We start from the raw sequence: 72,089 nt of genomic DNA, 5'->3' as shown, positions 1-72,089 counted from the left end.
AACTGGGAGTCGGATAGGAAGTTAGAGAGAAGCTGACTGGGTTTTGCCCAGGTAACATCTAGTGAGAGAGAGAGTTGCTTGGGAAGACTCAGGGAGGTCCCTGTCAGGGGTGGGATCCTGGCAGTGGCCTAGCACGAGACAGATCGTTACGGAGCCATGCCTGCACCTCATTGCGGCGGTATCCTAAGAAAGGACACGAAGCGAAGTATATTGTGGAGAAGTGAGAAACGAGATCACAGCACAAAGGAGATAGAACCAGGAGGAGTCGTGCCCCAAGATCGGCAACATCCTTCTGAGGCGCGTAGCCGGCGGCCGGAACGCCGAGGAAGTAATAGGCTCTATGCATTACTTTGAACTATGGCAGGGCATTTAACTCTAGGTTGGCTGTCTCACCTTTACACCTAATGAAGACAACGGAGGCAATTGTGGGAGAGGGGCGTCTCTAGGGTCCCTATAAAATAACTCCAGGCCTACCCCGTCATACGGGTGCGTCCTATCCAAACCATCTGGGGGACGGAGAGAAAGAACAGAAACATACACGACAGTTGTGAGGACTATCTCGTGGTGCTCAGCAGGGAGGTACTAGAACACACAGGCGCTAGTAGGAAGGCTACTGATTTCCACCTGCAAAGGGAACTCTGGATGTGCCTTCTGACCGGCCGGTCTCAGCCAGCCCTGTTAGCAGTGCTCTGGATTGCAGATGCCGAAACCTTCAGTAAAGAGGTAAAGAGACTGCAACCCTGTGTCCTCGTCATTTACTGCGACCTACACCATTACCGTCTACTCATCAAGTGAAGCTCTGGGGACATACTTCACCTGTGGGAAGTTACAACATCTAGCTGCTATTCCATCACCCCAGCGGACCCCTAGCAGCGTCGGTCACCCTGACCGAATACCACAGGTGGCGTCACGAACACTTGACAAACTTTCACCTACACCTTTATTTGGGCGCCCCTTAGCAGGGCCACGGACCGGGTCGGGCCACCGTGACACCCCTAGAACCGAGACCGAGGGACCCGGTACCGAGTACCCCGCTGCCCTGCATCTGGGGGCCGCTCCACCAGCAGGAAACTTCGTCCCACTGAAAGGAACCCTGACAACTACAGTTCCTTTAAGCTGGAGTTCCTCGCCATCGTTTGGGCAGTGACGGAGAGGTTCAAGCACTACCTGGCCTCAGAAAAATTCACCGTCTTCACGGACAACAATCCACTGACACACTTGGACACAGCAAAACTTGGTGCCTTGGAGCAGCGGTGGATGGCCGGTTGTCCAATTATGATTTCACCATCAAGTACCGGGCAGGACACAAGAATGTGAATGCCGATGCAATGTCCAGGATGCCCAACTTGCCAGAAACGGGAGAAGACTCGGAAGCACTCGAAGAAATAGAGTTGTCAGCTTTCCATCGCCCCAAGGTCACTCAGTATTCCCATCATGTGAGGAACGGGCGCAGGAACAAGCAGGACGCCATGCTGAATCCCCTGCCCCACCATGGATGGGCAGAAACCCAGGACAGTGACCCCGCGGTCCATCGGGTGAAAGAGCTGATGCAGGCAGGTTCACACCCTGGCCCGGATGATCCACAAGAGACGCAGCAACTGTGGAAGGGGAGAGGCAAGCTGTTTATCTACGATGGTAAGCTGTGCCGAAGAAGCATCGACCCACGCACCCATGGGTTGGTATGGCAGATAGTAGTCCCAAAGCAAGATGCGCCAATGGTTCTGGAAGCGTAACACGATGGAGCAGGACACTTCGGATGGAGGAAGTTGGAGAGTCTACTTCATGGAAGGTTCTACTGGGTTGGCATGAAGAAAGCCATTGAAAAGTGGTGCCGAGAGTGTGGCCTGTGTAGCCTATGCAGGAAGGACCGTGACAGTCAAAGGGCTTCTCTACAGCCCATCATCACCAAACGACCGCTCGAACTGGTCGCGCTAGATCATGTGAAGCTAACACTCAGCCGGTCAGGCTATGTCTATGCCCTAACCATCGTGGACCACTACTCTAGATTTCTGGTAGTTGTGCCTGTCAAAGATCTGACAGCAAGGACAGCAGCCAAAGCCTTCCAGCAGTACTACTGTAGACCACACGGATACCCGGAAAAGGTACTGACTGATCAAGGACCTGCCTTTGAAGCGGAAGTGTTCCAGGAATTCTGCAATTTATACGGGTGTAAAAAGATCAGAACGACACCGTATCACCCACAAACCAACGGGATGTGCGAAAAGATGAACCAAGTGGTAATCGACTTACTGAAGACCTTGCCTGTGGAGGAACGGAACATATGGCCAGCAAAGTTGCCCGACTTGGTAGACATGTACAACCACATCCCAGTGAAATCCACACACTGTACCCCAGCATACCTGATGAGAGGAAGATCCAGCAAGTTACCTGTTGATCTAGACATGGGGGTCCTAACCCCAAAAGATACCTCGCCAGATGCAGATTGGGATAAAGAAAGACAGCAAAGGTATCGCAACGTACAGGAATGCGTGGAAAGAAGTCTAGCCCAAGCCAGACAAAAACAAGAAAGGGACTACAACCAGCATGCTCCTGCAATTCCCTTGTCACCAGGTGAACAGGTGCTCAAACGGAAAAGGAGACTGCACAAACTTGACGACCAGTGGGAAGCAAAACCATATGCCATCCTGCCATCCAACTTTGACAATACAAAAGTCTGTCTCATCAGCAAAGATGGAGGAGAAACTTCGACAGCAATATCCAGAGACCACCTCAAAGTATGCCCTGACAAGTTGAGAGATAGAGAAACAGATCCAAGAACATCTCCACCCGTGGAAGAGGAGAAGGTGATACACACTGTTCTTGGAGACTTTCCCCAGTCTTTGACTCAAATAAATCAGGCCATCGTGGTACCTGTTTTGACGTTTCGTCAGCCGAAACCTCCGGAACCAAATGTGATGCCAGATCATCTTGAGCCAAGAGAGACTCTGCACCAACAGATTCCAACAGCCGATGCGATCCCAGCCGTAACTCAACAACAGCAGACTCCAACAGAGGACGCCATGCCAACAGTTGAATTGGCAAGTCCACCCTCTGCTGTCTGTAAATCTGCCATGCCTACAATTAGTAGAATCAGTCCTGAGAGCTCCAGCATACCAGTGCTACCTAGACTCACTAGAAGTGTAGCCAAAAGACAGTGCACTACACCAGCGATAGCAAGCACAGCAGACCGTGTTAGGTCACTAGCAACCCCTGCACTGCGGAGGTCTACACGTTGCACCAAAAATCAAACCCCAATTCAATACAAAACTTGGAAATATTAACGGTTGCTGCTGTTTGTTTGAAAATGTCTGTATATATATCTTTGTTACAGGTTTAAAATGGACAATGGAGTAATGGACAGTGAATTGCTCAAAAACTTTCATTATACTTTTAAAAGGGATCCCTTTGTTTACCCGGGATCCTTGCTGTTTCAAGTTTGCACTCACTGAACTGGGAGTCATGAACTGTGCATGACCAAGACTTTCGCAACGTTCAAGTGTCCTCACCTGTTGTGAATTCCGCTCTTGGGCTCCCTCCGGTGGTTGTAAGTAGCACTTTTGTGAGTTCTGCTCTTGGGCTCCCTCCGGTGGTTTTGAGTGGTATGGCTGCTTCTTGGATTTAGCATCAGCAGCTGCTTCCACTGATCGTCTTTCTGGCTTGGCTATTTTAGTCTGGCCTTATCCCTCAATCAATGCCAGTTGTCAATTATTCCTGCTTTGGAGTCACGGCTCTTTTGGATTTCCCTGACACTCTGACCTATTCAGCTAAGCTGGAAGCTCTGGGCAGCAGATTTTGCCCTCCACACCTTTAGTCAGGTGTGGAGATTTTTGCATTTCTCTGCGGTGGACTTTTTCTAGTTTTTATTACTGACCGCACAGTGATCTATCCTGTACTATCTATCTAGCTAGAAGTGGCCTCCTTTGCTAAATATTGTTTCATTCTATGTATGTCATTTCCTTCTCCACTCACAGTCATTATTTGTGGGGGGCTGTCTATCCTTTGGGGATTCTCTCTGAGGCAAGATAGCTTTCCTGTTTCTACCTTTAGGGGTAGCTAGTTCTCCGGCTGTGACGAGGTGTCCAGGGAGTGACAGGAACATCCCACGGCTACTTCTAGTGTTGTGTTAAGATCAGGAACTGCGGTCCGTATAGTTACCACCTGCTCAGAGCTAGTCGCATGTCGTTCCTAAATCACCAGTCCATAACAGTACAACTGGCCAAAAATGAGTTGAATGCATCTCAAAAGAAGGAAAAGAAAAAGAGTTCTGAGCCATTTTTTTTTTCTTTAGTCTGTTTTGTCTTTTTCCTTCGTCTTAATCTCTGGGTGGTTCAGGATTTGGGCGCGGGCATGGATGTTCAGGGTTTGTTTTCTCGTGTGGATCAGCTTGCTGCAAGAGTACAGAGTATCCAAGATTATGTTGTTCAGACTCCGGTTTTAGAGCCTAGAATTCCTACTCCAGATTTATTTTATGGGGATAGATCCAAGTTTTTGAACTTTAAAAATAACTGCAAATTGTTTTTTGCTCTGAAACCCCGTTCCTCTGGTGATCCCATTCAGCAAGTTAAAATAGTTATTTCTTTGCTGCGTGGTGACCCTCAGGACTGGGCATTCTCCCTTGAGTCAGGGGATCCGGCATTGCTTAATGTAGATGCATTTTTTCAATCGCTCAGATTATTGTATGACGAACCTAACTCTGTGGATCATGCGGAAAAAACCTTGTTGGCCCTGTGTCAGGGTCAGGAAGCGGCAGAATTATACTGCCAGAAATTTAGAAAATGGTCTGTGCTCACTAAATGGAATGAGAACGCTCTGGCAGCAATTTTCAGAAAGGGTCTTTCTGAAGCCCTTAAAGATGTTATGGTGGGGTTCCCCACGCCAGTTGGTTTGAGCGAATCTATGTCTCTAGCCATTCAGATTGATCGGCGCCTGCGCGAGCGCAAAGTGGTGCACCATATGGCAGCGTCCTCTGAACAGAGTCCTGAGCCTATGCAATGTGATAGGATTTTGACTAGAGCAGAACTGAGGGGATACAGACGTCAGAATGGGCTGTGTTTTTACTGTGGTGATTCTGCTCATGCTATTTCTGTTTGCCCTAAGCGTATTAAGAGGGTAGCTAGATCTGTTACCATCAGTACTGTACAGCCTAAATTTCTCCTGTCTGTGACCCTGATTTGCTCATTTTCATCCTTTTCTGTCATGGCATTTGTGGATTCCGGTGCTGCCCTGAACTTAATGGACTTAGAATTCGCCAGGCGCTGTGGTTTTTCTTTGCAGCCTTTGCAGAGCCCTATTCCTTTGAGGGGTATTGATGCTACACCGTTGGCCAAGAATAAACTTCAGTATTGGACTCAGCTGACTATGTGCATGGCTCCAGCACATCAGGAAGATTGCCGTTTTCTGGTGTTGCATAATTTACATGATGTTGTTGTATTGGGTTTTCCATGGTTACAAGTACACAATCCAGTGCTGGATTGGAAATCTATGTCTGTGACTAGTTGGGGTTGTCAAGGGGTACATAGTGACGTTCCTTTGATGTGAATTTCCTCTTCCCCCTCTTCTGATGTTCCTGAATTTTTGTCAGATTTCCAGGATGTATTCGATGAGCCCAAGTCCAGTTCCCTTCCTCCACATAGGGACTGTGATTGTGCTATTGAATTGATTCCTGGCTGTAAGTTCCCTAAGGGCCGACTTTTCAATCTATCTGTGCCAGAGCATGCTGCCATGCGGAGCTATGTGAAGGAGTCTTTGGAGAAGGGGCATATTCGGCCGTCTTCGTCACCATTGGGAGCGGGATTCTTTTTTGTTGCCAAGAAGGATGGCTCCTTGAGACCTTGTATTGATTATCGCCTTCTTAATAAGATCACGGTCAAATTCCAATACCCTTTACCTTTGCTTTCAGATTTGTTTGCTCGGATTAAGGGGGCTTGTTGGTTTACTAAGATTGACCTTCGAGGGGCATATAATCTTGTTCGTATTAAACAGGGTGACGAATGGAAAACTGCATTTAATACGCCCGAAGGCCATTTTGAATACCTTGTGATGCCTTTCGGGCTTTCTAATGCTCCTTCTGTATTTCAGTCCTTCATGCATGATATTTTCCGCAATTATCTTGATAAATTCTTGATTGTGTATTTGGATGATATTTTGATTTTTTCTGATGATTGGGAGTCTCATGTGAAGCAGGTCAGGATGGTATTCCAGATCCTTCGTGATAATGCCCTATTTGTGAAGGGGTCTAAGTGCCTATTTGGAGTTCAGAAGGTCTCTTTTTTGGGGTTTATTTTTTCTCCTTCGTCTATAGAAATGGATCCTGTTAAGGTCCAAGCCATTCATGACTGGATTCAGCCCACATCTGTGAAGAGCCTTCAGAAATTTCTGGGGTTTGCTAATTTTTATCGCCGTTTCATTGCCAACTTCTCCAGTGTGGTTAAACCCCTGACTGATTTGACGAAGAAAGGCGCTGAGGTGACGAATTGGTCCTCTGCGGCTGTTGAGGCCTTTCAGGAGCTTAAACGCCGATTTACTTGTGCCCCTGTGTTGCGTCAGCTGGATGTTTCTCTTCCTTTTCAGGTTGAGGTTGACGCTTCTGAGATTGGGGCAGGGGCCGTTTTGTCACAGAGAAATTCTGATGGTTCCTTGATGAAACCATGTGCCTTCTTTTCCCGAAAGTTTTCGCCTGCGGAACACAATTATGATGTCGGTAATCGGGAGTTGCTGGCTATGAAGTGGGCATTTGAGGAGTGGCGACATTGGCTTGAGGGAGCCAGGCACCGCGTTGTGGTCTTGACCGATCATAAGAATCTGATTTACCTCGAGTCGGCCAAGCGGCTGAACCCTAGACAGGCTCGATGGTCCCTGTTTTTCTCCCGTTTCGATTTTGTGGTCTCATATCTTCCAGGATCTAAGAATGTTAAGGCAGATGCCCTCTCTAGGAGTTTTTTGCCTGATTCTCCTGGAGTTCTTGAGCCGGTTGGCATTCTTAGGGAAGGGGTGGTTCTTTCTGCCATCTCCCCTGATTTACGGCGGGTGCTTCAGGAATTTCAGGCTGATAAACCTGACCGCTGTCCTATGGGGAAGCTGTTTGTTCCTGATAGATGGACAAGTAAGGTAATTTCTGAGGTCCATTGTTCGGTGTTGGCCGGTCATCCTGGGATTTTTGGTACCAGAGATTTGGTTGCTAGGTCCTTTTGGTGGCCTTCCTTGTCACGGGATGTGCCTTCTTTTGTGCAGTCCTGTGGGACTTGTGCCCGGGCTAAGCCTTGTTGTTCCCGCGCTAGTGGGTTGCATTTGCCTTTGCCTGTCCCTGAGAGGCCCTGGACGCATATTTCCATGGATTTTATTTCGGATCTTCCTGTGTCCCAGAGGATGTCTGTTATCTGGGTGGTTTGTGACCGGTTCTCTAAAATGGTCCATTTGGTACCTTTGCCTAAATTGCCTTCCTCCTCTGATTTGGTTCCATTGTTCTTTCAGCATGTGGTTCATTTGCATGGCATTCCGGAAAATATTGTGTCTGACAGAGGTTCCCAGTTTGTTTACAGGTTTTGGCGGGCCTTTTGTGCTAGGATGGGCATTAATTTGTCTTTTTCTTCGGCGTTCCATCCTCAGACAAATGGCCAAACTGAGCGAACTAATCAAACCTTGGAAACCTATTTGAGATGCTTTGTGTCTGCTGATCAGGATGATTGGGTGGCTTTCTTGCCGTTGGCCGAGTTTGCCCTTAATAATCGGGCCAGTTCGGCTACTTTGGTTTCGCCTTTTTTTTGTAATTTTGGTTTCCATCCTCGTTTTTCTTCAGGGCAGGTTGAGCCTTCTGATTGTCCTGGTGTAGATTTTGTGATGGACAGGTTACAGCAGATTTGGACTCATGTGGTAGACAATTTGACGTTGTCTCAGGAAAAGGCTCAGCGTTTTGCTAACCGCCGTCGGTGTGTTGGTCCTCGGCTTCGGGTGGGGGATTTAGTTTGGTTATCTTCTCGTCATGTTCCTATGAAGGTTTCTTCCCCTATGTTCAAGCCTCGGTTTATTGGTCCTTATAAGATTTCTGAGATTATCAATCCAGTGTCTTTTCGTTTGGCCCTTCCAGCCTCTTTTGCCATTCATAATGTTTTCCATAGATCTTTGTTGCGGAGATATGTGGTACCCGTTGTTCCCTCTGTTGATCCTCCTGCCCCGGTGTTGGTTGAGGGGGAGTTGGAATATGTGGTTGAGAAAATATTGGATTCTCGTTTTTCGAGGCGGAGGCTTCAGTATCTTGTCAAGTGGAAGGGTTATGGCCAGGAGGATAATTCTTGGGTGGTTGCCTCCGATGTTCATGCCGCCGATTTGGTTCGTGCTTTTCACTTGGCTCATCCTGATCGGCCTGGGGGCTCTGGTGAGGGTTCGGTGACCCCTCCTCAAGGGGGGGGTACTGTTGTGAATTCCGCTCTTGGGCTCCCTCCGGTGGTTGTAAGTAGCACTTTTGTGAGTTCTGCTCTTGGGCTCCCTCCGGTGGTTTTGAGTGGTATGGCTGCTTCTTGGATTTAGCATCAGCAGCTGCTTCCACTGATCGTCTTTCTGGCTCGGCTATTTTAGTCTAGCCTTATCCCTCAATCAATGCCAGTTGTCAATTGTTCCTGCTTGGAGTCACGGCTCTTTTGGATTTCCCTGACACTCTGACCTATTCAGCTAAGCTGGAAGCTCTGGGCAGCAGATTTTGCCCTCCACACCTTTAGTCAGGTGTGGAGATTTTTGCATTTCTCTGCGGTGGACTTTTTCTAGTTTTTATTACTGACCGCACAGTGTTCTATCCTGTACTATCTATCTAGCTAGAAGTGGCCTCCTTTGCTAAATCTTGTTTCATTCTATGTATGTCATTTCCTTCTCCACTCACAGTCATTATTTGTGGGGGGCTGTCTATCCTTTGGGGATTCTCTCTGAGGCAAGATAGCTTTCCTGTTTCTACCTTTAGGGGTAGCTAGTTCTCCGGCTGTGATGAGGTGTCCAGGGAGTGACAGGAACATCCCACGGCTACTTCTAGTGTTGTGTTAAGATCAGGAACTGCGGTCCGTATAGTTACCACCTGCTCAGAGCTAGTCGCATGTCGTTCCTAAATCACCAGTCCATTACACTCACCTCCCATAAAGGGAAGCACTACTTTTGCATAAGTTGTTCATAGCATTTCAAAATTGTATGTCTTTTGCTAATATGTATTGTTGTTCTTCTTTTCCCAGTCCCAGAGTACTGGATTTAACAGGGAGGAGTACGGCACCCCAGTATCCTGGTCGTCGCAGTGATGTCATTATCCTTTCAGGGGAGAAGTGATGTCATGTCTGAAGGCAATGAAAGACAACCACATTCAGGTATCACACACATGCAACATGTTCACACTCCAGACCAGAAGGGGGAGCTCTAAGCCTGTTTAGGGGGAGCTCCCCTATTTAACATCCTGATCTGGAGGAAAAAGCAGTTCAGTTCCTGTCAGGCAGACAGAAGAAGAGGAGCTCTGCTGGCATGAAGTGCTGCAACTCCTGGCAAAAGACACTAAAAGGTGAACATACTGCAGAGAGTGTGCAGGAAAGCAAAGCACAGGAGAGAAATACCAGAGGGAGATCAGCCAGGAACAAGCTGCTCCTTTCTGAGGCGCAGAAGCCGGTAGCCAGGAACACCGAGGGAGCAACTGTCTCTAAGCCTTGCTCCAGAGACCGGCAGGACAGTCAATTCCAAGTTGGCTGCCTGACCTTAATGCCTAAGAAGACACGGTGGCAACTTGTGGGGGTCGGGGCGTCTCTAGGGTCCCTATAAACAAGCCTCAGGCCATCAGTCATACGGGTTTGTCCTATCCGTACCATCTGGGGGACAGAGAGGAAGAAATAACATCCAGAACATCTACAAGAGTTGTGAGGACCTTACCGGGAAGCTCAGCAGGGAGGTACTACAACACACAGGCGCTAGAAGGAAGGCTACTGATTTCCACCTGGATAAGGGGACTCTGGAATTGCCTTCAGACCGACCGGACTCTGCCTGCCCTGTCATCTGGAGCTCCGGGCTGAGGATACCATCTGAAGTCTTCAGTAAACAAGGTAAAAGACTGCAAACCTGTCTCCTCGTTCTTTACTGCACCTTGCCCATATATAAACTCTTTCACTGGACACCTCTGAGGGCCACGGACCGGGTCAGCCACCGTGACATCCCCCGAACCGCAGGACCCGGTGCCGAGTACCCCAATGCCCTACTCTGGGGGCGATCCATTTCACTGTAATCATCACCAAGCAAGTGCCATGCTTCACTGCAATTATCACCGAGCCCCCACCATGCTTTACTGTAGTTATCACTGAGCCACTGCCATGCTTCACTGTAGTCATCAAGCCACCACCATACTTCACTGTAGATATCATCGAGCCACCACTATGCTTCAGTGTAGCAATAAACTTGGCACTCAGAAATTAATAGACATGTGAACATTTCTTGACAGTCCACAATATAACGTTTCAGTCTGTTTAGACCTTTATCAGAACTGATTGCTGTCTGGGGGAAACTTGGGAAGAGTGGAAGAAGTGCTATCTCAGAGTGAGATACTTGTCACTGTGATACTTAATGAACTTGTTTTCTTCATTTCCGTCCTTTCATATTATACCATGACAGACGCATCAATCAGGTGTCGGGTCAGTGGCGTATCTAGGGGGGGACAGCCAGGGCATGTGCCCCGGGCGCAGCCGGCAGGGGGGTGCAGTCGGGCCGCCTAATTCGGCGGTGCGCAGTGTCTCCCCCGGCGGCTGCATTCTGCCGCCCCCGGTCTGGGAGTCAGCTGTTCTCTGTGTCGACTGTCAAGCTGACAGCCGGCACAGAGAAGCTGCAGCGCGCCAGCTCCCAACGTGTGCAGAGGTGGAGGGGGGCCCCTGCAGAGTGGCTGCGGGGGGCACGGAGAAATCCCTGCAGCTCCGCTGCCCAGCGATCTGTCTTCCTGCTTCCTCTCACACAGACGCGCCTGTTATGACCCCAATGGCAGAGGGTCTCAGAAGTAATTACCAAGTCTGCAAACACAAAAAACCAGCTCATAGGACAGTGGTAACTGGGCTGACCGTATATCTAATCCTAGCACCACAAATAGCAGCAGCCGGGGAACGTGCCTACGTTGGTTCTAGACGTCTCGCGCCAGCCGGAGAACTAACTAACCCTAGAAGGGAAAAGATAGACCTTTCTTGCCTCCAGAGAAAAGACCCCAAAAGTTGGATACAAGCCCCCAACAAATAATAACGGTGAGGTAGGAAGAAAAGACAAACGTAAGAATGAACTAGATATTTAGCAAAGAGAGGCCCACTGACTAATAGCAGAATAGTAAGATGACTTATACGGTCAGCAAAAACCCTATCAAAGTTTCCACGCTGGATATTCAAGAACGCCCGAACCGTCTAACAGCCCGGGGGGAGAATACCAGCCCCCTAGAGCTTCCAGCAAAATCAGGAATCACATTTAGTACAAGCTGGACAAAAAATAAGAGCAATGCAAATAACCAAAAAACAAGGAAGCAGGAATTAGCTTAATTTTGCAAGAACCAGGACCAGCAGACAGGAGCAAACAGAAAGGAACTGATTACAACGATGCCAGGCACCAGACTGAGAATTCAGGAAGTTTATATAGCAACACCCCTGGACTAACAACCCAGGTGGGTGCCAAACTAGGGAAAGACAATCCCAGAGTCATATCACTAGTGACCACAAGAGGGAGCCAAAAAAGTCTAATTCACAACAGTACCCCCCCTTTAAGGAGGGGTCACCGAACCCTCACCAAGACCACCAGGGCGATCAGGATGAGCAGCGTGAAAGGCACGAACTAAATCGGCCGCATGCACATCAGAGGCAACCACCCAGGAATTATCCTCTTGACCATAGCCCTTCCACTTGACCAGATACTGAAGCCTCCGCCTGGAGAGACGAGAATCCAAGATCTTCTCCACCACGTACTCCAACTCGCCCTCAACCAACACCGGAGCAGGAGGCTCAACAGAAGGAACCACAGGTACAATGTACCGCCGCAACAAAGACCTATGGAACACGTTGTGAATGGCAAACGACACAGGAAGATCCAAGCGAAAGGACACGGGATTAAGGATTTCCAATATCTTGTAAGGACCGATGAAGCGAGGCTTAAATTTAGGAGAGGAGACCTTCATAGGAACAAATCGAGAAGACAGCCATACCAAATCCCCAACACGAAGTCGGGGACCCACACCGCGGCGGCGGTTGGCAAAACGCTGAGCCTTCTCCTGTGACAACTTCAAGTTGTCCACCACATGACTCCAGATCCGCTGCAACCTATCCACCACAGAATCTACCCCAGGACAGTCAGAAGGCTCCACATGTCCCGAGGAAAAACGAGGATGGAAACCAGAGTTGCAGAAAAATGGCGAAACCAAAGTAGCGGAACTAGCCCGATTATTAAGGGCAAACTCAGCCAACGGCAAGAAGGTCACCCAATCATCCTGATCTGCAGAAACAAAACACCTCAAATAAGCCTCCAGAGTCTGATTAGTTCGCTCCGTTTGTCCATTAGTCTGAGGATGAAAGGCAGACGAAAACGACAAATCAATGCCCATCTTAGCACAAAAGGATCGCCAGAACCTGGAAACAAACTGGGATCCTCTGTCAGACACGATATTCTCAGGAATGCCGTGTAAACGAACCACATTCTGAAAGAACAAAGGAACCAGATCAGAAGAGGAAGGCAGCTTAGGCAAAGATACCAAATGGACCATCTTGGAAAAGCGATCACATACCACCCAGATGACAGACATGCCCTGAGACACCGGAAGATCTGAAATGAAATCCATGGAAATGTGTGTCCAAGGCCTCTTCGGGACAGGCAAGGGCAAGAGCAACCCGCTGGCACTAGAACAGCAAGGCTTAGCTCGAGCACAAGTCCCACAGGACTGCACAAATGACCGCACATCCCGTGACAAGGAAGGCCACCAAAAGGACCTAGCCACCAAATCTCTGGTGCCAAAAATTCCCGGATGCCCTGCCAACACCGAGGAATGAACCTCGGAAATGACTCTGCTGGTCCACTTATCCGGAACAAACAGTCTGTCGGGTGGACAAGAGTCAGGTCTACCAGCCTGAAATCTCTGCACACGTCGCAAATCCGGAGAAATGGCTGACAAGATTACTCCCTCTTTAAGAATACCAACAGGTTCTGCGACTCCAGGAGAGTCAGGCACAAAGCTCCTTGAAAGAGCATCAGCCTTCACATTCTTTGAACCTGGTAAATACGAGACCACAAAGTCAAAACGGGAGAAAAACAATGACCAGCGGGCCTGTCTAGGATTCAGGCGTTTAGCAGACTCGAGATACATCAGATTTTTGTGATCAGTCAAGACCACCACACGATGCTTAGCACCCTCGAGCCAATGACGCCACTCCTCAAATGCCCACTTCATGGCCAACAACTCCCGATTGCCAACATCATAATTCCGCTCAGCGGGCGAAAACTTCCTAGAGAAAAAAGCACATGGTCTCATTACAGAGCAACCAGGGCCTCTCTGCGACAAAACGGCCCCTGCCCCAATCTCAGAAGCATCCACTTCAACCTGAAAGGGAAGTGAGACATCAGGCTGGCACAAAACAGGCGCCAAAGTAAACCGGCGCTTCAACTCTTGGAAAGCTTCCACGGCTGCAGGAGCCCAGTTAGCAACATCACAACCTTTCTTGGTCATATCCGTCAAAGGTTTAACAACACTAGAAAAATTAGCGATAAAACGACGGTAGAAGTTAGCAAAACCCAAGAACTTCTGAAGACTCTTAACTGACGTGGGTTGAGTCTAATCATGAATAGCTCGGACCTTGACTGGGTCCATCTCCACCGCAGAAGGGGAAAAAATAAAACCCAAAAAGGGAACCTTCTGTACTCCAAAGAGACACTTTGAGCCCTTAACAAACAAAGCATTCTCACGCAAAACCTGAAACACCATCCTGACCTGCTCTACATGCGAGTCCCAATCATCAGAAAAAAACAGAATATCATCCAGATAAACAATCATAAATTTATCCAGATACTTCCGGAAAATATCATGCATAAAGGACTGAAACACTGAAGGAGCATTAGAGAGCCCAAAAGGCATCACCAAGTACTCAAAATGACCTTCGGGCGTATTAAATGCAGTTTTCCATTCATCTCCTTGCTTAATGCGCACAAGGTTGTACGCACCACGAAGATCTATCTTGGTGAACCACTTGGCACCTTTAATCCGGGCAAACAAGTCCGACAACAGAGGCAAAGGATACTGAAATTTAACAGTGATTTTATTCAGAAGCCGATAGTCAATACAAGGTCTCAAAGATCCGTCCTTCTTGGCCACAAAAAGAATCCCGCACCAAGAGGGGAAGAGGATGGACGGATATGCCCCTTCTCCAGAGATTCCTTGATATACGAACGCATTGCGGTATGCTCAGGTACAGACAGATTAAATAATCTTCCCTTAGGAAATTTACTACCTGGAATCAAATCTATAGCGCAGTCACAGTCCCTATGAGGAGGAAGAGCACTGGACCTGGACTCGCTGAATACATCCTGATAATCAGACAAATACTCAGGAACTTCCGAAGGAGTAGAGGAAGCAATAGACACCGGGGGGGGGGGGGGGGGGAATCACCATGAATTCCCTGACAGCCCCAACTTGACACAGACATTGCCTTCCAATCCAAGACTGGATTATGGGTCTGTAACCATGGCAGACCCAAAACGACCAAATCATGCATTTTATGCAGAACAAGAAAACGAATCACCTCCCGATGTTCAGGAGTCATGCACATGGTTACCTGTGTCCAAAACTGCGGTTTATTTTCCGCCAATGGCGTAGCATCAATACCTCTAAGAGGGATAGGATTAACCAACGGCTCAAGAACAAAACCACAGCGCTTGGCAAATGACAGATCCATAAGACTCAGGGCAGCACCTGAATCCACAAACGCCATAACAGGGTAGGAAGACAATGAGCAAATTAAAGTCACAGACAAAATAAATTTAGGTTGCAAATTACCAATGGCGACAGGACTAACAACCCTTGTTAGGCGTTTAGAGCATGCTGATATAACATGTGTAGAATCACCACAGTAAAAACACAACCCATTTTGACGTCTATGATTTTTCCGTTCATTTCTAGTCTGAATTCTACCACATTGCATTAAATCAGGTGTTTGTTCAGACAACACAACCAGAGGATTAGCGGCTTTGCGCTCCCGCAAACGCCGGTCAATTTGAATAGCCAGCGCCATGGAATCATTCAGACTTGTAGGAATGGAGAAACCCACCATCACATTCTTAATGGCTTCAGAAAGGCCATTTCTGAAATTTGCGGCCAGAGCACACTCATTCCACTGAGTAAGCACGGACCATTTCCGAAATTTTTGGCAATACACTTCAGCTTCATCCTGGCCCTGAGAAATAGCCAGCAAGGCTTTTTCTGCCTGAATTTCAAGATTGGGTTCCTCGTAAAGCAATCCGAGCGCCAGAAAAAACGCATCAATATTTGCCAATGCCGGATCTCCTGGCGCTAGCGAGAAAGCCCAATCCTGAGGGTCGCCCCGCAAAAAAGAGATAACAATTTTAACTTGCTGAGCTGAGTCTCCAGATGAACGGGGTCTCAGAGATAGAAACAATTTACAATTATTCCTGAAATTCCTAAACTTAAATCGGTCTCCAGAGAACAGTTCAGGAATAGGTATTTTAGGTTCAGACATAGGACTACTGGTAACAAAATCTTGTATGCCCTGCACACGAGCAGCAAGCTGATCTACACTTGTAATCAAGGTCTGGACATTCATGTCTGCAGCAAGCACAAGCCACTCAGAGGTAAAGGGGAGGAAGAAAGAAAAAAAAAAAAAAACCTCAGAATTTCCTTTCTTATTATCCCACTTCTGCAATGCATAAGCATTCAACCTTGGCCTGGCATACTGTTATGACCCCAATGGCAGAGGGTCTCAGAAGTAATTACCAAGTCTGCAAACACAAAAAACCAGCTCATAGGACAGTGGTAACTGGGCTGACCGTATATCTAATCCTAGCACCACAAATAGCAGCAGCCGGGGAACGTGCCTACGTTGGTTCTAGACGTCTCGCGCCAGCCGGAGAACTAACTAACCCTAGAAGGGAAAAGATAGACCTTTCTTGCCTCCAGAGAAAAGACCCCAAAAGTTGGATACAAGCCCCCAACAAATAATAACGGTGAGGTAAGAAGAAAAGACAAACGTAAGAATGAACTAGATATTTAGCAAAGAGAGGCCCACTGACTAATAGCAGAATATAGTAAGATGACTTATACGGTCAGCAAAAACCCTATCAAAGTTTCCACGCTGGATATTCAAGAACCCCCGAACCGTCTAACGGCCCGGGGGGAGAATACCAGCCCCCTAGAGCTTCCAGCAAAATCAGGAATCACATTTAGTACAAGCTGGACAAAAAATAAGAGCAATGCAAATAACCAAAAAACAAGGAAGCAGGAATTAGCTTAATTTTGCAAGAACCAGGACCAGCAGACAGGAGCAAACAGAAAGGAACTGATTACAATGATGCCAGGCACCAGACTGAGAATTCAGGAAGTTTATATAGCAACACCCCTGGACTAACGACCCAGGTGGGTGCCAAACTAGGGAAAGACAATCCCAGAGTCATATCACTAGTGACCACAAGAGGGAGCCAAAAAAGTCTAATTCACAACACGCGCCGCTGGATGACGTCATCATTCAGCGGCCGGCTGTGTCAGAGGAAGGCGATGAGATGCAGCGCGAGGAGAGGTGAGAGGTGTGTATGTGTGTGTATGTGAATGTGTGTATGTGAATGTGTGTATGAATGTGTGAATGTGTGTGTGTGAATGTGTGTATGTGAATGTGTGTGTGTGTGTGTGTGTATGTGAATGTGTGTATGTGAATGTGTGTATGAATGTGTGTATGTGAATGTGTGTGTGTGTGTGTGTATGTGAATGTGTGTATGAATGTGTGTGTATGTGAATGTGTGTGTGTGTGTGTGTGAATGTGTGTGTGTATGTGAATGTGTGTGTGTATAAGAATGTGTGTGTGTGAATATGTGTGTGTGTGAATGTATGTGTGTGTATGTGTGTATGTGAATGTGTGTGTGTATGTGAATGTGTGTATGAATGTGTGTGTGTATGTGAATGTGTGTGTGTGAATGTGTGTATGTGTATATGAATGTGTATGTGTGTGTGAATGTGTGTGTGTATGTGAATGTATGTGTGTGTGTGTATGTGAATGTGTGTCTTTGTGTGTGTGTGTGTGTATGTGTGAATGTATGTGTGTGTATCGCGCTGCAGGGGAATGTGTAGAGAAGTGAATGGTGTGTGTATGTGTGTGGGGAGGAGAGGGCAATGATGGGGCTGACGGGGAGAGAGCAATGATGCAGGTGGTGGAGGAGGAGAGGGCAATGATGGGGCTGACTGGGATAGAGCAATGATGCGGATGGTGAAGGAGGAGAGGGCAATGATGGGGCTGACTGGGAGAGAGCAATGATGCGGATGGTGGAGGAGGAGGAGAGGGCAATGATGGGGCTGACAGGGAGAGGGCAATGATGGGGATGGTGGAAGAGGAGAGGGCAATGATGGGGCTGACGGGGAGAGGGCAATGGTGGGGATCGTGGGGGAGGAGAAGGCAATGATGGGGCTGACGGGGGGGCATATGTCCTTGGGGGGGCATATGTCCTTGGGGGGGGGCGACAAAATGAATTCTTGCCCCGGGTGCCATAAACCCTAGATACACCTCTGTGTCGGGTTTTATGAAAGTTTTTGTTTTAATGGGCAGAAGTGTAATAAAAAGCTGCACCTCGGGTTCCCTATAACACGTACTAATTACAGAGAGAAAAGTATAATGATCCAAGCCGCTAAAAGATATTTACTGGAAATAATTAAGACGTCTGCACCAAGAAAAAAAAGATTAAGGGATTTCTTTATTAAAATATATAAGAGACATTGTGCTGCAGGTGAAATGTGGGACTTGGTGATAAGCCAGGATCATATTTTGTAATGTATTTCTCAATTAACTGAATTAGACGTCGCATATAAAAAGACGGCCATTATTATGTCGCGGTGGCGGACGCAGGTTATGCATTGCTCGACTTTCCGAAACCTTCACTAAGCTCAATGATACAATGTATCACCGGTGACCGGGGTTCTGTATGAAGTCGTCCTCTGCTGGTGAGTAATCGCTTACTTCACAATCTGCTCGGTGAGATCTGAATTTTCTCTCTGAGGTCGAATTCCCACGATTTAATATCCCTTCTGGTGACGCAGAGCGGCCTTCAGCGAGCGCCGCCGCATTGGGGGTGGCTGATCCTTGAGTAATGAAATTGTAACACTCACCACAGGCCAAGGACCCGTAAATCAAGACTGCAGTTAAGATCCACCAGGGAAAACTTTTTTTATTACTATTTTTAAGGTAAATGTTATTTTATTTTATTTATATTATTTTTCTCTTTTTTTTATTTAAATTTTCGGCTTTATTTTTATAAAAACAATTGTGTAGATTTTTTATATTTAGTTAGATTTTTTTGTTATTTTGTTCCCATATTGGGATGGCCCAATTGGAATGGAAAATTTCACTAGAAATATGTGAGAAAAGTATATAAACCTTAGAATAACTTTCTCTAATTCGAAATGTAAAAGGCACAGATTGTATTAGCTTCTTGTATCTATCTGTAAAAAATATTGCTAAAAATTGCATTGCTTTCCTGTCTTTTAACTTAGTGTTGAAGGCACAATTAGTGTTACAATTATTACTGCCAATCTGGTCTTCATTGTACATAATAGAGGCACAGGTAGTGCTGCCATCTCTTATCTCCCTGTTAACAATGGAAGCACACATGTACCACAACTCATCACTCCCTGTCAATGATGAAGGTAATTTAGGTAGAAAAAGATAATACTGCCTCCCTTTCTTTCCATTTCCCATTTGTACATGCTCATGATGCAGGTCCAGATACTACTACCTCCTTGTCTCTCTGAAAATTATATGAACATAATAGGCAAGGCCTCCCTATCGTCTCATGGAAATTATAGTGTCACAAATAGTATTGCTTCACTTTGTCTCTCTATTAATGATGTAGGTACAGATACTACTACCTCCTTGTTTCTACCAGTAAATTGTATATGTCAGATTGTACTCCTTTTCCATCTCTATGAAAATTATCTAGGCACAGATAGTATTGCCTTCTTGTACCTCTTTGCAAATTATGTAGATATAGATTGTACTTCATTCCTGTGTCTATGAAAATTATGTAGACACAGATAGTACTACCTCCCTGTCTCTCTCAATAAATAATGTAGATACAGATTGTACTTCCTCCCAGTCTTTATGAAAATTATGAAGGCACAGATAGTACTGCCTCTTTGTCTCTCCCAATAAATTATGTAGATACAGATTGTACATCCTCCCAGTCTCTAGGAAAGTTATGAAGGCACAGATTGTACCGCCTCCTTGTCTCTCCCAATAAATTACGTAGATACAGATTGTACGTGCTCCCAGTCCCTATGAAAATTATGGAGGCACAGATAGTACTGCCTCCTTGTCTCTCCCAATAAATGATGTAGATCTAGATTGTACTTCCGCCCAGTCTCTATGAAAATTATGTAGGCACAGATTGTACTGCCTCCCTGTCTCTCCATTTAAATGATGCAAATTGAGATAGCCCTGAATCCTTGTCTCTCTGCAAATGATGTATACCCCACACGCACCTACAGATTGTAACGCAGGTCATTATCCTAAGATGAATCCAAAGTTACATTTTCATCTGAATTGCCGGCGTTTGTCCTCAGTTGACCTTCGCTTTCCCATTATCACCCGACAACAATCTCAGTATTATATTTTGTCACTTCTTGCAATCCTGTTTCCTGTATACAAGAAGTCATAAAGTGTAAATCTGACATTTTCTAAAGCCTCCACTAATTTTGTTATTTTTCCAAGTTGTTATCGTTGCGCTGGAGGCAGATCCAAGGCCTTCAATGAAAGCGACGCAATGAGATCTGTCCAAACTTAACTGATGACTCAGACATTTTAGAAACTCACCCTGGGACGACGCGCGGCTGATAACATCTTTGGCGACTTTGTGAAAATGAATTGCCGGTGGCCAGCGCCGACCATAAGATTAGGAGTTCTGCAGGCATTGTAGTTAAAACCTTAGCTATTATTGAATTTTCTTGACAGCTCATTTGTCATTCAATATGTCAGCCTGAATATTGGATCGTACTAACCAATGAGCCGGCCTCCACGTACCAAACAAAGCCCCGCGCAGCATTGTTAATACAGTCCTATTCATTCCTCAGACGCTTCATCTATGTTTCCCAATCTCTCGGAGAGAACATTAAAGATTTTTTCCACTTTTTTTTTTAAAGAATTTAGTTAAAATTGGCAATCGAGGAGTTGCCTATAAACAAGGTTTAAAATTAAATCTTCTGAATTAATGGCGCATCTTTTACAGGCTGATTATTTTTTGTTCACACTATCATCACTTTAAAGGATATTTTGTAAATGAATCGTTTTACAAGTATCACTTATATAATCAAAATAGGGTGCATTGTGGTTTTTATTTCAACTAAGCAAGGGTGGGTACTAATGGGCCGCTCCCCTTTCATTTGGTCACACCCCCGCTTAAGTGGGCTACAAAGCATGAGCTACTTTATTACTTGCCATGGAATTCGCACAAGAGACTTTGGTGTCTATAACGAGCACAGAAAGTATTAAATTGGAAAGTTCTGCTGAGTAAAAAAAGATGTTGGAGAATAAGGAAGGAATTGATGGCGTAAAGATAAGTTAGACGACCAGTTTTCTGTACCCTTAAAACATAGGTGTCGTGTGAATAATTTCTAGGTCACGTAGAACATCTTTATGGTCAGTTTGTTGGCTCTGATGGAAAAATCCATTCTGCACGCTGGAGGCATCTGTCTCTTCTGCCAAATCGCAGTTCATCTGCTCATGTTTCTGTAAAGAGCTGTCACTTATTTACATCCTACTAGTGAAATGCGCCGTTTCTTGCTTCTTCCTATATGTATCATCTCTTTCAGAAATGTTTCTATGGAGAAGCGTAATAATAGTATCAAATGTCCTAAACTCACTTGCCAGCTCCAGCATGTTCCCACAGCTGAAAAAGCTCTTACAGGTTTTGATAAAACAGAAGCTGTCAAGATTTGTGGAAGAAAAGGACAACCAGATGGAAGAATCTTTTGTTATGTAATATTTCCGTATTCGTCTGTTTTATTTAGGAGTTTTGTAGAAAAATGTTTGCCGCATGCCGTACTCAACCTGGACAGTCATCGCAATAAGGGGAGAGAAGTCAGATCTGTATCCTGCCCAGAATATTTGCCACTTCCCTTTCCCCGTATGACAAAGGGAGGTGTACTCTTCCTATGTAGATGAAAGACCTCTCCAAATTAGGGGGGCTTTACTATTCATATTACAGTGGGCTGTAAAATAGTCCAAGGGGGAACTGCAAAATTTAGGAGAGTAATATAAGTGGTACATGGATTGTGGGGCACCCACTAGAGATAAGCGAGCGTGCTTGTCTAAGGTGTTATCTGAGCATGCCCGGGGGCTATCCGAGTGTATTCTGCATGCTCGAATACTATGCTCGAGTCCCTGCGGCTGCCGTAACACATTCAGGGATTGTTTAACAAACGGACATTTTGATATTGTTTCCTCTGCTGCAGACTGCCGATCCCTGTATAACCCCGCCCACACCTCTGATTGGCTGCTTCCTGTATACACTGTGCAATCAGTGCTGGGGGTGTGGTTGGACCAGGAGGAACACAACACCTAGTCCTGCAGTGATAATCTCCTGCTGATAAAACACTGATTGTATTGAAACAGCAAAACAACAAGTGACACATCACTGGAATCCGGGTTCTCTGCCCCTACATCGTGCTGCTCTCAGACTACCTAGCAAAAATCTGCTGACAGATTTCCTTAAGAGAAGTTTAGACCACCCCTTTAAAGAATTATTTTTTTCTGCTCTGAGTATAATTTTTAGGATGGGAGAATCTTGCGAATGTTTCTCTCCTCTACATATAGCTGGAGCTATGACCAAAGCACAGGACTGGGATGTTCTTCTGCTGCAGAGACTAAAGGATTTGGAGGAGTTTTCTCTTTCTGAATCATAACTGAGACACTTAATAATGAAGGTAGTAAAATGTGTATGTGAAGTAGACATTTATCCTATTAATGGGGGAAATTCCATGTGGCGCCCCCTATTGTTACCGCCGACTTATACCAATGCCAGCTTGCGTGTCACATCCTACTATACTTTAGTATCAGACTCGGTGATGTGTTGAATTCTTACCCATAAGGAAAGTATGCTCACTACATCATAGCAGCTAATCTTTGAAACTGCGCCCCCGGGAGTCCTCACGGCAGCCGTACATCAAACGGCCATATTCCTACTGATGTTCTACAGGCTTTACCATCTGTAGATCCAGAGGATTGTGATGTATGTCTCTTTGTACTTTATCATAGGGAAAAGCATTAGCAATATAGGGAATAAAAGCAAAAATATTAATATCTATTTATATAGCTTTTACTATTTCACCACTAGAGGGAGTACTTAAAGGGAACCTGTCACATTACAGATAAAGCCTGATCAGCGTGCATCATCTTGTAGAGCAGGAGGAGCTGAACAGATTGATATATAGTTTTATACTAAAAGATTTTCGATATCTTCTATTTTTTTTTCTAACCTTAAGAGTCCAGTGGGTGGTCCTCTGCTTGCACAGTCACAGACCGCCCACTGGACTCCTATATAGATAAATGAATAAAATACAAATTATACTGAATCTTTTCCTATAAATCTATATATCAATCTGTTCAGCTACTTCTGCACAGCAATATGATTCCCACAGATTGGACTATATGTTTAACAGGTTCCCTTTGAGACCTTACTGAACACAATCAGAGTTGTATAAATCCATGCTCATAGACTTTTGCCGAGTGGTTAATATAGACATGCATAATTTTTTCATTTCTCTTTATAGCTGTGTGTACGGAAGCAAAAAGATTTGGAGCTGGGTGTTAGAAAGAAAATTAAAGGGGATGTCCATGGCTAATATATTAATGACCTTATCTTTCAAATAGATAATAATCAGTACAAGAATATTGGGGGGTCTGACAGCCCAGGTCCTATGACAGCTGGAAGTGTACAGTGGACAGAACCAGAACACTGCAATATAGTGGACACTCTTGGTACTGCAGCTCAAAGCCCATTCACTTTGACTGGATGTAGGCTGCAGTACCCAGGAATGGCCACTACATGGTGTATTGAGCTGTGCTGTTCTGGCTCTGTGCACTTGCAGTCAAAAAGATAATTAAAGAGGTTGTCCAATGCTAAGATAATCATCAATATAAGAAAGGTGAGGGGGCAACACAAAGGGCCAAGTACATAGTGGACAGAACCATAGAAACTGTTTTACACTACTTGGATTTTACTTTTGGAGAAAAAAGAGAGACTATCACTTTTCTGATAACAAAAAAGTAACAATTAGAAGAAAAGCCCCCCTTATATCTGATACACCTCAATATACACCTTATACGAGTAACAAATAGGTGCACCAGACCTGGTTGCTGTGGGATAATCCTTCAGGGAAAGGTCCAATAGAGCACAATTAGGGCAAGAAGGTCCAGGTGATATGAGCTACCAAGGAAAAAAGGGAACAAATCACCAAGAATGATTAAAAAGTAATTAATTAAAAGCACAACGCGTTTCGACAATATCTAGGCTTCCTCAGGTGTCTATAGAAAAGGCGGACATGACGTGAGCAGCTACACGACTCTGCCCCATGCTAACACACGTTGAGAGGCAGAGTCGTGTAGCTGCTCCTGTCATGTCCACCTTTTCTCTGAACTTGCTGGACACCTGAAGAAGGCTGGATGCAGACTTTTTAATCATTCTTGCCGATTTGACTATTTTTTTTTCTTTCCTTCTCTCCACTGTTTGTGAAAGCTTCTCACTTTGCAGCATTTTCGTCCTGCACCTGCCTAAAACTTTTGCACAGTGTTTGTGGAGAAATTGTGATAAAGGACAGGATCATTAATTAGACGGTGCATGCTGCTATCTTGTCCCGGATGGGTTGGCACTCAGCAGGTATCGGAGCTCCCGCCGGCACACGTCCTTATCACGGATCTCCGTTGCATCGATGATTGATTGCCACAACCACATTGTAGACCGTTGTAGCTTTAACAAAGCCCCAGGAGAATTATCTCCCCTCAGCCCTGGACTTGACTTTGATTTATGACTGCATAAAATGCAACTTTCCCTTCCTCCCCGCAGGCGAACGGGCGTCCCGTGGGAGAGGTGGGTCGGTTACGGTTGTGCGCAACGTTACGTGACAGCTCCATGACATCCTCATCCTCCTCGACCACCCGTGTGGTCGTCTATGATCATTTCCAGCCATATTGCCCTATTATTTGTTTGCATTTTACAATGTAAGAATCTAATTGTTGGATACATTTTGCCTTCTTCCTATAAGAGGGGAATTATTGGAAAAAATGGTCACGTTACTATGGCCAGTTATAAGTCATAAAACGCTTGGCGTTGGGGTAGAGAAGTTGTATCGGTCACCCTCATGGGAAAAAAAGTGTTGGATAAAAAGTAAAAAAGAAAAGTGTATAGAAATGGCGCCTAATGTAAGTAATCAGGGGGTTCGAAAACAGCTTGTGTCCAATGGGGTGACAACCTCTCAAAGACCCCAAAAAGTGGTTGTCGGACAGTTAGTAGAGAAGGATCTTCATCTGTAAGCCAGAGCCAAGAGTTACAAAGAATAAAAATAATTGTTTCTTTTTTAAATGTGTCGGAAAAGCACAGCATAAAGCGGGACATTATACCAGGAAGGGGCCCAGGATGGAGGACAACGTACCAGGAAGGGATGGGGATATTATACAACAATGGGGAACATTATTACTGGAAGGTGACCAGGAAGGGGGACATTATTACTGAAAGGGGCTCAGGATGGGGGGCATTACATCAGGAAGGGACCCAGGATGAGAGAAATTATTACTATAATGAGCTAAGGATGGGTGGCATTGCATCAGGAAGGGACCCAGAATGGAGGACATTATTACATTAAGAGGCTCAGGATAGGGAACATTATATAAAAATGGGGGACATTACAACTGGAAGGGAACCAGAATGGGGAACATTATGTCAGAAAGGGGCCCAGGACTGAGGACAGTATTGCTGGAAGGGACCCAGGATGGGGGACATTATTACTGGAAGGAGGCAGGATGGAGGACATTATTGCCAGGATTTCAGACATTTTACCAGGACGGGGCCCAGGGTGGCAGACATTACTACCAGGAAGGGGCCCAAGATGGGAACATTATTACAGGATAAGGACTTTGTTACTGGAAGGGGCCACGATGGGAACATTAGGGGGTCGAACACGTATGTCTAACATTATTACAGGATAAGGACTTTGTTACCGGAAGGGGCCACGAGGGGAACATTAGGGGGTTGAACACGTATGTCTAACATTATTACAGGATAGGGACTTTGTTACTGGAAGGGGCCACGATGGGAACATTAGGGGGTCGAACACGTATGTCTAACATTATTACAGGATAGGGACTTTGTTACTGGAAGGGGCCACGATGGGAACATTAGGGGGTCGAACACGTATGTCTAACATTATTACAGGATAGGGACTTTGTTACCGGAAGGGGCCACGATGGGAACATTAGGGGGTTGAACACGTATGTCTAACATTATTACAGGATAAGGACTTTGTTACTGGAAGGGGCCACGATGGGAACATTAGGGGGTCGAACACGTATGTCTAACATTATTACAGGATAGGGACTTTGTTACTGGAAGGGGCCACGATAGGAACATTAGGGGGTTGAACACCTATGTCTTTTTAGGTTCTAGATTGCTACAGGAGCTCATACATCTGACCAACATGCAGGTGGGGGCCCAGGTCTAAATAACAGTAATAGTAGTTACACCACTGATGAAACCCTACAGCAAAAATAATTTTTTCACCCAAAATGTATACATTTAAGAAAACAAATTGCCCTAGAAGGTGATCATATAAGCTTCAGTTATCTATTATTTTCCGGGAATGCTTTGGGAACTGTCCTTGGTGCTGAAGGAAGCAGTCGTTTTCTGGTGCGGATGAGATTTCATCATGATGCCTCCAGGCCGGACATAATTTACAATTATTTTCATGAATTTCTTGAAGGTGCCGACACATGGCAGTACATGGCATACAGTGTCATACATCACCTATTAACTCTTGTACATTTTTTTACACATTTAGTAAGAAGATATAGCAGACATAGGACGCTGTCAGGTGAATGCAGCCTTATGGATAAATTAGACATTTACCCTGGAAATGTTTATGCCAACTTTCGGACTGGACAGAGCCTTCATTGCACCTATAAACATTTCTCAATTTGGAGTTCTGCGCATTTTCTAATTCTACAAACTCCATATATTGATTTGCAAATGGAATGAATTGTGTCCTCCTGTAAATAAACCGCCCTCGCACGTGCCGCAGATGATGGCCCCATGGCAGCTCCGGGTTTAGCGATGCCGTCAATGACCGGTGTTGATGGGGTTAACGAAAGGAGGCATCACTATAATGCTCCGGGACAGATATGGATTATTCCCCTGCTATATCAGAACATTGCTTGTTTGGACTGTCAGGACGCATTGTGACCGCTGTCATATTCCACGACATTTTCACCGCTACGTCCCGTCTCCTTTATTAACTACATAGAAAAGCTTCTTTTACCTGTTTGTTTTTTTGACTTTGCAAAAATGGATTATGAGAAGACGAAAGGAAAAACCCTTTCCGTGCCACATGAGCATTCGGCAGCGCTCCACGCGCTGGTGACCTCCTTTCTTTCGTGTGATAAAGACAATCTGTCACTTGTAATGAATAAGTAATTTTGTTACTTGATGTAAACGCCGCCGTTCTCCTGAATCCGATGCTGTTTTTCTTTTTCTCCTGCGCCTCTCCATTCCCGAGATATGGCCCCTTCTTCCCTTTATACATTTATATTGTGAGCCCCATCGGGGACAGTGATGATAATGTGTGCAAACTGTAAAGCGCTGCGGAATATGTTAGCGCTATATAAAAATAAAGATGATGATGATTTATAGAAATCTACTCTGTTTAGCCAAGTGGGCATGGTCATATTTTTCTGTGGGTGTGTTCTTGAGGATCACGCCCAGTTGGATAGAATGGCTTGATATATATACAAGGAAGATGGGGCCATATCTCAGGAATGGAGAGGTGCAGGATCAAAAGAAAAACATCACCGGATTCAGTAGAACAGCAGCTATTACACCAGGTACGTATATACTGTGTATATACATATATAACATTGATGGCAAGTGACAGGTCTTTAACATCTAAGCATATATAGATTTTCTTTGGAGATGTTCTCCAGTGGAAATATCCAAAATCACTATCCCTTCCTACTCAACGAAGTGTTGATTCGCATGGGATTATAATAGTGAACTTAAAGGGGTTTTCCACCTTTGAGAAAAATGTTATTTTTCCTGAAACGCATGTATTTGGGGCTAAAATTTATTGAGCTTCATAAAAAATGCACTGTTTTCTTCTATAGTCTCTGTGTGGCACTGTCAATTGCTGGCTGCAGATTCAGCTAATTGAGAAACCGTTAGGGAGTTCCTTCTTAAAGGAGAGTTCCTCTCAGCTGATTTACGACCACAGACCACATCAAAGTTGAGCGTGCAAGGAAACAAAGAACCTGTCAAAACCAAATGGTGCAAAATCTTTAAATAAACGCAATCAGGAAAATGAAGTTCAGTCTCAAATACATGCTTTTAAATAAAACAAAATGTCCCCAAAGGTGGTATACCCCTTTTAAGATGTAGTGTCATCAAAGATAATCCATTTCTAAAAGTGGTGCGAGCTTGGGTTGACATGCCGAGGAACGGGGAGAGGTGGTGGCAGACAGACTCAAGGTAACAAAAGATATCTGGTCAACGCTTTTTGAGTCCATAGTCTGGATCATTTAGGAATCGGGGACCTTCCTGTGCCCACCAGACCACAGTGTTAAAGACAAGGATGTGATAACTCACTAGAGGATGGGGTAAGATTCATGAGCCGCATTCAGGACTTGAAACGCGTTAATTTGTCAAAACATAATAATATTACAAAATATTCTCTTGTCACAGAACAAGCCATATTCAAGAGCAGAGGATTGTGATAAAACCTGCAGAAGTCTGGAATAATGGTAATTCACATGTCGCCTTCGCACTCGAACATTCGGTAATAACTGTCTCAGGGCTTTTTTCACATTAAATAATTTTTATTTTATTGCAGCGAGTGGCAAGAAGTCAAAATCCAGTTTTACCTATTTAGTAAATTAATACACTTCTCCTGTGCCATTTATTAAGTCCCTGAGATGAAATTCACTTAGGCGGTGATGTAACATTGATAAATGCAAACTATCTCAACTTCATCAAAACGTCCGCTGCGCGGGGCGTCCTCCATTAGTAGATGTCTACATGCTATGTATTTATGGACTCGGGGGGACGAGACGGGTGGAGGTCCCAATTTTCATTAATACTCATCAGTTTTTTATGAAATGAGCTACCTCACTTCTTGTCTCACTTCTTATCTCAAGCCAAGACTTAAAGGGACACTCCAGGTGCCTGTTCGACTGGCAGCGTCTTACAACCCCCCATGCATGTTCTCGTAAGAATAAAACTATCAGACTTGTTGAAATTCAAAATCTTGATTCTTCTTTCGTCTTACTTCTGGGAAGGACACCGTCATATCCATTGGATGGTTGGTTGCCCCCCAAAATCTGCTGACATTCCTCTCGTGTGTATGGGAATAATATTTTGCTGAAATACAAAGAGGAGGCTCCAAAATTTACAACTAATTGGTGAAGGCCATTCACCAGTTTCCAGGACTGACAAGCTCTGGTATGATTATCAATGGAGACGTAGCCATCAACGGATCACTTGGATCAAAGTTATCCTTTTGGTGACTTTCTTCTACCTTTTGTCTATGGTCGATCGCTCTTCGTAAAGTGAATACTTTGCAAAGAGCAATAACGTAGATCAAAGGTAGAACTTGACGTTCCCTAATGTACCCATACCAGGGGAACACAAATATAAGTGCAGCGCCCCAGAGTCCTGGTCGTTGCAGTACTGTGGCTCCGCCACTATGGGGAGCCATGGTGCGTCTGATGGCACTGAAGGAGTTCATCTGATCAGGTATCACAGACACCAATACATTTCACAGTCTGGCCTCCAGGGGGAGCTAAGGGTACTATTCACTAGGCCACTCCCCACCATAGTGGGTAAACTGGGGGTCAGGCAGGAAGTTAGATCAGAAAGCTGACTGGGTTGGAACCAGGCAACACCTTGTGGCAGAGGGTGTTGTAGGGGAAGATACAGTAGGGTCTCTGTCGGGGGTGGGATCCTGACAGAGGCTTGGCAACTTGAACGAACATAACGGGACCGTGCCTGCTCCGGGTAGCGGCGGTGCCCAAGGAAGGACTAGAAGCGAGATAGATTGTGCTGAGTGAGAAACGAGATCACGCAAAAGGAGAAATACCAGTAGGAGTCATGCTGTAAGACCGAAGCAACATCCTACTGAGGCGCACTACCGGTGGCCGGAACGCCGAGGGAGTATCATAACATTCAGCTTCAAGCAATACTCCAAACAGCGGCAGGACAGTCAGTCTAAGGCGGGCTGTCTAACTTTAATCACCTATGCAGTCTTGGGGGGCAACTTGTGGAGAGGGGCGACTCTAGGGTCCCGGAAGAGCTCCGAGCCTACCCGTCAAACGGGTGCCATCCCAACCAGAACAACAGGGAGGGACGGAGGATTAGCAGAACATCATCTAATCGAGTTGTGAGGGAACTTAAGAAACAGACACAACAGTTGTGGGGACTTTCCGTAAGCACAGCAGGGAAGGACCACAACACATAGCGCTAGAAGGAAGGCACCGATTTCCACCTGTGAAGAGAACTCTGGAGGTGCCATTGGACCGGCCGGACTTGCGCAGCCTGGTGAACCGTGTTCTGGACTGAGGACCCAGAGATCTTCAGTAAAGAGGTAAAGAGACTGCAACCTGGTGTCCTCGTTATTTACTGCACTGCACTACCACCATCCACATCTATCATTTACTGTGCGCCCCTCAGCAGGGTCACGGACCGGGCCTAGCCACCGTGACAACCCCAGAGCAGAGACTCAGAGGCCCGGTACCGGGTATCCCTCGGCCCTGCGGCAGTGGGGGCGCTACATAAACCTGTGTCTTTGGAAGTGGAAGCTTTAGTACACCTCACATACCAAGACTTGAGTGCAATGCTACCTCTGAACCATGTATGATCACATCTGCATTGAGAGTTGGTACCAGGAATGACCTGACCTCATGACAGCTGGACGAGGGGTCCCTGCTCTTCTCCAATCAAACATTTTTCCATAAACAGTATCCAGTTTTGCAGTGGTTGCCCTGTAGACATCATCGGATGATTGTAGGTGTAGATTATGGTCAATGGTCCACTGCCACTTCATCACGACAGCCTACAGGCTTAGAAGACTTGAAGGAAACCTAGTGTGTATCTACTATTGAGATGTAAGGCCCCTTTAAGAAGTGGGGGAAGCCTAAATTATCTGCATACCTAAAACTTTTATGGTAAGGTTAATGACCTCTCTGACAGCCCAAGAAAGCAAGAGTAAGAAAGGTCAACCTAAGAATCTAAGAATCCGAGAAAGAAGATAGTAGAACCAAGCAACAAGTCCTCAAGGTTAGGAGGAGTGGTGGCACCAGCCACCACCAAGTCTTCAAGTTAGGGAGCATGGCAGCACTGAAAAGCACCATCATCAGGCCCCAAATTTTTATTTGGGATCCCATACAGATTCTCACATAGAAAATTCAATTAGAGATGAGTGAATCAATTTGGAGAACCATCGTCCAAAAGTCACATCATTAGCCACCAGATCGGAGCACCGGTGTAGATATTCAGGTATCAAGGTTTGAGTTCAGCTGTTACCTCTGCCTTGTGTAAGACCACCTCTGCACTGGCACTTGGTAACAGGTATGGCCTGACCTCATAACAGCTGGATGAGGGGATAAGTGAGCACTTACTATACAGGATGTAAGGCCCCTTTAAAAAAAAATGTGGAGTCTAAATTCACTGCATACCTAAATTTTGGAGGGATTTGGTAGATGACCTTTCTACCAGCCCAACAAAACAAGAGAAAGAGGGGTTAACCTAAGAATCCAAGAAAAGAAGGAAGATGGACCAAGCACCAAGTCCTCAATGTTAGGAAAAGTGGTGGCACCAATCGGCACCAAGTCATCAAGCTTAGGAAGAGTGGCAGCACCAACCGGCATCAGGTCCTCAGGGTTAAGGAGAGTGGCGGCAGCAACCAGCACCAAGTCCTCAAACTTAGAGTGGTGGCACCAACCGGCACCAAGTCCACAAGCTTAGGATTTGTGACGGTACCAACCAGCATCAAGTCCTTGAGCTTAGGAAGAGTGGCGGCACCAACCTGCATCAAGTCCTCAGGGTTTTGGAGAGTGGTGGCACTGACCGGCATCAGCACCGGGACCCATTTTTATATTTGGGATCCCATACAGATTCTCAAATAGCAAATTCAACTTGAGATTGGGGAATAATTTCAGAGGACCCTGGTCCAAAAGTCACATTAGTGGCCACCGGACGGGAGATCTACGCATGGGCTCCTATCTGCCGAAATCATCGGTACCGCTTCGGATGTCATGTGCATCACACCACAACGATAACATCACACTGGGCCCAGTAATCAGAAAAGTCACCAATGAGTTCGGCAAGTAGGAGCAAGCTCTCAGGCTAATGCCCGGCAGCCATGGACTACCAACAGAAGGGTAAGGAAGGACACATCTGTATCCGGTTAGTTGCCAAATTCTTAAAGGGAACCTGTCACCCCGTTTTTTCTGTATGAGATAAAAATACCGTTAAATAGGGCCTGAGCTGTGCGTTACAATAGTGTATTTTGTGTACCCTGATTCCCCACCTATGCTGCCGAAATACGTTACCAAAGTCGCCGTTTTCGCCTGTCAATCAGGCTGAAGCCCCGGGCAGCAGAGCGCTCCATCTGCGCACGCGCGGCCTCAGGGAGATGGCCGCCCCCACCGATCACCAGGGGAATAGCGCAGATGGCGCTCTTTTTCCTCACCTGTGCAGTGGATTCGGCAGATGGGCTTGCGCAAACCACTATGCCACCAACGGAAAAATAAGCAAGATCTGGGGGAAGAAACAGCGATGTCACCAAGCCCATTTGACCAGACCAGCCTGATTGACAGGCAAAAACGGCGACTTTGGTAACGTATTTCGGCAGTATAGGTGGGGAATCAGGGTACACAAAATACACTATTGTAATGCACAGCTCAGGCCCTATTTAACAGTATTTTTATCTCATACTGAAAAAACGGGGTGACAGGTTCCCTTTAATTCTTGATACTTTCTCACATTGAGTTAAAATGAGCCAGAAATAAACTTTACAAAACAATCAGGATTGTAATTCCTTCAGTACCCCCCTGTTTAATATACATCGCGAGCTTCGTTACATTCCCATTCATGGGTAATCGGATTTTATCTGGGTTCTACGTATGACACTGTGATTTTTTTTTGTTCATCTCTCTGCATTAAGCAGACATAAGGAACATCTCGTTACCATAAACTGCTGCATAATAGCGCGGCATATTAGATAACTGGTAATAAAGCATCCCTGGAGTTAGCCGCAGCGGCCCAGGAATCAGGACTTCTGCAAACCATTTGCTGATTAATAGACTTCCTGTAATAGTCCTGGGCGCTCATCACGTGTGACTGACTAAATTTAACCCTAGGATGGGGTCTGGCCCATGGGGTCATTTATAAACCACAAGGGGGGGACAATATGAGCGAATGAAGGGGAGGTGGGTAGGCAAGATTCTTCTCCCTTCTGTCTCTAACAAGATAGCTCTATATACCCCTCCTTCCTACCTGGCCACATAAACCACCCACTGTATCTACTTACCCAGCTTCCACAATAAATTCCTTCCCAACCTGCCCTACAGTCTTTTTGTTTTCCCCTTATGCACTGTGTGGACGCTGTAAGATCACCAGGGACACCATCATTAATTTACTCATTGCCCTAAACCACCAGGGATCTTTACAAAATCCTGTTCACTACACTAGACCACCAGAAATCCTTTCATTATCCTGTTCACAGCCCTAGACCACCAGGGATCCTTACATAATCCCCTTTACTATCCTAGACCAACAGAGATCCTTACATAATCCCCTTTACAATCCTAGACCACCAGGGATACATTATCTCCTTCATGGCCCTAGACCACCAGGGATCCTTACATAATACCCTTTACTATCCTAGAAAACCAGGGATCCTTACATCATCCTCTTCACTGCCCTAGACCACGGAAATCCTTACATAACCTTCTTCACTGCCCTAGCCACCAGGGATTCTTACTTTTCCTCTTCACTGCCCTAGACCACCAGGAATCCTTATATAATACCCATAACTGCCTTACACCATCCTTATATTGGAGCCTTATATTAACCATTTCTCTACCCTAGACAACCAGGCATACCAAAATTACCACTTCCCTATTCTAAAATGCAAAGTAAACTAACATTAGGCCTATAATTTCCCTAGACTACCAGGGATGCTGACCCAAACTCATGTACTGCCATAAACCAACCATCATATATACAGTAGCCTTATCACTTATGTAGACCACCAGGGATGCAGACAACTACCCTTTCACTAGCTCAGACCATGAGGCACACAGTCATTAACCCCTAGACACCCAGAAAGGCTAACAAAAAGCCATCACCGCACCAAACCTGAACATTGGTCACAAGGCCAGGGTTGAGCGAGCCCATCCGGATCCTCTGGTGGACACACATTAATGAGCCTTCAAAAGTCCAACAAAGGACAACCCCATCTGGAGACCATCAGTGGCTTCCAGAGCATCCATTTTTGGGTTGCTTTTTATTTTAAGGGGAAGTGATGCATTCGGCTACTAAAAGGAAGACAATTTCCTAATATCAGACCCCCGACGGAGACGGGGATTCTATGGTTATCTAAGACAGAGGTGTCAAACTGCATTCCTCGAGGGCCGCCAACAGGTCATGTTTTCAGGATTTCCTTGTATTGCACAGGTGATAATTTAATCACCTGCACAGAATTATTCCAGCACCTTGTGGAATGCTAAGGAAATCCTGAAAACATGACCTGTTGGCGGCCCTCGAGGAATGCAGTTTGACACCTCTGATCTAAGAGTCCTCCTGACCATGTCCGCTGCCCGCCATGAGATACATCGATGACAGCTCAGTGGGAAGCATTGGCCACAGTATCAGGATGAGTTAATGAAGCCCGAGGGGAATCAGCGGAGAGTGATACATTGTCTGATGGCTCTGGTGTCACCGTCATCTCACAATCTCATTCCCTTCTATCCCCGGAATTCATAGAACTTCTCCTCGGCCTCCCGTTTCCTGAACTCCAGCTTCTGATCTGTCTGATTCAGATCTCATCACAACAGAAAAAAATTAGTTTCTTGGGAAATAAAAAATCCATCCTGACAAGTGCGTCCTTTCATGTATCATCGTGTCACATGTGTAACTCAATGCTACATGTGTTTCCAGGGAAACTGATGTTTGATGACTGGGAAGCAAAAAGGAATCAAAAGGGGCAAAAACCGCTGCAAAAGTGTTTACACAGAAGAGTGACCCCAACAAGTAATAAGAAAGCAGGGGAAAGTAAATAGATGAGATTTCTAGAAGGATTGTGCTACAGTGAGAAACAAATAGGACATAAAAGATACATAGAACATAGAGCGACATCGGTTCTTATAATCCTGAGCGGAGAGGAAGAAACCTGATGTAATAACACAAGAGGGCTGCGGGAAATGACACCTCTGTATGCAGGGGAGAGGTACAAGGGGACAGACCGAAAGGTACAGTCATCAATGGGAGATGAGATGGATAAGTACATAGGTGATAAATAGATGGAAAGACAGATCAATGGATAAAAAGAATAAATAGATAATAGATAGATAATAGATAATAGATAGATAATAGATAGACAGATAATATATAGATAATAGATAAATAGATAGACAGATAATAGATTATAGATAGCTGATAATAGATAAATAATAGATGGACAAATACATAATAGATAGATAATAGATAGACAGAAAATAGATAGATAATAGAGATATAGATAATAGCGAGATATATGATAATAGATAGATAATAGATAAATAAATAGATAATAGATAGATAATAGATATATAGACAATAGATAGATGACAATAGATAATAGATAGAGAATAGATAAAGAAATAGATAATAGATATATAGATAAGAGATAGATGACAATAAATAGATGATAGATAGATAATAGATAGATGATAATAGATGATAGATAATAGATAGATGACAATAAATAGATGATAGATAGATAGATAATAAATAAATAGATAATAGATAGATCATAATAGATAATAAATAGATAATAGATAGATAATAGATGGACGACAGGCCGGACAGACAGTTGTAGTGTGCGCAGACCCTGTGGATTGAGGACACGTTGATGAGTTTTGTGTCTTTGATGAATCTTTCAGATCTTCCAGCGCTTATCCTTGTGAGGCCGCAGACTCCGCCGCACATTGTTCTATTGTTCTCTGTGATCTCGATCATTTCTCTCCATCTCACATTACAATAAATATAATCAGCTCTCCAGGAAACATTTCTATTCTTTGGAGACCGCGTTTCGGGGCTATAGATACATGATGGAGAAGTGACTGTCAGCATTTCAACAATGCGCTTTGTAGTCTGTGCAGAAATGCATGTTTAATTAATTTCCTCCAAGGCTGCGGAGGATCCGCGCGCTGCTGTCAATCTCAGCCATAAAGTATCTATTGATTACAGTGGAGAGCTTTGTGTATTTATTTAAAGGTAAGAAAAACATACAAAATACGGCGCTGTGCATCTGAGCTGAAGGTGTGTTACTGCGCTGTGCATCCGCACAGCGATGGGGAAGAGAGATGGTGAGTGTTTTGTCCAGAGTGTGCTTTGTCTTGAAGGGGTTGCCTGATTTTGGAAATCTTCTATTACCCAGGCTGAAGTTTTATTTTAAAAAAAAATCACCCTCCCTGGGTCCAGCGCTGAGTCTCTGCTGCTGATCATACTGTGGTGAAATTGATGCCACTTTTGTGGTGCCTGCCAATAATTTTTGGAAATGTGAACACTCCAGGAAAGGCCATACTGGGCCCCTGGCCCTCAAGGGAGGCCAGCATGGCGGGGTCACGGGGAATGGCAGAGCCTCAGGGTGGGCAAGGGCAAGTCAGGGTTAAATAGTTTGCTTAGACTGTGTATTTTTGAATTGGACAAAGGGGGGCGGGGTTTGGATGAGGCAGGGAGGAGCAAGCGGGGGAGCTTTCTGAGGGGGTGATCTGGAGAAAAAACCGCCAATTTCACCTCAGCAACTGCCATGCTCACCTACTGGTCCGGCGATAGCTGAAATCCCCAGTGATGGACGTGGAGGCCTTATTGCAGAGGCTGTGCGAACAGGCCAGCACACAGGGCACCGAATGGCTGCAGCAGTCCGTCAGCAGCCTTCTGGACGGAGCGGTGATGGGACCGGTCCAGGTTCCAGCAGAGGGAGCCGGCCGCGGAGGTCCAGGTCTCCGGCGCGCTTGAGCCCTGATGTCACCCCTCGGGCCCGGTGCCGTATCAGGAGCCCCTCTCGGGACCCTTCGGCGGGAGACGCGAGCAGCGGTGCAGCAGCAGCCCGCGGCAGAGCCGGGAGGAATCCAGCGGCACGGCGGGGCCTGCAGCAGGGGGAGGTGTCAGCCTCCTCCTCGGCGTGTGTGACTCACCAGGTGTCAGGACCAGGAGCGGCGGGCTGCACCAGGTCAGGTGAGCCAGCTTGGCGCGGAGGAGCGGGCGCTTCCAGGAGGCGGGGGCCTTATTCCAAGGCCTCTCGGCATGGGGCATCTAGCGGACGGCGTTCTGCCGGCCCTGTCAGCAGCGCTCTGCCTGGGACGGGGCACAGAGCTGGAGGGCTGACTTCCTCTAGCCAGTGCAGGCCGGGGCTGAGTCCAATCAGGGGGTCAGGTCATGTCACAGCTGCGGACAGGAACATTTCCCAGCACGGGCAGCACTACGCTGGCTCAGGCATCTTCACGGCGTCGGCAGCAAGGGACCCTGCACCTTCGGATGGGGTATCTCGGGACGGCAGTCGGCCGTCTGACTTACCCGGGGATCAACGGTTGGAGAGCCCAGGAGAGGAGCACGTTCGTCTGCCTTCAGGATCTTCGGCTGCTGTGTCCACAGCGCTCGGGCAGCTAGGCGAGGACAATCCTTTTCTTTCATGTACCCCTGTGTTAGCTCCCTCTGTCGGTGTTAGTCGGGATGTATTTATGGGGGGAGTCGGGGGTGGGGTTAGGTCTTATCATGCATGGGCTTAGAGATCTGGCGGCGATATAGGGATCAGGGGGTTCAAACCTGGGGTCTTCTCCTTCTGCGGCATGGCTTGGGAATCCGGGGGAAGTTTCGGGTTTGAGGGGTTTTCTGGGGGGGTTCGCTGGCATTAGTTCTGGGAGTATGGCGTCAGATAACGTGGGGAATGATGCTGCGGCGCCAAGTGCTGCCGTACCTTCGGTTAGCGTGTCTGTTGCCAGTCAGGCAGGGGAAGCGGAAAAATATACCTCAGTGCGTTTGGATGACGCGGCTCGGGGGGAGGTATATGTTTGTTTCGAGGGACCGTTGGGTGCACACTTAAAAAGTGAAATTAGGGAAAAATTTGGAAAGGGGATTACGTGGAAATATTCTCCTTATTACCACTAGAGCGTTTTCAATTGGACAGGATGCGCAAAGATTATTTAAAAAAAACAAGAGGAAGAGAAAAGGCATTTTAGGCTGATTCCTAGGACGTTTTCTAATTGGTTGCAGGCATTCGCCATTTTGGCGAGTGTGATTGGGGAGAGGTCCTCTGAGAACTGCTCGGGGCTCTTTTGTTACATGGATGCGATTGGGGAAGCTTATCGAACTTACGAGGACCAAGGTTGGCTCAGATACGATGAGCAATTCCGGCAGCAGAAGGCCATTAGGCCCAGTATTCGGTGGGATCACAAAGATATAGCTTTGTGGATGAAGGTTATGGTTCCGTCACGCTTCGCGTCGGGCAGCCAGTTTTTTCCTGGAAGCGCTGGGGGTTCAGGGCAGTCGGGACACTCAGTGGCAATGCAGAGAGGACTGTGCTTTGCATTCAATGAGGGATCATGTAAATTTTGGGGAAAATGTAAATTCAAGCATGAATGTGCAACAGACGGGGGACCACATGGGTCATCCAAATGTTTTAAGGGTGGCAGACAGAGAAGCGGAGACGGTTCTGAAAAAAGGAATGATGCCAATTCGTCTGGACGTGATGGTGCCATTTCTAAATAGGTACCCTGATACACCAGCTGCAGCTTTGTTAGAAGGAGGTTTTCGGGATGGTTTCCGTATTCCATTCGTGGATGCAGCACATAATTTTTCCACAAAAAATTTGAAATCGGCTCTGCAATTTCCTGACGTGGTTGCTAATAAGCTGGAAAGCGAAGTTAAATTGGGCAGGATGGCTGGCCCTTTTCCAGTTGCGCCTATACGCAATTTGAGGGTTTCCTCGTTGGGCGTGGTACCAAAAACGGAACCTAATAAATTCAGATTGATTCATCATCTGTCCTTTCCGAAAGGGTCCTCAGTAAATGACGTAATTGACCCTCAGTTATGTTCGGTGATTTACACTTCATTCGATGCGGCTATGGATTGGGTGCGGGTATGTGGGGGTGGCGCACTGTTGGCGAAAACGGATATCGAAGCGGCGTTCAGGCTACTACCGGTTCACCCAGAGAGTATGCATCTTCTGGGTTGCTATTGGGATGGAGGTTTTTTCGTCGATCGATGTCTCCCCATGGGTTGTTCCCTTTCCTGCGCGTACTTCGAAACTTTTAGCACCTTTTTGGAGTGGGTGGTGAAAGACGTGTCGGGCTTGAAATCTTGCATTCACTATCTGGATGATTTCCTGTTTGTAGGCTCGGCTCAAAGTACCGATTGCTCGGTGCTATTGCACACTATGGAGAGAGTGTGCAAGGTTTTCGGGGTTCCTTTAGCTGCGGACAAAACTGTGGGTCCAGTCACTGTTCTGAGTTTTCTGGGTATAGAAATCGATACCTTAGAAATGATGTGCAGGTTGCCTGGAGAGAAGGTTAGCGCTCTGAGCGAAGAGGTGTCTAGGGCATGTAGTGTTAAAAAATTGAAGCTGAGGGAGGTACAATCTTTGCTTGGAAAATTGAACTTCGCTTGCCGTATCATGCCGATGGGAAGGGCATTCTGCCACAGGTTGTCTTTGGAGACCAAGGGCGTTCGATCTCCGGTTCATTTTATCAGACTAAAGAAGGAATTGCGTGAAGATTTGGCAGTATGGGCAAATTTTTTGGAGAATTACAACGGAAATTGTATCTGGATAAAACCGGTTGTGAATTCAGAGGATTTGGGTTTCATCATTGCCGTGGTGGACGATCGTGGTTTTGGTTTGTTTTTTCAAGGCAGTTGGTTGTTGGCTGAATGGCCTGATTTCTGGCGGGAGCAAGGTTGGCTACAAAATCGGGTTCTTCCTCATTTGTTTTCTATCGTTGTTGCATTGTCGTTATGGGGCAACAGTGTGCAAGACAGGAAGATTCGTTTTCCATGTGGGTCCGATGCGGTTGCGTGGCGATAAATTCACTGTCGGCTGATTCACCGGCGGTAGTAAAAATTCTGCAGAGTTTGGTGTTTTTGGGCTTATCTTTGAATTTGTGGATTGTGGCGGAGGTCAGGACGATGGCTTCTAACCCTGTCTCGGTTGCTCTTTCTCACTTGCAGGGAGATCGTTTTCGAGAATTGGTACCTCAGGCGGAGTCAACAGGCCGGGAGTGCCCAGCGGAGTTATGGAAGCTTCCTGGCGGGCAGTAGATTATCTGTTTCAGAATTCTTTATCGGCTAGGTCTTGGAGGCAATATCAGCAGGCATGGGGTACTTGGGAAGAATGGGGTATTTCTTTAGGGGCGGGGCTACAGAATGAATGAGTCGGGTTGGTCCGTGTCGAGACTGAACAAGTTGTTGGCGGGCATTGCATTTGGTTTCAAGGCTCAGGGCCTTAAGGACGTCACAAAGTCTTTTTTGGTAGTTCAAACGTTAAAGGTATGGAGAAAAGGTTGGGCGGTGAGCGATAAAAGACGCCCGGTATCATATGAGGTATTGTTAATTTTGGGCAATCAGTTAGCTTCTGTCTGTTCATCGCAATGGGAAATAATTCTTTTTAAGGCGGCCTTTGCATTAGTGTTCTTTGGAGCCTTTCGGTTAGGGGAGTTGGTCAGCCCCTCTAAAAGAACCAAAGGGGGTTTGTTGAGGAAAGATGTGGACATGTATAATGATAGGGTAGTTATTCGGCTTCGATTTTCCAAGACAAACAGTCAAGGTAAAGACTGTAAAGTGGTGTTATTTAAGGTGGCCGGTTCCCCGTTATGCCCGGTCCTGTGTGTCAATGCTTTCAAGGGGATGGGCGGAGGGTTGTCCAACCCCCTTTTGGTCGATGAGGACAGTTCTTTTTTATCTCGATTTCAGTTCACAGCGGTTTTTAAGAAATGTTTGATCGCAGTGGGGAATTTCACCGGGGGATTACAGTGGGCACTCATTTAGGATCGGCGCAGCGACGGAAGCTGCCAGGAGGGGCCTGGGCGAGGAGGTGGTTAAAAAGATCGGGCAGTGGGAGTCGAGGAGATTAATTTCCTATATCCACCCGGACTTGGTCTAATGGTTTAATAGTTGAGTTGGTTTTTTCTTATTGTTGTGTTATTTATTTCAGGCTGCGAACACCAGCTGTTGTGGATCATGGGCCACTCTTTCGTTTTTTGGGCGGCTTTGCGGGCCGCAATTCAGCCGGAATGGTGGCATCTGGGGTTCTCAAGAGAGACAGCGATTCTGCAGTGGATTGGGAAACGCGGAATGATATGGAGCCAGTTTTTGACGGAGTTCCACCAGTTTGTTCGTTTGGATCGAGCTCCGGATGTGGTAGTAATTCATTTGGGTGGGAATGACTTGGGCAAGAGGCCCTGTAGGGAATTGATAAAGGACATAAAGTTCAATATTTTAAGACTTTGGGCAGCGTTTCTGAAGTTGTTAGTTGTCTGGTCGGATATTATCCCTAGGAAGGTGTGGCGTGGTGCTCGCTCAATTGAGGGGATAAATAAGGCCAGAATAAAAGTAAATAGGTCGGTATCTCGGTTCATGGCACGGAATGGGGCGTTGGTAGTACGTCATGTAAATTTGGAATCTGGAAAGGGCGAATATTGGAGGGCAGATGGCGTGCATTTGAATGCAATCGGGGTCGACATGTGGTGTCTCGCTGTTCAGGAAGGAATTGAGATGGGTTTGAAGGTGTGGAGGGACACAAATGTTTGAGGTGTCAAAACATTTATGTTGGTGGCGGGGAGGGAGGTCCTCGAAGTTGGTGGAAAGAGGGGAATGGCGGATTGTAGGGGGGGACCTCTAGTGGTCCTGGACTCCCCCAGAGTGGATTGCGAGTGGTTGTGGTAGATCAGCCCGTGGAGAGGCTGATTAAAGGATTAAAGGTAATCGGTTGGTTTGGCCGGGTTGGTCATTACCTGCCTCCGAGCTGGTGCTTAGCAGGTGGAGGCAAGACTAAGCCTGGAGGCCAAGGTACACAATTTTAAATTTCTGCAAGGTTATTTTTGAGGCTTCGAGGACCACCACTCCCTGGGGGGATAGTTGTAGCGCCCCCACTGCCGCAGGGCCGAGGGGTACCCGGTACCGGGCCTCTGAGTCTCTGTTCTGGGATTGTCACGGTGGCTAGACCCGGTCCGTGACCCTGCTGAGGGGCGCCCAATAATAGGTGTGCGTGATGGTGATGATGTTGTGGTGGAGTGCCGGTCACAGTAAATAACGAGGACACCAGGTTGCAGTCTCTTTACCTCTTTACTGAAGGCTTTGAGTTAGCCAATCCAGAGCACTGTTAACCAGGCTGTCTGAGACCGGCCGGTCCAAAGGCACATTAGGAGTTCCCCTTGACAGGTGAGAATCAGCGTCTTCCTGCTAGCGCCTATGTGTTGTAGTCCTTCCCTGCTGAGCACCCCGGGATAGTCCTCACAACTGATTCTGTCTGTCTCTGATGTTCGTTCTCTCCGTCCCCCAGATGATATGGCTAGGACGCACCCGTATGACGGGGTAGGCCTGGAGTTCTTTCGGGACTCTAGAGTCGCACCTCTCCCACAGCTGCCTCCGTTGTCTGCTTAGGTGTTTAAGTGAGACAGCCAACCTATAATTGGCTATCCTGCCGTGGTTTGAAGTATTGCTTAAAGTCTCTTACTTTCTCGGCGTTCCGGCCACCGACTGTTTGCGCCTCAGAAGGATGTTGCCTCGTCTTACAGCACGACTCCTACTGGTATTCTTCTTGTTGTATCCCCTTTGCTCACTTGTTGCGTTGTTCTCTTAGGAGTCTGCCAGGATCCCATCCCTGACAGGTCCTCTCTCTAGCACTTCCCAGTTACTTCTCTCTGTCTTGCTGTCCAACCCCCAGTTTTACCAGAGTGTGAGGAGTGGCCTACTAGATAGAACCACTCCCCCTGGTGGCCGGAGTGTGAAGTGTAGTGTGAGTGTTACCTGATCAGGTGAACTCCTTTAGTGCAATCAGACGCAACATCACTCCCCTTAGCGGCAGAGCGATGTTACTGCAATGACCAGGACTCTGGGGCGCTGCATATTGTTTACATGTTGTATTGTATGTTTAACCCCTTCCCGACCCATGACGCCTATGTGGCGTCATGGAATGATCGCGTCCCTGCAGATCGGGTGAAGGGGTTAACTCCTATTTTACCCGATCTGCAGGGAGAGGGGGAGTGGTACTTCAGCCCAGGGGGGGTGGCTTCACCCCCCCGTGGCTACGATCGCTCTGATTGGCTGTTGAAAGTGAAACTGCCAATCAGAGCGATTTGTAATATTTCACCTAAAAAACTGGTGAAATATTACAATCCAGCCATGGCCGATGCTGCAATACCATCGGCCATGGCTGGAAAACCTGAAGTGACCCCCCCCCACCCCACCGATCGCCCCCCCAGTGCTCCATTATGGGGTCCGGTCCCCTCCGTCCTGTGCTCCGCTCCCCCGTCCTCCTGCCCGCTCCCCCCCTGCTCCTATGTCACCCCCCGGTGCTCCGACGCCCCCCCGTGCCCCGATCTCCCCCCCCTTATACTTACCGAGGCTCCCGGTGTCGGTCCGTCTCCTCGCTGGGCGCCGCCATCTTCCAAAATTGCGGGCGCATTCTCAGTGCGCCCGCCGAATCTGCCGGCCGGCAGATTCATTACAAGTACATTTTGATCGCTGTGGTAGGTTCTATCACAGCGATCAAAATAAAAAAATAATAAATAAACCCCCCCCTTTATCACCCCCATAGGTAGGGACAATAATAAAATAAAGAAAATATTTTTTTTTCTTTTTCCACTAGGGTTAGAACTAGGGTTAGAACTAGGGGTAGGGTTAGGGGTAGGGTTAGGGTTACGGGTAGGGTTAGGGTTAGGGGTAGGGTTATGGCATGTGCACACAGAGCGGATCGGCAGCGGATCGGCAGCGGATCGGCAGCGGATCGGCCGCGGATCTGCAGCGGATCGGCCGCGGATCCGCAGCGGATCGGCCGCAGATCCGCAGCGGATCGGCCGCAGATCCGCAGCGGATCGGCCGCGGATCTGCAGCGGATCGGCCGCGGATCTGCAGCGGATCGGCCGCGGATCCGCAGCGGGTTGGCCGCGGATCCGCAGCGGATTGGCAGCGGATTGGCCGCGGATCCGCAGCGGATTGGCAGCGGATTGGCCGCGGATCCGCAGCGGATTGGCAGCGGATTGGCCGCGGATCCGCAGCGGATTGGCAGCGGATTGGCCGCGGATCCGCAGCGGATTGGCCGCGGATCCGCAGCGGATTGGCCGCTGCGAATTCGAAGCAGTTTTCCATCAGGTTTACAGTACCATGTACACCTAAGGAAAACCAAATTCGCTGTGCCCATGGTGCGGAAAATTCCGTGCAGAAACGCTGCATTCAGGGCCGGACTGGCCATCGGGCAGTTCTGGCAAATGCCAGAAGGGCCGATGGCAGTAGTGGGCCGCTTGAGTGTGCCGCTGTCGGCACTCTTCCCCCCGCTGTCGCGGCACACTCCCGGCCCCGCATTCATCTATGACGCCGGTACAGTTGAATGCAATGATGGAGGAGAGAGCGTCTGCTGACGCCCCCTCTCCCATCATTCCCCGCTCTGCCTGCCGCTGACACTGCGGGTGCGCGATGACGTCATATCATCGCGCACCTGCTGTGTGACCGGGCGCCGGGCAGACTGCAGCTGCTGAGACCGGAGCCAGAGGAGAGCAGCGCGGGGCACGAGGAGAGAGGTGAGTAGAGTGTTTTGTTTTTTTTTAACAAAGAGTGATGAGTGGATTGTGGAGCTATTGGGGGGGGGGACTGCCTGCCTGCCTGCATTCCATTCTATGGGGGCTGCCTGCCTGCATTCCATTCTATGGGGGCTGCCTGCCTGCATTCCATTCTATGGGGGCTGCCTGCCTGCATTCCATTCTATGGGGGCTGCCTGCCTGCATTCCATTCTATGGGGGCTGCCTGCCTGCATTCCATTCTATGGGGGCTGCCTGCCTGCAGTACATTCTATGGGGGCTGCCTGCCTGCAGTACATTCTATGGGGGCTGCCTGCCTGCATTCCATTCTATGGGGGCTGCCTGCCTGCATTCCATTCTATGGGGGCTGCCTGCATTCCATTCTATGGGGGCTGCCTGCCTGCATTCCATTCTATGGGGGCTGCCTGCCTGCATTCCATTCTATGGGGGCTGCCTGCCTGCAGTACATTCTATGGGGGCTGCCTGCCTGCAGTACATTCTATGGGGGCTGCCTGCCTGCATTCCATTCTATGGGGGCTGCCTGCCTGCTGTACATTCTATGGGGGCTGCCTGCCTGCAGTACATTCTATGGGGGCTGCCTGCCTGCAGTACATTCTATGGGGGCTGCCTGCCTGCAGTACATTCTATGGGGGCTGCCTGCCTGCATTCCATTCTATGGGGGCTGCCTGCCTGCATTCCATTCTATGGGGGGCTGCCTGCCTGCATTCCATTCTATGGGGGCTGCCTGCCTGCAGTACATTCTATGGGGGCTGCCTGCCTGCATTCCATTCTATGGGGGCTGCCTGCCTGCATTCCATTCTATGGGGGCTGCCTGCCTGCATTCCATTCTATGGGGGCTGCCTGCCTGCATTCCATTCTATGGGGGCTGCCTGCCTGCATTCCATTCTATGGGGGCTGCCTGCCTGCATTCCATTCTATGGGGGCTGCCTGCCTGCATTCCATTCTATGGGGGCTGCCTGCCTGCTGTACATTCTATGGGGGCTGCCTGCCTGCATTCCATTCTATGGGGGCTGCCTGCCTGCATTCCATTCTATGGGGGCTGCCTGCCTGCATTCCATTCTATGGGAGCTGTGCTGCATTACATTCTATGGGGGCTGTGCTGCAATACATTCTATGGGGCTGTGCTGCATTACATTCTATGGGGGCTGTGCTGCAATACATTATATGGGGGCTGTGCTGTATTATAGTCTATGGGGGCTGTGCTGCATTACATTCTATGGGGGCTGTGCTGCATTAAATTCTATGGGGGCTGTGCTGCATTACATTCTATGGGGGCTGTGCTGCATTACATTCTATGGGGGCTGTGCTGTATTACATTCTATGGGGGCTGTGCTGTATTACATTCTATGGGGGCTGTGCTGTATTACAGTCTATGGGGGCTGAGCTGTATTACATTCTATGGGACTGGGCTGCATTGCATTCTATGGGGCTGTGCTGTATTATAGTCTATGGGGGCTGAGCTGTATTACATTCTATGGGGCTGTGCTGTATTACATTCTATGCGGGGCTGTGCTGCATTCCATTCTATGGGGGCTGTGCTGCAATACATTCTATGGGGGCTGTGCTGTATTATAGTCTATGGGGGCTGTGCTGCATTACATTCTATGGGGGCTGTGCTGCATTAAATTCTATGGGGGCTGTGCTGCATTACATTCTATGGGGGCTGTGCTGCATTACATTCTATGGGGGCTGTGCTGTATTACATTCTATGGGGGCTGTGCTGTATTACAGTCTATGGGGGCTGTGCTGTATTACATTCTATGGGGCTGTGCTGTATTACATTCTATGGGGGCTGTGCTGCAATACATTCTATGGGGGCTGTGCTGTATTATAGTCTATGGGGGCTGTGCTGCATTACATTCTATGGGGGCTGTGCTGCATTAAATTCTATGGGGGCTGTGCTGCATTACATTCTATGGGGGCTGTGCTGCATTACATTCTATGGGGGCTGTGCTGTATTACATTCTATGGGGGCTGTGCTGTATTACAGTCTATGGGGGCTGTGCTGTATTACATTCTATGGGGCTGTGCTGTATTACATTCTATGGGGGCTGTGCTGTATTACATTCTATGGGGACTGTGCTGCATTACATTCTATGGGGGCTGAGCTGTATTACATCTATGGGACTGGGCTGCATTGCATTCTATGGGGCTGTGCTGTATTACATTCTATGGGGGCTGTGCTGTATTACATTCTATGGGGACTGTGCTGCATTACATTCTATGGGGACTGTGCTGCATTACATTCTATGGGGGCTGTGCTGCATTACATTCTATGGGGGGCTGTGCTGCATTACATTCTATGGGGGGCTGTGCTGCATTACATTCTATGGGGGCTGTGCTGCATTACATTCTATGGGGGCTGTGCAGCATTACATTCTATGGGGGCTGGGCTGCATTGCATTCTATGGGGGCTGTGCTGCATTATAGTCTATGGGGGCTGTGCTGTATTACATTCTATGGGGCTGTGCTGTATTATAGTCTATGGGGGCTGAGCTGTAATGTTGGATACAGCTGTAATTATATGTTATATAGTCGTGTTACACTCCCCTCACTTCTTGTAGCCTACAAGTGTACAAAGATATTATACAGTCACCATGCGACAAGTGGGCCTGTGTGACTTCAAATGCCAGGGCTGAATTTTAGTCCCAGTCCGGCCCTGGCTGCATTGTATTTTCCGCAGCATGTCAATTCTTTGTGCGGATTCCGCAGCGTTTTACACCTGTTCCTCAATAGGAATCCGCAGGTGAAATCCGCACAAAAAAACACTGGAAATCTGCTGTAAATCCGCAGGTAAAACGCAGTGCCTTTTACCTGCAGATTTTTCAAAAATCGTGCGGAAAAATCTCACACGAATCCGCAACGTGGGCACATAGCCTTAGGGTTAGGGTTGGAATTAGAGTTAGGGTTGGAATTAGGGCTAGGGTTTGAAATAGGGTTAAGATTAGGCTTGTGGTTAGGGTTACGGATAGGGTTAGGGGTGTGTTGGGGTTACAGTTGTGGTTAGGGTTGGGATTAGGGTTACGGTTGGGATTAGGGTTAGGATTAGGGTTGGAATTAGGGTTACGGGTGTGTTGCGGTTAGGGTTGTGGTTAGGGGTGTGTTGGGGTTAGGGTTGTGATTAGGGTTATGGCTACAGTTGGGATTAGGATTAGGGGTGTGTTGGGGTTAGTGTTGAAGTTAGAATTGAGGGGTTTCCACTGTTTAGGCACATCAGGGGTCTCCAAACGCAACATGGCGCCACCATTGATTCCAGCCAATCTTGCGTTCAAAAAGTCAAATGGTGCTCCCGCCCTTCCAAGCCCCGACGTGCGCCCAAACAGTGGTTTACCCCCACATTTGGGGTACCAGCGTACTCAGGACAAACTGGGCAACAACTGTTGGGGTCCAATTTCTCCTGTTACCCTTGCAAAAATAAAAAATTACTTGCTAAAACATAATTTTTGAGGAAAGAACAATTATTTTTTATTTTCACGGCTCTGCGTTATAAACTTCTGTGAAGCACTTGGGGGTTGAAAGTGCTCACCACACATCTAGATAAGTTCCTTCGGGGGTCTAGTTTCCAAAATGGGGTCACTTGTGGGGTGTTTCTACTGTTTAGGCACATCAGGGGCTCTGCAAATGCAATGTGACGCCCGCAGACCATTCCATCAAAGTCTGCATTTCAAATGTCACTACTTCCCTTCCGAGCCCTGACGTGTGCCCAAACAGTGGTTTACCCCCACATATGGGGTATCAGCATACTCACAACAAACTGGGCAACAAATATTGGGGTCCAAATTCTCCTGTTACCCTTGTGAAAATAAAAAATTGCTTGCTAAAACATCTTTTTTGAGGAAAGAAAAATGATTTTTTATTTTCACGGCTCTGCGTTGTAAACTTCTGTGAAGCACTTGGGGGTTGAACGTGCTCACCACACATCTAGATAAGTTCCTTGGGGGGTCTAGTTTCCAAAATGGGGTCACTTGTGGGGGGTTTCTACTGTTTAGGCATATCAGGGGCTCTGCAAACGTAACATGATGCCCGCAGACCATTCCATCAAAGTCTGCATTCCAAAACGTCACTACTTCCCTTCCGAGCCCCGGCATGTGCCCAAACAGTGGTTTACCCCCACATATGGGGTATCAGCGTACTCAGGAGAAACTGCACAACAACTTTTGGGGTCCAATTTCTCCTGTTACTCTTGCAAAAATAAAAAATTCTGGGCTAAAAAAATATTTTTGAGGAAAGGAAACACATTTATTATTTTCACGGCTCTGCGTTATAAACTTCTGTGAAGCACTTGGGGGTTCAAAGTGCTCACCACACATCTAGATAAGTTCCCTTGGGGGTCTAGTTTCCAAAATGGAGTCACTTGTGGGGAGTTCCTACTGTTTAGGCACATCAGTGACTCTGCAAACGCAACCTGATGCCCGCAGAGCATTCCATCAAAGTCTGCATTTCAAAACGTCACTACTTCCCTTCCGAACCCCGACGTGTGCCAAAACAGTGGTTTACCCCCCATATGGGGTATCAGCGTACTCAGGAGAAACTGGACAACAACTTTTGGGGTCCAATTTCTCCTGTTACTCTTGCAAAAATAAAAAAATTCTGGGCTAAAAAAATATTTTTGAGGAAAGGAAACATTTTTTATTTTCACGGCTCTGCGTTATAAACTTCTGTGAAGCACTTGGGGGTTAAAAGTGCTCACTACACATCTACATAAGTTCCCTTGGGGGTCTAGTTTCCAAAATGGAGTCAATTGTGGGGAGTTCCTACTGTTTAGGCACATCAGGGGCTCTGCAAACGCAACCTGACGCCCGCAGAGCATTCCATCAAAGTCTGCATTTCAAAACGTCACTACTTCCCTTCCGAACCCCGACGTGTGCCAAAACAGTGGTTTACCCCCACATATGGGGTATCAGCGTACTCAGGAGAAACTGGACAACAACTTTTGGGGTCCAATTTCTCCTGTTACCCTTGGGAAAATAAAAAATTGTGGGCTAAAAAATCATTTTTGAGAAAAGAAAAATTATTTTTTATTTTCATGGCTCTGCGTTATAAACTTCTGTGAAGCACTTGGGGGTTCAAAGTGCTCACCACACATCTAGATTAGTTCCTTGGGAGGTCTAGTTTCCAAAATGGGGTCACTTGTGCGGGAGCTCCAATGTTTAGGCACACAGGGGCTCTCCAAACGCGACATGGTGTCCGCTAATGATTGGAGCTAATTTTCCATTCAAAAAGCCAAATGGCGTGCCTTCCCTTCCGAGCCCTGCCGTGCACCCAAACAGTGGTTTACTCCCACATATGGGGTATCATCGTACTCAGGACAAACTGGTCAACAACATTTGAGGTCCAATTTCTCCTATTACCCTTGGGAAAATAAAAATTCTGGGCTAAAAATCATTTTTGAGGAAAGAAAAATTATTTTTTTATTTTCACGGCTCTGCGTTATAAACTTCTGTGAAGCACCTGGGGGTTATAAGTGCTCACTATGCATCTAGATAAGTTCCTTGGGGGGTCTAGTTTCCAAAATGGGGTCACTTGTAGGGGAGCTCCAATGTTTAGGCACACAGGGGCTCTCCAAACACGACATGGTGTCCGCTAACGATTGGAGCTAATTTTCCATTCAAAAAGTCAAATGGCACGCCTCCCCTTCCGAGCCTTGCCGTGCACCCAAACAGTGGTTTACCCCCACATATGAGGTATCGGCATACTCAGGAGAAATTGCCTAACAAATTTTAGGATCCATTTTATCCTGTTGCCCATGTGAAAATGAAAGAATTGAGGCTAAAAGAAATTTTGTGTGAAAAAAAAGTACTTTTTCATTTTTGCGGATCAATTTGTGAAGCACCTGGGGGTTTAAAGTGCTCACTATGCCTCTAGATGAGTTCCTTGGGGAGTCTAGTTTCCAAAATGGGGTCACTTGTGGAGGAGCTCCAATGTTTAGGCACACAGGGGCTTTCCAAACGCGACATGGTGTCCGCTAACGATGGAGATAATTTTTCATTCAAAAAGTCAAATGGCGCTCCTTCCCTTCCGAGCCTTACCATGTGCCCAAACAGTGGTTTACCCCCACATGTGAGGTATTGGTGTACTCAGGAGAAATTGCCCAACAAAATTTAGGACCCATTTTATCCTGTTGCCCATGTGAAAATGAAAAAATTGAGGCTAAAATAATTTTTTTGTGAAAAAAAAGTACTTTTTCATTTTTACGGATCAATTTGTGAAGCACCTGGGGGTTTAAAGTGCTCACTATGCTTCTAGATAAGTTCCTTGGGGGGTCTAGTTTCCAAAATGTGGTCACTTGTGGGGGAGCTCCAATGTTTAGGCACACGGGGGCTCTCCAAACGCGACATGGTGTCCGCTAAAGATTGGAGCCAATTTTTCATTCAAAAAGTCAAATGGCGCTCCTTCCCTTTCGAGCCCTGCCGTGCGCCTAAACAGTGGTTTACCCCCACATATGAGGTATCAGCGTACTCAGGACAAATTGGACAACAACGTCCGTGGTCCAGTTTCTCCTTTTACCCTTGGGAAAATAAAAAATTGTTGCTAAAAGATCATTTTTGTGACTAAAAAGTTAAATGTTCATTTTTTACTTCCATGTTGCTTCTGCTGCTGTGAAACACCTGAAGGGTTAATAAACTTCTTGAATGTGGTTTTGAACACCTTGAGGGGTGCAGTTTTTAGAATGGTGTCACTTTTGGGTATTTTCAGCCATATAGAACCCTCAAACTGACTTCAAATGTGAGGTGGTCCCTAAAAAAAATGGTTTTGTAAATTTTGTTGTAAAAATGAGAAATCACTGGTCAAATTTTAACCCTTATAACTTCCTAGCAAAAAAAAAATTTGTTTCCAAAATTGTGCTGGTGTAAAGTAGACATGTGGGAAATGTTATTTATTAACTATTTTGTGTCACATAACTCTCTGGTTTAACAGAATAAAAATTCAAAATGTGAAAATTGCGAAATTTTCAAAATTTTTGCCAAATTTCCGTTTTTTTCACAAATAAACTCAGAAATTATCGACCTAAATTTACCACTAACTAATGTCATTATTCAGGGGGGGAACTTATGATAAGGCAGTTTACGATGGATCGGTTTCAGTAAGTAATTAAGGTTAGGCAATTTAAGTCAGTAAAGGCGGTCATGAGTCACGTGTACCCCTTACGTCAAGGAAAGGCCGTACTGGGCCCCTGGCCCTCAAGGGAGGCCAGCATGACGGGGTCACGGGGAATGGCAGAGCCTCAGGGTGGGCAAGGGCAAGTCAGGGTTAAATAGTTTGCTTGGACTGTGTATTTTTGAATTGGACAAGGGGGGCGGGGTTTGGATGAGGCAGGGAGGAGCAAGCTGGGGGAGCTTTCTGAGGGGGTGATCTGGAGAAAAAAACGCCAATTTCACCTCAGCAGCTGCCACGCTCACCTACTGGTCCGGCGATAGCTGAAATCCCCACCTCCCTTCTCTTTTTCGATTTTGTTTAATCGTGTTTATTTTTAAGGTTATGTTTTGTTTAAGGGGAAGGAGTAATTTTTGTCATAGCAGTTAGGCGGGGGAGGGAGGTCCTAGAGGTTGGTGGAAAGAGGGGAATGGCGGATTGTAGGGGGGGACCTCTAGTGGTCCTGGACTCCCCCGGAGTGGATTGCGAATAGTTGTGGTAGATCAGCCCGTGGAGGGGCTGATTAAAGGATTTGGTAATCGGTTGGTTTGGCCGGGTTGGTCATTACCTGCCTCCGAGCTGGTGCTTAGCGGCTGGAGGCAAGACTAAGACTGGAGGCCAAGGTACACAATTTTGAATTTCTGCAAGGTTATTTTTGAGGCTTCGAGGACCACCACTCCCTGGGGGGGATATTGTTTACATGTTGTATTGTATCTATATATATAATTGTCTAAGGGTTTTTCTGTCTGTCCTGGAAATCCTGCGTCTCTGATTGGTCAAGGCCGCCAGGCCTCGACCAATCAGCGACGGGCACAGTATCGACGTAGATGTCATAATGGTTGCCATGGCGATGATGATGTCATAAAGGTTGCCTCGACCAATCAGCGACGGGCACAGTCTGCCGCGAATTCTGGAATCATCATTGTCCATATACTACGGGGACATGCATATTCTAGAATACCGGATGCGTTAGAATCGGGCCACAATCTAGTATTTAATAAAAGGCTGCTGTGGCCATTTAATCCAAATCTGGTGTAATGTCATTATTCAGGAGGGGACCTTATGATAAGGCAGTTTACGATAGATCGGATTCAGTAAGTAATTAAGGTTAGGCAATTTAAGTCAGTAAAGGCGGTCATGAGTCAAGTGTACCCCTTACGTCAGTGATGGCGAACCTATGACACGCGTGTCAGTGCTGACACGCGTAGTCATTTTCAGTGACACGTGGCCGCCGGCCGCGGCCCCATAGAAATTGCATCCTTAAATTGCATGGCAAGCCGTTCCGATTTTTTATCGGATCGGATGCCATGCAGGAGGCCTGTAGGCCGAAACAACAGAGCTCCGGCGCAGAGCGTCTAGGCCTGGGACTTCCGGTAGACCCGGCGCAGCTCCCGGAAGTCCCAGGCCTAGTATGTTCCCCCCGAACACCAGGGAGTCTGCTGGAGTGTACACGGCATGGATCCACCCTAGAAGCAGAAAGTGAGCGCCAGTGAGCAGGAGGTCGGCGGCGGCACAGGCAGGCTGGCTGCACAGCGGAGGGGGCGGCCTGCTGCAGAGCACGGCCGGCGGAGAGCACGGAGCGGAGCTGCGGAGAGCTGCTCATCGCACTTCACTCTCCGTCACCGCAGCCAGCAATGCATGACCTCCCAGCGGCAGGAGGAAGCAGGCGGACTCTGGCCACGGCTCACGCTCCCAGCCCCCTCCCGCGGGGGAAACACACACACACTTGAGCCATTACTGACGGAGCTACGTGTGCTCCGAGGAAGTGATCCCAGGCCAGTTCAGAGGAAAGGAAGTGAACAAAAATCCTCAGAGGAGCTCATCACACGCTATGTATGGAGGGCGCCTGCCATTGTCGCACACTGTCCCTGGTGCCACCACTAGAATGACTGGGGGTATTGTAGAGTACACCAAGGGCCGGAGGGAGAAAAGCAAAGGACTTTCACTAATGTCCTGGACAGTCACAGGACACTTCTAATTATAAGCTAGTGATTAGCATCTGCCCTGCACCCCAGCATTAGTGTACAGGTGGGACCCAACATCTGCCCTGCACCCCAGCATCAGTGTACAGGGGGGACCCAACATCTGCCCTGCACCCCAGCATCAGTGTACAGGGGAGACCCATCATCTGCCCTGCACCCCAGCATTAGTGTACAGGTGGGACCCAACATCTGCCCTGCACCCCAGCATTAGTGTACAGGTGGGACCCAACATCTGCCCTGCACCCCAGCATCAGTGTACAGGGGGGACCCATCATCTGCCCTGCACCCCAGCATTAGTGTACAGGGGGGACCCATCATCTGCCCTGCACCCCAGCATCAGTGTACAGGGGGGACCCATCATCTGCCCTGCACCCCAGCATCAGTGTACAGGGGGGACCCATCATCTGCCCTGCACCCCAGCATTAGTGTACAGGGGAGACCCATCATCTTAGTTCACGGCACCCCACACAAGTTAAATAATAGCAAGACCAACAAAAGAAACCAACTGACAGATGAACAAAGAAGTCACTAAGCAAGTAAGTTAATTATAATTATACATATTTGTTATTTAAACTATACATGTTGCAAAATTATGTTTTTTTTTATCAAGGTGACACACCACCCAAGTTATGTTCATTTTTTTGGTGAATTTTGACACACCAAGCTCAAAAGGTTGCCCATCACTGCCTTACGTCATGGTTGGGTTTCCTTCATGCTTGTTGCCTGTAGCAGTATGCCTCCGAGACCGTCAGGCTTCCACTTCCTTGCACTCAACTACCCGTGTTACTAGCCTTACATTTTTCTGACAATGATAGTCTAGAAAACTGATATTTGTGCCACCTGAGTGTGGCTCACCATGAAAGCAGTTAGGCTGGTTTCACACTTGCGTTTTTATCTGCATGCGTTTTTAAAAAAAACGCATGTGTGAAAAACGCATGTAAACGCGGTAAAACGCATGCGTTTTTTAGACGCATGCGTTTTTATAGAAAAACACAAGAAAACACAAGAAAACACAAGAAAAAACAAGAAAACCCTAACCCTACCCCTAACCCTAACCCTAAACGTGACTGAAATACGTGGCACTGAAATACGTGCAACTGAAATACATGGTACTTAAATACGTGGCACTTAAATACGTGGCACGTGGCACTTAAATACGTGGCACGTGGCACTTAAATACGTGGCACGTGGCACTTAAATACGTGGCACGTGGCACTTAAATATGTGGAACTTAAATATGTGGCACTTAAATACGTGGCACGTGGCACTTTAATACGTGGCACGTGGCACTTAAATATGTGGCACGTGGCACTTAAATACGTGGCACGTGGCACTTAAATACGTGGCACGTGGCATACGTGGCACTGAAATACGTGATACGTGGCACTTAAATACGTGGCAATATGACTGTCAGAAAATGTTCATTAAACGGTTAGGGGTGAGGTTAGGGGTAGATTAGGGTTAGGGTTTGGATCCCTTTATCACCTTGATGGTGGTGGGTGGCTTTTCAGTGTGTTTTCTGGTTTTTTTCTATTAAAACGCATGCGTTTTTAGCGCAAACAAATGCAGCGCCCCAGAGTCCTGGTCGTTGCAGTGCTGTGGCTTCGCCGCTAAGGGGAGCCATGGTACGTTCGATGGCACCGAAGGAGTTCCTCCAATCAGGTATCACAGACACCAATATGTTTCACAGCTGGGCCTCCGGGGGGAGCTAAGGGTGCTATTCATTAGGCCACTCCCCACCATAGTGGGTAAACTGGGGGTCAGGCAGGAAGTTAGAGAGAACGCTGACGGGATTGAACGGAGCAACACCCTGTGGCAGGGGGTGTTGTGAAGGGAGAGACTGTAGGGTCTCTGCCAGGGGTGGGATCCTGGCAGAGGCTTGGCATTGAAAGAACGTAACGGGTCCGCGCAGGCTCCTGGAAGCGGCGGGACTCAAGAAAGGATTAGAAGCGAGATAGATTGTGCTGAGTGAGAAACGAGATCAAGCAGAAGGAGAATACCAGCAGGGGTTTTGTTGAAAGAGGCAGCACCCTGCTGAGGCGCAATACCGGTGGCCGGAACGCCGAGGGAGTGGATTAGAATACAGCTTCAAGCCATACTCCAAACAGCGGCAGGACAGTCGGTCTCAGGCGGGCTGTCTACCACATATCACCTATGAAGTCTTGGGGGGCAATTGCGGGAGAGGGGCGACTCTAGGGTCCCGGAAGAACTCCAGGCCTACCTGACAAACGGGTGCCATTCCAACCTGAATACAGGGAAGGGGTGGATTACAGAGGAACATCAAATCGAGTTGTGAGGGAACTTAAGAAACAGACACAACCGTTGTGGGGTTACTTTCCGTGAGCACAGCAGGGAAGGACTACAACACATAGCGCTAGAAGGAAGGCACAGATTTCCACCTGAGAGGAGAACTCTGGAGGTGCCATTGGACCGGCCGGACTTGCGTAGCCTGGTGAACCGTGTTCTGGACTGAGGACTCAGAGATCTCCAGTAAAGAGGTAAAGAGACTGCAACCTGGTGTCCTCGTTATTTACCGCGACTTACACCCCACAACTGCACCGCTCCATTGCTACTATTACTACCACCTATTACACCGGATGTCCCCCACTGACGGACAGGGCCACGGACCGGGTCTAGCCACCGTGACAACCCCGAGACTGAGAACTAGAGGCCCGGCTCCGGGTACCCCTCGGCCCTGCGGCGGTGTGGGGGCGCGTTCCAACTTGGCGTCACGAACAGGATCTACTTAAGCCTGAAGAATCAGGTCATGTGTGCCTAGAGACTGTGATTTGTTGTGCTTGGACTGTACTTTATTACAAAGACTGTGCTGCGCCAGTTGCCGCCAAAATCCGCCGCCATTGCAGCGCTGAGGAGAGCGCAGGAAGAGAAGAGGGGCGTGGAGTGGGCGTAGACGAGCTGGAGAGCGCGAAGAATAATGGCCGCCCAGTCTAAATATTTCTGTGCAGTGAGGACGTGTCCGTCAGCAGCAGAGATCCGCCTCCTAATCCTTAATGGGGGGCGGAGGCAGAGAAAACGAAACTGCTCACGCAGGAGAGAGCGGGAAAAAGACCAGGAAGCGACCCACGTGGAGGACGCTATGGCCAGCAGCTCCGAACCCGACAGCGGGGTTGAAGTGGAAGTCTCCCCTGACTACCCGGATGAGCCCAGCAGCCTGTCCTCCGTGGATAACACCAAATTCCTGAGAGCCGAGATGGAGGATTTATATAACCAGCTCCTCCAACTGCATGTAAGAGTCCAGGCCCCGCATCAGGTGGGACCGGCAGTGGATTCCCGGACATCGGAAGAACCAGCAGGACCTGTTGCGGAAAGTGGAATCGTACCAGTGGGTGAGTCCGCCGATCCTGCCCCACCAGCAGAGGGTGTGTTAGTGGGTCCCGTAGCAGCACCACCTCTCCCGGGGACCCATAGACTTCAGCGCCTGTTACCATGGGAGGAAGCCACGGGCATGGAACACCGTATGCGAGCCCCAATCACCCCTACTCCCTTGCCGTGTGAGGTCAGCGCGGAGCGCACGGTGTGCCGCTGGGTGAACCCTGGATCCAATCTCATGGGGTTCCCCGGGGTGGAGACCCAGAAGGGAGAAATGGTACAGGCCCTAAGCTGGGAAGAATACCAGATCCAGCTAGAACAGCGGTGGCGAGAGGAAGAGGAAACACATCAGGCTAAACGGGAGGCCTACCATCAAAAAGATTTGGCGGTCAAGGACCGGGCCCGTAAGGACCCCACCACTCACCAGGCCCCGCGCAGGCAGGGCATCATCACCGTCTTTAAACTCCAAGGAGGCTGGGGCTTCATTAAAGAACCGGGGCTATACGCGGAGGTCTTTGTTAACCGACGGGATGTCGAGTCACACCTTAGAGAGGGTCACCCCGATCGAGACCTCTATCCGGGAGACAGTGTTACCTACACCCGGCATCTTGGGGAAAAGGGGTGGTTCGCTCTGAACGTCTACAAGAAAGAGAAACCAGCCCCTGTGGCCAAAGTGCCGCCGTGTGACCGATCTGTAACCACCCTGGTCGGCCCCACCTGCCTGACCACAGAACTTGCGATCTGCCACCCGATCGCCGCCACCACCGTCGTGCCTAAGGAGGTGCCCCTTCGAGTGACCGATGTTCCGGATGTACCAGCACAGAGAGAAGTGGGGACACAGACCTTGATCGCCGCGCACGACCTGGTCGTGCAACAGACCCGAACCCATGGGGTGTATCTGGCAGCGGGAGTGGACCTGAAACCTGAATTGCAGAGGTCCGCCCGCCAGGTGGCGCCTCATGGAAACTTCTGAAAGAAGAGTAAGATTTCGCTTTGTGAAAATGTAAATAGTTACTGTTTGTTCTTTTAAGTTGCTGCTAAACCTGTCCAGGGTTAATGGATCCCTTTGTTGACTCGGGATCCCCTTTGTTTGTTTTTCTTTTTCTTGAAGTTTTTGCACCAAGTTACACAAACTGCAGAAATCATGGACTGTGCATGATTCGAACTTTCTTTTGTAAATAGTTTGCACCTTCTTAAAGGTGCTCCCTACTGGTTTTAGCCAAAGACACTTTGCGAAGATATTTGCCCTATTGGTTTGAGCCAAAGACACTTTGTGAAGATACCTTTCCTACCGGTTCTAGTTAAAGACACTTTGCGAAGATACCATACCGGAACCTTTGCGTGGGCTGGTAGGCTGAGAAGACGAGCTACCTCAGAAAGACTTGGTCCCCTCTTAAAGGGGATGTGTGAAATTGAACTTGAGAAAGATACTGTTGCAGAACAGTAATGTGATAATGAAGCTTGAAAAAGAAATGTAACTGTTTTACATGCTAAGTTATATGTGTTGAATTTGTTGAAATGTGAAATCTAAATAATGTTTTGCAGAAAGAAAAGATGCAGAGAGCCCGTAGGGGTAGAGATAGAGATCTGCATAGCTGAAAGTAAGGAAGTAATGATGAAGGTGAGGATAGAAGGTCAACCCTGCGTCCCCATAGAAAGTTACTTTGTTACTAAGGACAGAAGGCGAACCCGTAGGGGTTAGAGAGTGAGTCCTTAAAGGAGCCGAGTAGAGCGGGCTCAGAGTTCTTTAAACGAAAGGAATGTTATGTCTATACTATGTATAGTAGCGAAAGGCAGTAGGCCCTGGCTGAACGGGGCGGTCCTGTAAAAGAAAGGAGAGGCAGTAGGTCTGGTGCCATAGGGACAGGCGGTCCTGCAGGTTCAAAGTAGGAGAATGTGAAGTTACCTTACCCTGTAATGTGATTATAGGAAGGCCTTTGGTAAACTAAGAGTGTATGTTTCTTAAAGGCAATGTTAATTTATTGTTCCAGAATTTGCACTAAGTAGAATACCCGGTTGGGTAACAGGAGTTATGCATAGCCTGTAATTTATAATGTTGACCATGTTTGTAACGTTAAAAGTGTCCTCACCTCCCATAAAGGGAAGCCTGTTCAAGTATACTTATCGTTTTGCACTCAACAAAATTGTATGTCTTTTTGCTAATCTGTATTGTTGTTTTTCTTCCCAGTCCCGGAGTACTGTGTTTAACCAGGGGGGAGTGCAGCGCCCCAGAGTCCTGGTCGTTGCAGTGCTGTGGCTTCGCCGCTAAGGGGAGCCATGGTACGTTCGATGGCACCGAAGGAGTTCCTCCAATCAGGTATCACAGACACCAATATGTTTCACAGCTGGGCCTCCGGGGGGAGCTAAGGGTGCTATTCATTAGGCCACTCCCCACCATAGTGGGTAAACTGGGGGTCAGGCAGGAAGTTAGAGAGAACGCTGACGGGATTGAACGGAGCAACACCCTGTGGCAGGGGGTGTTGTGAAGGGAGAGACTGTAGGGTCTCTGCCAGGGGTGGGATCCTGGCAGAGGCTTGGCATTGAAAGAACGTAACGGGTCCGCGCAGGCTCCTGGAAGCGGCGGGACTCAAGAAAGGATTAGAAGCGAGATAGATTGTGCTGAGTGAGAAACGAGATCAAGCAGAAGGAGAATACCAGCAGGGGTTTTGTTGAAAGAGGCAGCACCCTGCTGAGGCGCAATACCGGTGGCCGGAACGCCGAGGGAGTGGATTAGAATACAGCTTCAAGCCATACTCCAAACAGCGGCAGGACAGTCGGTCTCAGGCGGGCTGTCTACCACATATCACCTATGAAGTCTTGGGGGGCAATTGCGGGAGAGGGGCGACTCTAGGGTCCCGGAAGAACTCCAGGCCTACCTGACAAACGGGTGCCATTCCAACCTGAATACAGGGAAGGGGTGGATTACAGAGGAACATCAAATCGAGTTGTGAGGGAACTTAAGAAACAGACACAACCGTTGTGGGGTTACTTTCCGTGAGCACAGCAGGGAAGGACTACAACACATAGCGCTAGAAGGAAGGCACAGATTTCCACCTGAGAGGAGAACTCTGGAGGTGCCATTGGACCGGCCGGACTTGCGTAGCCTGGTGAACCGTGTTCTGGACTGAGGACTCAGAGATCTCCAGTAAAGAGGTGAAGAGACTGCAACCTGGTGTCCTCGTTATTTACCGCGACTTACACCCCACAACCGCACCGCTCCATCGCTACCATTACTACCACCTATTACACCGGACGTCCCCCACTGACGGACAGGGCCACGGACCGGGTCTAGCCACCGTGACAACCCCGAGACTGAGAACTAGAGGCCCGGCTCCGGGTACCCCTCGGCCCTGCGGCGGTGTGGGGGCGCGTTCCACAAACGCATGTGCTTAAAAACGCATGCGTTTACATAGACAGCAATGCATTTTTTTGCCGCGAAAATACTGCAGGTAGCATTTTTGAAAATGAACGCATGCAGACAAAAAACGCATGCGTTTGAAAACGCGACCAAACGCATGTGCAAAAAAACGCATGCGTTTTCAATGTTAAATATAGGGGGAAAAAACGCATGCGTTTTTTGTGCAAAAAACGCTGCAGACAAAAACGCAAGTGTGAAACCAGCCTTAGAGGTGTTGCATGTGGTATCAGGGCTTGCAGCAAAGGGGCCCTACACAGATCCCTCACCCACCTCATCTTACTGTGACGTTCATTGGAAAGCTGTAAATGCTGTCCCAGACCCCGATACCTCATGCCTGGCTGATTACTGCAGTGCCATGCTACAATCTGTACTGTGGGTGAATTGACGCCACTTTCCTGGTGTCTGTCCCTCATTTGATATGTTTCGGCAGCATTTGGGGTCATTCTAAGGTGTTATGCATGCGATTGTTTTTGCCTTCCATTGACTATAATGGTGTTCAGCTATGTTTGGTGAATATTCAACAAATTCATCTAGTTAAAATGGTAAAACGTACAATTCCATTCTGTAAAAAGCAAGCTATATGGGCGAAAAAATAAAAAGGTTAAGGATCTTAGAAGAAGGAGGAAAAAAATGCCTGTTCATGAAGGGGTTAAACTATTGCGCACGGGAGGGCAATTAATATAGAGCAGAGGAAAGAAGCGTGGATAGTGACCTTGGAGGAAGTAATGAAAGTGGAGGTGCTGTGGGAGGAGGGATTAGAACACTTGTAGTGTAACTGTTCTTTCAAGAGAACTTGCAGTGTAATGTCTGTGTGTTCCACTAGCTCGTCCCCCTCCATACAATTTCAAAAGCACCAACTGGTGATGAGGAAATAATAAAATAGGTAGTAGATGAAGAAATAATACAAGAGGGAGGTGATGAAGAAATAATACAAGAGGGAGGTGATGAGAAAATAATAGAATAGGTAGTAGATGAGGAATTAATACAAGAGGGAAGTGATGAGGAAATAATACAAGAGGGAGGTGATGAGGAAATAATAGAATAGGTAGTAGATGAGGAATTAATACAAGAGGGAGGTGAAGAGGAAATAATACAAGGAGGTGATGAGGAAATAATAGAATAGGTAGTAGATGAGGAAATAATACAAGAGGGAGGTGATGAGGAAATAATACAAAAGGGAAGTGATGAGGAAGTAATACAAGAAGGAGGTGTTGAGGAAATAATAGAATAGGTAGTAGATGAGGAAATAATACAAGAGGGAGGTGATGAGGAAATAATACATGAGGGAAGTGATGAGGAAGTATTACAAGAGGGAGGTGATGATGAAATATTACAAGAGGGAGGTGATGAGGAAATAATAGAATAGGTAGTAGATGAGGAATTAATACAAGAGGGAGGTGAAGAGGAAATAATACAAGAAGGAGGTGATGAGGAAATATTAGAATAGGTAGTAGATGAGGAATTAATACAAGAGGGAAGAGATGAGGAAATAATCAAGAAGGAGGTGATGAGGAAATAATAGAATAGGTAGTAGATGAGGAAATAATACAAGAGGGAGGTGTTGAGGAAATAATACAAGAGGGAAGTGAGGAGGAAGTAATACAAGAAGGAAGTGTTGAGGAAATAATAGAATAGGTAGTAGATGAGGAAATAATACAAGAGGGAGGTGATGAGGAAATAATACAAGAGGGAAGTGATGAGGAAGTATTACAAGAGGGAGGTGATGATGAAATATTACAAGAGGGAGGTGATGAGGAAATAATACAAGAGGGAGGTGATGAGGAAATAATACAAGAGGGAGGTGATGAGGAAATAATACAAGAGGGAAGTGATGAGGAAATAATACAAGAGGGAAGTGATGAGGAAATAATACAAGAGGGAAGTGATGAGGAAATAATAATAATACAAGAGGGAGGTGATGAGGAAATCATAATACAAGAGGGAGGTGATGAGGAAATAATATTAGAGGGAGGTGATGAGGAAATAATACAAGAGGGAAGTGATGAGGAAGTAATACAAGAAGGAGGTGATGAGGAAATAATAGAATAGGTAGTAGATGAGGAAATAATACAAGAGGGAGGTGATGAGGAAATAATACAAGAGGGAAGTGATAAGGAAGTATTACAAGAGGGAGGTGATGATGAAATATTACAAGAGAGAGGTGATGAGGAAATAATACAAGAGGGAGGTGATGAGAAAATAATACAAGAGGGATGTGATGAGGAAATAATACAAGAGGGAGGTGATGAGGAAATATTACAAGAGGGAGGTGATGAGGAAATAATACAAGAGGGAAGTGATGAGGAAATAATACAAGAGGGAAGTGATGAGGAAATATTACAAGAGGGAGGTGATGAGGAAATAATACAAGAGGGAGTTGACAAAATAATACAAGAGGGAGGTGATGAGGAAATAATACAAGAGGGAGTTGACAAAATAATACAAGAGGGAGGTGATGAGGAAATAATACAAGAGGGAGGTGATGACGAAATATTACAAGAGGGAAGTGATGAGGAAATAATACAAGAGGGAAGTGATGAGGAAATATTACAAGAGGGAAGTGATGAGGAAATAATAATTCAAGAGGGAGGTGATGAGGAAATAATACAATAGGGAGGTGATGAGGAAATAATAGAATAGGTAGTAGATGAGGTATTAATACAAGAGGGAAGTGATGAGGAAATATTACAAGAGGGAGGTGATGAGGAAATAATACAAGAGGGAAGTGATGAGGAAATAATACAAGAGGGAGGTGATGAGGAAATAATACAAGAGGGAAGTGATGAGGAAATAATACAAGAGGGAAGTGATGAGGAAATAATACAAGAGGGAGGTGATGAGGAAATCATAATACAAGAGGGAGGTGATGAGGAAATAATATTAGAGGGAGGTGATGAGGAAATAATACAAGAGGGAAGTGATGAGGAAGTAATACAAGAAGGAGGTGATGAGGAAATAATAGAATAGGTAGTAGATGAGGAAATAATACAAGAGGGAAGTGATAAGGAAGTATTACAAGAGGGAGGTGATGATGAAATATTACAAGAGAGAGGTGATGAGGAAATAATACAAGAGGGAGGTGATGAGAAAATAATACAAGAGGGATGTGATGAGGAAATAATACAAGAGGGAGGTGATGAGGAAATATTACAAGAGGGAGGTGATGAGGAAATAATACAAGAGGGAAATGATGAGGAAATAATACAAGAGGGAAGTGATGAGGAAATATTACAAGAGGGAGGTGATGAGCAATTAATACAAGAGGGAAGTGATGAGGAAATAATACAAGAGGGAGTTGATGAAATAATACAAGAGGGAGGTGATGAGGAAATAATACAAGAGGGAGGTGATGACGAAATATTACAAGAGGGAAGTGATGAGGAAATAATACAAGAGGGAAGTGATGAGGAAATATTACAAGAGGGAAGTGATGAGGAAATAATAATTCAAGAGGGAGGTGATGAGGAAATAATACAATAGGGAGGTGATGAGGAAATAATAGAATAGGTAGTAGATGAGGTATTAATACAAGAGGGAAGTGATGAGGAAATATTACAAGAGGGAGGTGATGAGAAAATAATACAAGAGGGAAGTGATGAGGAAATAATACAAGAGGGAAGTGATGAGGAAATAATACAAGAGGGAGGTGATGAGGAAATAATACAAGAGGGAGGTGATGAGGAAATCATAATACAAGAGGGAGGCGAAGAGGAAATAATACAAGAGGGAGCTGATGAGGAAATAATATAAGAGGGAGGTGATGAGGAAATAATACAAGAGGGAAGTGATGAGGAAATAATACAAGAGGGAAGTGATGAGGAAATAATACAAGAGGGAGGTGATGAGGAAATAATACAAGAGGGAGGTGATGAGGAAATCATAATACAAGAGGGAGGCGAAGAGGAAATAATACAAGAGGGAGCTGATGAGGAAATAATATAAGAGGGAGGTGATGAGGAAATAATACAAGAGGGAAGTGATGAGGAAATAATACAAGAGGGAAGTGATGAGGAAATATTACAAGAGGGAAGTGATGAGGAAATAATAATTCAAGAGGGAGGTGATGATGAAATATTACAAGAGGGAGGTGATGAGGAAATAATACAAGAGGGAGGTGATGAGGAAATAATACAAGAGGGAGGTGATGAGGAAATAATACAAGAGGGAGGTGATGAGGAAATAATACAAGAGGGAGGTGATGAGGAAATAATACAAGAGGGAAGTGATGAGGAAATAATACAAGAGGGAGGTGATGAGGAAATAATACAAGAGGGAAGTGATGAGGAAATAATACAAGAGGGAAGTGATGAGGAAATATTACAAGAGGGAGGTGATGAGGAATTAATACAAGAGGGAGGTGATGAGGAAATAATACAAGAGGGAGGTGATGACGAAATATTACAAGAGGGAAGTGATGAGGAAATAATACAAGAGGGAAGTGATGAGGAAATATTACAAGAGGGAAGTGATGAGGAAATAATAATTCAAGAGGGAGGTGATGAGGAAATAATACAATAGGGAGGTGATGAGGAAATAATAGAATAGGTAGTAGATGAGGTATTAATACAAGAGGGAAGTGATGAGGAAATATTACAAGAGGGAGGTGATGAGGAAATAATACAAGAGGGAAGTGATGAGGAAATAATACAAGAGGGAAGTGATGAGGAAATAATACAAGAGGGAAGTGATGAGGAAATAATACAAGAGGGAGGTGATGAGGAAATCATACAAGAGGGAGGTGATGAGGAAATCATAATACAAGAGGGAAGTGATGAGGAAATAATACAAGAGGGAGCTGATGAGGAAATAATATAAGAGGGAGGTGATGAGGAAATAATACAAGAGGGAAGTGATGAGGAAATAATACAAGAGGGAAGTGATGAGGAAATAATACAAGAGGGAGGTGATGAGGAAATAATACAAGAGGGAGGTGATGAGGAAATCATAATACAAGAGGGAGGCGAAGAGGAAATAATACAAGAGGGAGCTGATGAGGAAATAATATAAGAGGGAGGTTATGAGGAAATAATACAAGAGGGAAGTGATGAGGAAATAATACAAGAGGGAAGTGATGAGGAAATATTACAAGAGGGAAGTGATGAGGAAATAATAATTCAAGAGGGAGGTGATGAGGAAATAATACAATAGGGAGGTGATGAGGAAATAATAGAATAGGTAGTAGATGAGGTATTAATACAAGAGGGAGCTGATGAGGAAATAATATAAGAGGGAGGTGATGAGGAAATAATACAAGAGGGAAGTGATAAGGAAATAATACAAGAGGGAGGTGAAGAGGAAATAATACAAGAGGGAGGTGATGAGGAAATATTACAAGAGGGAAGTGATGAGGAAATAATAATTCAAGAGGGAGGTGATGAGGAAATAATACAATAGGGAGGTGATGAGGAAATAATACAAGAGGGAAGTGATGAGGAAATAATTCAAGAAGAAGGTGATGAGGAAATAAAAGAATAGGTAGTAGATGAGGAATTAATACAAGAGGGAAGTGATGAGGAAATATTACAAGAGGGAGGTGATGAGGAAATAATACAAGAGGGAAGTGATGAGGAAATAATACAAGAAGGAGTTGAAGAGGAAATAATACAAGAAGGGCTGATGAGGAAATATTACAAGAGGGAGGTGATGAGGAAATAATACAAGAGGGAAGTGATGAGGAAATAATACAAGAGAGAGGTGATGAGGAAATAATACAAGAGGGAGGTGATGAGGAAATATTTCAAGAGGGAGGTGATGAGGAAATCATATTACAAGAGGGAGGTGATGAGGAAATAATACAAGAGGGAGGTGATGAGGAAATAATAGAATTGGTAGTAGATGAGGAATTAATGCAAGAGGGAAGTGATGAGGAAATAATACAAGAGGGAGGTGATGAGGAAATAATATAAGAGGGAAGTGACGAGGCATAAATAATTATAGAGGGAAAAATAAATTATGTAAAAAGTTCCACTTTTCTCTTGGTTTCTGATGTTGCAATGTGCATTGACCGAGACTTACTCAGCTCCTTGAGTGACTGACATCATGACATCAAAAGGCAACTCTGTGCCAGAAGCACCTGGTGTAGGGTGAAGATTTAGGAAAAGGACATTGCTGAAGAAAACTAGAGATCGGAGGGCACATAATAGGGAAAAGTCGATTCACATGGTATAACTCGAATGCTCGAATTTTAATTTCCGTAGATTCACTTGTCACTCATGTTTTCCTGTTTCCACCTCTTGTTATTTCCTATAAAAAGGGTTGAAGGCATCATTGTGAAGGTGATGTGCCGACTTGGGTGAGGGCCCTACTGAAATAGCAGTCACAATCCGTTTAGTATATGATCTTCCACCATGCAAATATTAGGTCCAGGTGTAGCAGGGGCCCAAAGACCCCTGTGACAAATGAAACACCAGCTTAATAGTTGACACATAATAAGTCGGGTACTGGTTACAAACTTTGGACTTCTTGTTTCGTTGCTGCCTGCTTCTCTTACTTTAAGCCACCGCACTTTGCAGATCGCTATGCAACTACCTTTTTGTGATTCTCTCTCTCTGGCAATAAGATTCGATATTTTCTTACTTGCATTGTTCTATGTGAGTATCTACAAAACTGGCAGAGAATATAGAAGCATCATCCAAAACCGCCAAATAAACACAAAAACTAGTGAAAATAAACAAGGAAGGCGTAAAGATAAATGCTCCGATGAGATACTGTTATCATCACTCGGCGAATCCTTTATTCCCATACAGACGCGGCTTATTTTTCTGCAAGACAGATCGCAGATCGCGCAGAGGTTTTTCTTAATAAAACAATATGAGAAGATTATGGTTTAACCCCTTCCGCTTAGGACGTAATCATCCAATGTCTCTTCTTGCACCTAAAAGGGGCCTGAATAATGATTTTTTTTTCTAAATGTAATAAATTGTGAACGCTTATCTGGATCTGATTTTTAATTTCTATTTATTACATAAAAATATTATTTTATTGTAAAGGAGAAGAGTGGCATGGCCCTCAAGCTGGCTTGATTTTGGTTTCAGCAGAGTTGGAGAAGGTAAGGAAGTTGTGCCAACCTTCTGACTGTCCATCTGCATGGCTTTTGGATGAACCTCTCACTGTGCCCCAAGTTTCATATGTCATGCATCTACATGGAAAAGCAACTTCATCAAAGTCTGCCCTTCTATGAATCAATAGAACAACCAAAGGGTCAATCCTTACGTTTAGAGTTCAGAGTTTCTTTCTGAAGAGTGGTGAACGTATCACTAATGGAAGCCAATTCTATTTGAGAATGGAATGTCCAGAAGAAGAAAAAGCTCAATAAATAAATAAAAGTATAATCCAAAACGAATCGACGTTAAATACTATTCCTAAATCCATGGTAAAGAGATGACTATTGTAAAGGGCTTTTCCAATGATACACTTTTATGGCACATCTACTGACTAAAAGAAAACGAGTGCCAAGTCATTGTTCTTGGGCTCATTGATGGTCCCAGCTCAACCCTGATCGACCTACTTGGAGGAGAGGAAACATATTCTTGTTTCTGAAATAGAAGTAGAAGCTTTTGTGTTCCCACCCACTTAAATTAATGGAAGACTTAGAAACAGTCAAGTCAACTGTTTTTGGTCTCATTAATGGTTCCCGTCCAACAATGATCGAATGGTCCTGGGCATGAAGGCAACAGGTACTTGTTTCTGAAAAAGCAGTAGATGCACTGTGGCCCCAATTCATTGAAATGAAAGGGAGGCATAGCAGTACCCAAGTAGACTTTTCATGTGCTCATTAATGGTCTCAGAATGACCCTGATTGAATGATCTCAAGGAAGAAGGCATCAGGTCCTTAGTTCGTTTATGCACTTGAGGCCCCCCTCTATTAAAGTAAATTAGAGACATGAAAAAAGACAAAGATGCTGTTCATATTCCTTGACCAACCCTGAAAATACCAGGACAAATACCAGGACACAGTCATACTTGACTGTAATGAATCCGACATGGAAGCAGCCAAGGGGACTGTTTTTGGGCGTATTGAGGGTCCCAGGCTAACTACCAAATGATCACCAGGAAGAAAGAGAAGTAGGTGCATCTGAAGTCCCACTCCATTGAGATGGACATGAAGCATTGGATCAGTGATGGGGACTGTACATAAACTTATTGAAGGTCCCATCTGATGAACTTATCCAAAAGATACAATAGCCAAGTCTTTGTTTCCTAAAGAGAAGCAGTAGCATTTTTTGTAACACCCACCAAATGAATGGGGGAAGTAGTAGATTATTCTTAAGATCATTTACGGACCATTTTCAACCCTGATTGATGGATCCTAGGATATAGAGACATCAACTTTTGGTCCTTGAAGAAGAAGACATGCTATTGTAGTAACACTGGACTAAAATGAATAGGAGACATGGAAATAGTCAGTGTGATCATTGTAAGTCCAATCCTGATGAATTGATCCTGAGGAAATAAGTGTATAGAGGTAGCCCAGATGTCATGGTTCACCAGGTGATTTTGCTAAGCCATAGATCTGGATGGACAGTCGCGACCGGAGTTGTTGGTGCAGTGAGATATAGTGGAAATAGATAAGTCAACCAGCACTTGAAGTAGAAGAGTCATATTAGCAAATTGGCACAGAACAGGTATATACTGGAAAGCACATGGAGCAGAAATAGATATGGTGGACAGTTGGTGAAACAGTAGAGCTGGAAATGTAGCCAGATACCTTAGTACAGCTGAGCTGAATTTGTGCACTGGCACTTTGGAACAGCAGACATAAGTATGCAGATTGGCGCCTTGGAACAGCAGCGCCAAGTAGGGTTGAGCGAAACGGATCGGTCATTTTCAGAATTCGCCGACTTTTAGGCAAAGTCGGGTTTCATGATTTCTGCACCTCTAGCACCTCTGCCATGTTGCCCCCTGCAGCTCATGTGAGAACCATCACCGCCGCTGTGTGCTGGGAATGCCCGAACCAAACGGTCTACAAGAGTTGCTTGTTTGGTAGCCAATATTTGACCTAGGTTCTCATGTGGCATGATATTTTGCAGTTTTCCTTTATATCTTGTATCCATGAGGCAGGCCAACCAGTTGTCGTCATCGGTCATCATTTTAACAATGCGGGGGTCCCTTTTTAGGATACGCAAGGCATACTCAGCCATGTGGGCCAATGTTCCAGGTGTCAATTAACTGTTTCTGCTGGGTTGAGGACCACTTTCTTGCAAATCAACATCACAAGTGTCCCGCAATAAACCTGTACCAGACCTTGCAATGCCACCAGTTTCTATTGCCACCTGAGAATCATCCTCCTCCCATACATATTCATCCCCATCATCCTCCTCCTCATCCTCTTCGTCCGCCAATTCGTCCTGGACAGTTTACTGAGCAGACAATGGCTGACTGTCATCAAGGCTTCCCTCCTCCTCGGCTGCAGATGCCTGCTCCTTAATGTGCGTCAAACTTTGCATCAGCAGACGCATAAGTGGGATGTTAATGCTTATGATGGTGTCGACCACTGCACACCAGACAACTCCATGTCTGCCATCCAAGTGCCTGCCCGTGTATCCTCCCACAAATTAATTACAGCACGCCTCTGTTCGCACAGCCTCTGAGTCATGTGCAGTGTGGAGTTCCACCTTGTTGCAACGTCGATTATTAGGCGGTGCTGGGGAAGATTCAGCGATCGCTGATGGTTCAGCATACGGCTGGAGTGTATGGGCATCCGGCAGATGTGCGAGCAAAGTCTTCGCACCTTCAGGAGCAGGGCTGGTAACTTTGGATAATTTTTGAGGAAGCCCTGCACCACCAGGTTAAAGGTGTGAGCCAGGCAAGGTATGTGTTTCAGTTCTGAAAGGGCTATGGCAGCCATAAAATTCCTTCCGTTATCACTGAATACCTTGCCTGCCTCAAGATGTACACTGCCCAGCCATGACTGAGTTTGTTGCTGCAAGTACTCCACCAGTACTTCCACGGTGTGTCTGTTGTCGCCCAAACACTTCATTTGAAACATAGCCTGCTGACGCTTACCACTAGCTGTTCGATAATGGGCCACCCCGTGTGCAACACTGGCAGCTACAAAAACCGCAGCAAACACGCGATCAAAAACACACCCAAGAAATTTTTGTATTTATAAATATGAAAAAACTTTATTAGAGAATTGCCAGAATAGGAGACATAGGGAAAGCAAGGCTCATGCCGTTTCACACATGTTTGGAAACGCAAGGGTGCACACCGATGCAGTGGCATCGGATGTAAAGAGGAATATAACAATCATGCTCAAAATGTATGCAGTAAATACAATCCTCTAAGCTGAAGTCACAGGTAACTATACTGATATTCCATAAGTAGTTGCAATGATATAATATACATTTTACCTGGACCATGCGAAATTCGATACCACCACAGCGTGCACCCGCCCCTGCGGATGGAGTGGTAGGGCGACTGTGCTCTGTGCACGATCTTTCGCTTCTGGAGGAGGAGGAGGAGGAGTGGCGAACGCCGTATGCCAACTGTTTCCTTAGACTGTGGGATAGGCTGAACTGTCCCACTATGGCTGCCCCCTGTGGACCCTGCATCCTACACATTAACCCAGTGCGCCGTGATGGACACGTAACGTCCCCGGCCATGCCTACTGGTCCATGCATCTGTTGTGAGGTGCACCTTTCCACTGACTGATTGCCTCAAGGCATGGACAATGCGGTCTTTGACATGCTGGTGGAGGGCTGGGATGGCTTTTCTCGCAAAGAAGTGGCGACTGGGTAGGTCATAGCGTGCTACTGCGTGGGCCATCAGGTCTTTGAAAGCTTCGCTTTCAACCAAACGGTAGGGCATCATCTGTAATGAGATTAGTATAGCAATGTGGGCGTTCAAATCCTGTGTACGCGGATGAGAGGATGAGTACTTTCTTTTCCTAATGAGAGTCTCTTGTAGGGTGAGCTGGACTGGAGAGCTGCATATGGTGGAACTAGCGGTGGTGGTGGTGGACATGGCGGATTGAGAGAGAGTTTGTTATGGTATTCTTGTTGTTGGCCTACATACAGTCTTTCCTACCAATAACCTTGTGATTCCCTGACTGCTTTGGCCTTACGACGATACCTCCACATTTGACGCTGGTGGTGTCCTAACCGGTGGGCTTACAGTGAGGGAAGCAATGTAGCATTGCTGACTACCTTCATTCCGAGCAGGTGCACCAACGGTACGGGACGTTTGGTAGTTAGTCCAGGCTTGCAAGTGCATGCTGGTTAAATGTCTAAGCATGCACGTTGTATTTAAATTTTGAAGATTCTTCTCTCTGCTAAAGGTCTTTGAGCATTTCTTACAGATAACTTTTGACTGATCATTCTGATCTTGGTTAAAAAATTGCTACACTACACTCTTCCTACTATCGAAAACCTTTTCAGGCATTGTGCGCTGTGCTACTTTCACCGAATGGCCACGCTCTCCTAAAACTGTTTTTGTTTTTCCGCAAACATTTTTGGCCTGATACGGGCCTGCCAGATGACAGCTGTTGCAATGTAGATGGCTGCTGCGGATCATCCTCCTCCGCTTCTGAGCTAGTGGCAGTTGCACCCTCTTCCCCCAATGGCTGCCAATCTGGGTCAACAACTGGGTCATCTATCACCTCCTCCTCAATGTCATGTGCACCTTCCTCAGTGTCACCGTGTAAGGTGCTATAGCGTTCGGGACAGGGCACCATAGTCTCATCAGGGTCACATTCTGGCTCAGTAAACTGCGAGGGCAATGTAGTAGTCAATGGAAGAG

Source organism: Ranitomeya variabilis, chromosome 2, assembly GCF_051348905.1.
Source record: "Ranitomeya variabilis isolate aRanVar5 chromosome 2, aRanVar5.hap1, whole genome shotgun sequence".
NCBI classification, from domain to species: Eukaryota; Metazoa; Chordata; class Amphibia; order Anura; family Dendrobatidae; genus Ranitomeya; species Ranitomeya variabilis.
The sequence above is the reverse complement of the archived record's forward strand: the minus strand, read 5'-3'. Positions refer to the sequence as shown.